General features: G+C 43.5%; 1 protein-coding gene across 2 annotated transcripts; it reads right to left on the reverse strand.

Moving 5' to 3' along the window:
• Positions 1-10,422: 10,422 nt before the first annotated feature.
• Positions 10,423-55,214, reverse strand: YBX3 (Y-box binding protein 3). 2 transcript variants are annotated; one of them, XM_077455395.1, is made up of 9 exons: positions 54,958-55,214; positions 52,200-52,263; positions 51,670-51,703; positions 34,788-34,877; positions 32,659-32,781; positions 22,872-22,966; positions 22,598-22,775; positions 19,468-19,552; positions 10,423-11,020 (listed from the first exon to the last, which is right to left on the reverse strand). In XM_077455395.1, the coding sequence occupies exons 1-8, from the start codon at positions 55,055-55,057 to the stop codon at positions 19,493-19,495; spliced, it is 744 nt and encodes a 247-aa protein (XP_077311521.1). In that variant the 5' UTR covers positions 55,058-55,214; the 3' UTR covers positions 10,423-11,020; positions 19,468-19,492. The 2 variants fall into 2 exon arrangements, with proteins under 2 accessions (XP_077311521.1, XP_077311520.1); XM_077455394.1 differs by having other exon boundaries at positions 19,456-19,552.
• Positions 55,215-72,089: the final 16,875 nt, after the last annotated feature.

Consider the following 72,089-nt stretch of genomic DNA (forward strand, 5'->3'; position numbering starts at 1 on the left):
CCTTAATTTGAATTGTCAAGCGTATGTTTACTTTAAAGTAAATCATCTTTATTTTTTTTCCCAGGTTAATGACAAGTTTTTTGTGAAGAAAAAAAACAATATTGGTAGAACAGGGCAGGCCCTGAATGCCTGTCAAGTATTGACTGATCTGTGGTATCTCAGAAGGGAGACTATCCTCCACCACTTGCATAGCCACCACAGGCTAGGAGATCAACTGAATGATCAATTGATGCTGTCACTTCCTATTTGAGAGTTATACATATCTGTGGGTAATAAAGTGTGAACAGTGCATAGACATTCAAAGGCTTATTGATTAAATGAGCTGAACATTTTTACCCCAAAAATTTTGGAAAATAGTCACTTTAATTTTGCACTTATGTGAATTATCTGTTTGTATAATTGAAGTGACTATTCACACAACTTATTGAGTGGAAATTTTCATCTCCTTTAGTAAAGCACAATCTCACAGTATCAAACACACTCTAGTGGAATTTGTGTTGTAATATATGGGGAACTAGGATGGAGTGAACCTTGGCTTGCTCGTGGGCCTAATTGTTATCAGTTTATGACCCATCAAGGTATAGAAGCCTGTATCCATTTTACCCAAAATGAGAAATGTGAGAAGTTGGCTTTTGACATCTGAATAGTTATTATGGACAATGAAGATACTGTTTCTTTACTTCTGTTTTAAAGCGGAACTAAACCCTCTTGGCCGCCTTGGCCTCTGTTTGATCTTCAACTGCCAAAATGCTGCACATGTGATCATTTATGACACTAACCATTTGATGGTTTGACAGTTTGGTTGAGAGCACAACCAATGTGACAGTTACATTCCTGGCACGTGTCAAGAATGTTACTGTTCTTTGAAATTGGGTTTAGTTCTGCTTTAATGTCAAAAGACCAAAGGAAGCACAATTTTGGGCAGGAAGGAAATGGCAGGCTACTGAGGACAACATTATTTGGTAATCAACAGTGTCAGCATTACTGTTGGGCATGGCAGGTACATGACTTTTAAACTGTATTAAGGGGCAATTATTGAGGTGAATTTAGCAGAGGGGCATTATGCAGGGCATCAAAAGTTGTGTGCCTACAGGCTGGCTTCAGCAAAGGAAATCTGGCCCTGGTCATAAATGTTTGTTTTATGACAAAGCAAACCTTGATGTGTGTTTCATTGCTTGCTATGAATAAACCAATTTTTGTCCATTCTTTGTAGCAATCACAATGTCTTTTTAATCCCCAAAAAACATCTTTTGCCTTCATAATGGCAGAACATGTGAAAGAGACTTCAGCAGCAAGATCTCTGAGCCACACCCAGAGTCCCCAATTCATGCTCCGTTATTGTATTGGCGAGGCATTTTCAATCCCTTGCTGATAATTTTCTTTTGTTTTAGATTATGGAAAAAGCATGAGGAATACAATAAGAGATTCAGCTGACCAGTTTCAATTTATAATCAATGTATCAATGTTAAGTGGAACAATCCTTTAAGAGTCAGTAATTACAGCATATCTAAAGCCAAACCATTATAGTATTTTTCATTTAGTAGAGAAGGTATAAAACCTCTTGTCAGTTTTATTAGATGGGTCTCCTTCCTTTCCCATAGACCCAACATGATTTAATAAAATATTTTTTACAGTGTGAGGAATGGTTATCTCTTCTAAGCAGTCATGGGAACAAGTGTACCCGTTGGAAGACCTCCCCTCTAAACTTGTTCTACTAGCAACTCAGAATTTTGGATTTACTCTTACTTATTCGTGGTGATATTGATGACCAGGACAATTATAACCGAGGACACATATAGTAATAAAAACCCAACATGAGTTATATATTACCACTCATTTCAAATCTAAAAAAAGTTTTGCCTTTAGCTGTACTTTAAAGCTAAACTCCAGAAAAATGGAAAGCTACCCTCACGGCGGGACTTTCTCCCACCCGATCTTCAGAGGTTAAATGTTAATTTTTCCAAATCAATGTTTATTGTATGCATAAGATAGGATACACAATAGTGATACAGTAATAAAATGTACAAAGTGTAATACAATGCTCTGATACAGACTATAAGAAATAGTATTAGGGGGAGAACATTATACATTAGTACGGTGTAATAAGAAGAGAGCATAAACAAACAAAAAACAAAAGATGAACAGCATGGGCGACTAGCCCTGAAATTAACCCTGTTTATATAGCGGGCTATAGTTTCCTTGACAATGCAGTCTTGCGTGCTCAGGTAGAGACTCTCCTCACGGGAGAGAAGAACAATAATGGACATAATGGACAGGGGTGATATGAAGCCTAGGGATAGGGTGGTGAGTGGTATTTCAGTTTCTGGAAATAGGTGGTAGTCATATTTGCTGTGTATTGAGTGTGTAAAGGGATAGAAGAGAGGCGATGGGGGAGAAAAGGATGACATGGGTATAGGGCTGATTTTTTTCTCCTCCTCCTCCGACTTGGCCTTGTGATCCTTCGCATATCCCTAAGACAGTAGTTGGGAATATTCATTAGTTGTTTGAAAGTGATGCCAGCAAGACTAGATTTTCCTGAATTTTGTTAGCGTGTCTATGGCTTGGACTACTAATTCCTCTATTTCTGTCACTTTAATTATGCGTCTAAACCAGTCCACAGTGGCTTGGAGGACTTCCAGAGAGTTGGGATGCATATTTTTGCAGCATTTAAAAGGTGCAAAGAAAGAAACTGATAGTAATCTTTTTTTGGGATGGAGGAGCGGTGTAGGAGCACTTGGGCTGGGGTAAATAATATCTGGTAGGTGGTAATTTGAGTAGTGAGACGGAGGACCTCTTTCCAGAAATTTTGTTAAATGTTCATTTTTTGCCTAGGTACCATTACAAAGCACTTTTACTTGCCTTATCACTTACTGCGGCAGGCTCCATCTTCCATGTTACCTGTCCCACGCAGCCTCTTCTCTATGGTAATCCATCAAAGTTGCAGCTCCAACATCATCACGTACAATGCAGGACCAGTGATCCTGCATTATAGATGAGAATGCAGAGGTCCCGCTCACAACCTGGGTGGTTGAAAAAAGAAGAACTTTGGCTGATGAGGGAGTGAGGAATAAGGTAAGTAAAAGTGTTTTTCAATGATACACTAGACAAAAACTAGTATTTAACCCTTGACGTACAAGGATAGCCCTATTGCAAAGGTAGTTTTTCTGCTAAAATTTACAGCCTCATATTTATACAGAGAATAAATTATATTTCAAAAAAATATTTCTGGTATGTTTTCTGTGTTTTGCATACCGCATTTCCCCTGTGTAATTGCTGTTATTTTTAAAATAGAGAACACTTCTACAAAGAAGATAGAACACACAGTCTACCTTAACAGCAGCACCTTCCTATTCAAATGTACACGTACACAGGTATATCATTACCGAGTCACAGGCTGCTCTGTCTCATGTTACCATTGTTTATCTCTCAAGTGTAAGGCCCAGGGGATAGAGATGTAGACTATGACCATCTAGATAGGAGGATGAGCGTTTTCATAGTTAAATATACAGATATTTCACTGTAGAATCTAGTAGCTTTTTTAATATTTATTTCTTGCTGATTATTAAAATAAATACATTTATATTACCTAGAAACATTGTGTGACATGATATCTGTAGTTGTTTTGCATGTGCTGGAAATATCATAATCCTTAGTCACAAAGGAGATATGTTGCTAGACTACAGACCTCAAATAACCCAGTATTGTTGTTTCTTAAAGGTAGACATTACATTGGTTATCTGTTAAAGGTTCTGGGTATGCCTATCGTTGTACACAGTTGGTAACAGTCTGGTAACAGTCTTACGTTATGTAGAATTATGGTATGATGCACAATCATTGTAATGTAGATCTACACTATATCATTCTTATTGTTCTCAGTACTGTGTTTCTCTTTTGAACTGAGACACCTTTTGTATTGTTAGTTATTTTCTAACTGTAATTTTTAAAAACTTTTAATAAAAATTACCTGGTTAGAAAAAAAAAAGTACACTCGAGTAAAAGCTGGAAATGTCATTTTCAGATACAAAATAGCATAGCTCCCAGGTAGTACCGTTTTTTATTCAGACACTACTGTAGTATCTAGATTCTATTTATCTGTAATCTGATGATACTGGAATGCATCTACTGGTGTTAATGGAACTAGCACCTACAGTATACACCAAAGCCTATATTTTAATGGCAGTATTAAGATTCTCACAGCTACCAATTAGATGCAAACTTGCCCTGTAAGTTTGAATGTGAGTGGTTATACTGAAAGCAGAAAGTTTATTGGACAGTATTAAAGTGATTGCAAACGGAATTGAGTACGTGTTCAACCACAATGACCCTCCACTACACTTCGCAGTTCTACAAAACCCTCATCGAGCTTCAAAGTCCTTCATACCCGACCTTTCTTGTTAAATGGGAAACCGATCTCGATTCAAAAAATGAATAAAATCTTCCAACTGGCACGTCTCCTCACTAGAATCAAAAATGGCGAAAGTCAACTACAAACTACTTACCAGGTGGCACTACACCCCATCCAAACTGAACCAAATGTTCCCCGCCAGTTCCCCCGTTAAGTTGGAGGAACTGTGGGAACAATGCTACCCAAGCTCACGTCTGGTGGACCTGCCCTGTAAACCGCCCTTTTTGGACCAACATTCTCAATCTGATACATCGGATTACAGGCATTAACCTTCCCAACAACCCATGGACCATCCTCTTCCATGCCACTATGGAGCCCATTGGCATTTACAAACGCTCGCTCATCCCTCACCTGTTAAACACAGCTAAGGCTCTCATACCTACTCTCTGGGGCAAGTCTTTAATCCCATCCATGAAGAAATGGCTGCAAATGGTTGCTAGGTACATCTTATGGAAGACCTCACCCACATTGCCAGAGGAAACACTAAACGCTATACATTAACTTGGGCCCCCTGGATAACATTTACATCCACCCTCTGCTACAAAGATATCATGTCTAAGGTCCCACATGACACCCAATCAACTGTGACAGGTAATCTTTAGCAAACTTTGTGTTTATAGCAATGTGTTCATCTTCTTTTTGATCCTAACATTCTATTTGCTTTATGTAAGTTGACATGCATGCTTGTGATCCATCCTACCCCATCCTCTACCCTTACCCTAATTCCCTCCCTTCTCTTTTCCCCCTTCATACTTGCCTCCTCTCCACCCCCCTTGATCTTTACCTCCCACTCTTCTCTATTGAAACCATTACCAAGTCAAGTACATTTTTTCACCTTGGTTAGCTCAAATGCTCGCATAGATTTATGCCTCTGCATAGGCCAGTTGCTGTAAATTTCTTATCCAACACCTGCATACCCCCAGAGGCCCTTCAGGTCTGGTATGGCGCAGGGGTCCCCCCAAAATCCATACCAGACCCTTATCTGAGCAAGCAACCAAGAAAAGAGGGGGGATGAAGGAGCGCCCCTCACCCTGAAGCCTGTAACATGTAAATCCATCTCACGTCGCCCAACGAGCCGAAAAAAGAAAAAAAAGCCGCAACAGCTCCGCCTCGATGGGAGGCTCCCACCGAGTGATGCTTCTTCTCGATGTCAGCTGTTATATAGCTGAAGGCAGGGCTACCCTAGGATGTAAACGGATGACCCCGTCCCCCTCTGATGCTATGTGACATCAGAGGAAGGCAGGGTCGCCTGTTTAAGTCACCAAATGTCCCGGCCCTCAGCTATATAATAGCTGTCATCGAGAAGAAGCCTCCCATGGAGGAAGAGCTATTGTGGCTTTTTCTTTTTTCGGCTCGTTGGGCGGCGTGAGGTGGATTTACATTGTGGGACATTTTTTTTTTTTATCTTTTAATAAAGTGTCTCCTGTCTTTTTTACTATTTTTGACACATTCTTTGTGAAATGGTAGAGGTACAATGTAACCGTTACCAATTCACATGGGGGGAGGCCAGGACCTGGGGGTCCCCTTCTTAAAGGGGGCTTCCAGATTTCAATAAGCCCCCTACCCACAGACCCCCACACCCACCAGGCAAGGTGTGCCAGGTGCGTGTTTGGATAAGGGTCTGGTATGGGTTTTGGGGGGGACCCCTTACGCCATTTTTTTTACATTTTGGTACAGGGTTCCAAATAATTTTCATACCAGACCTGAAGGGCCTGGTATGGATTTTTGTAAATTTTTGGTTCGGGGTTAATACTCATACCAGACCCGAGTGGACTGGGGGGAACCTATACGTTTTTTTCAATGAGTTTCATCTATATTGTTGAGACCCGACAATTCATTACAGCCGCAATCATTTTTAAATTACATCTTTCCTTTAGAAATGTCACTTTGCTGTGGTACTGTTCTAAACATGAGAAAACTCTGCCACTTTACAGGCATACTATAGACACCCCCCAGGCACAATATTTAACCACTTCAATACCAGGCACTTAAACACCTTCCTGCCCAGACCAATTTTGAGCTTTCAGCGCTGTCGCACTTCGAATGACAATTGCGCGGTCATGCTACACTGTACCCAAATGAAATTTTTATCATTTTTTTCCCACAAATAGAGCTTTCTTTTGGTGGTATTTGATCACCTCTGCGGTTTTTATTTTTTGCTAAACAAATAAAAAAATACCGAAAATTTTGAAAAAAATAAAACGTTTTTTTTGTTTCAGTTTTAAAACTTTGCAAATAAGTAAGTTTTCTCCTTCACTGATGGGCACTGATGGGGTTACACTGATGGGCAATGATAAGGCGGCACTAATGGGCACCCATGAGTTGGCACCAATGAAGTGGCACTGATGAGGTGGCATTGATGGACACTGATATGTGGCACTGATAGGTGGCACTGATGGGCACTGATGGGTGGCACTGATGGGTGAAAGGGTTGGGCACTGATAGGTGGCACAAATTGGCACTGATAGCTGGCACGGATTGGCATGGATGGGCATGGATAGGCGGCACAGGTGGGCATGGGTTAGTCGGCACAGGTGGGCATGGGTAGGCGGCACAGGTGGGCATGGATGGGCACTGATAGGTGGCATGGATGGGCACTGATAGGCGGCACAGATGGGAACTGATAGGTGGCATTGTATTATAATATATTGTACTAATGGATGCCAATCAGTGCCAAACAATAATGCATGCCAATCAGTGATGACCATTGTGGGCACTGATTGGCATCCATTATGGGCACTGATTGGCATCCATTGTGCCACTGACTGGAATCCCTGGTGGTCTAGGGTGGCATACCTTGTCCTGGGCATCCCTGGTGGTCTGGTGGCGTCCCTGGTGGTCCAGTGTGGGCATCCTCGGCGGGGCTGTGCTGATAATCGATCAGCACAGACCCCCCTGTCAGAGGAGCAGCCGATCGGCTCTCCTCTACTCGCGTCTGACAGACGCGAGTGAGGAAAAGCCAATCGCCGGCTTTCCCTATTTACACTGTGATCAGCCGTGATTGGACACGGGTGATCACGTGGTAAAGAGTCTCCGTCGGAGACTCTTTACCGAGATCGTAGTTGCCGGGTGTCAGACTGACACCCCGCAACAACGATCGCCGAAATGCACACCCCCGGGGGCGCGCAGCGGCTCATAATCCTGATCACGTCATATGACGTCCGATCAGGATTATGCAACCACTTTGCCACCGTCAATTTGTTATAGGGCGGGCGGCAAGTGGTTAAAGGAATATTTCATTTTTATTGTTTCACTTTAAGCATTATTAAAATCACTGCTCCCGTACAAAACGTAATTTTTTTAACTTTTTTTTTCATTGATACATGTCCCTTGGGGCAGGACCAAGGTCCCCAAACACTTTTTATGACAATAACTTGCATATGAGCCTTTAAAATTAGCACTTTTGATTTTTCATGTTCGTGTCCCATAGACTTTAACGGTGTTCATTTGTTCATCCAAATTTTTTGCCTGTTCCATTGTTCTGGTGCGAACCGAACCGGGTTATCCTTAGTCAGTGACCAAGTTGTATTTCTTAACTGCATTGGTTGAGTTGATTGTAGGCATATAAGTGCATTTGTTACAAAAAGAATTGAATACTGTGTGTGATACTTTTTTAATCGGCATTACCATCCACATTTTCAGGACAAACTTTCAGGGTGTGTCCCTTTCTTCAAGGTCCAAGCTGCACTAATAAGTTATCGAAGAATGTTAATAAGACAATTTCTACTTCTGTAGGTTAAAGGAGTATACTTCATTCTGCACTTCTGTGACCCATATTCATTGGGCTAAAGCTAGGCCAGACTCTGTAGGGATTCTGACTTTAATGTCAGAATCCACCTGGGTGCCTGACCCACAGCTGGCTCAGCTGCTCAGCATGCATGAGAGCCTGAGCCAGCCACTCCCACCCCTACACAGCCTCTGCTCAGTGAAGATGGAGAACTAAGCAATCAGTGGTCTTTGATCACTCGGTTCTTGGTGTAGAGCTGGCGGGGGACAGATGCAGCATTGGATCAATGTTGTATCCACCTAGGTGAGTATGTATGTTTGTTTTTTCAAAACCCACATTTCTCTTTTAACAGAACAAAACATATATGACATGTAAGGCACTTAAATGGTATTAAACCCAAAAGCAAACATTTATTAGGCACCTTTCACACCAGGGGACCAATCGGGTCCGCCTGTCTGTTTTTCTAGCTCTCTATGGGGTGGCAGATGTCAGTGACACTCCCCAGCATCCAATCCGATCCAGTCTGCTAAAAACAAACAGAAGGGGTTCCCCATCCAGCTGGTGGATCGGTTTGAATGACAATCTGATGGAACGGACATGCAGTCCGTTTCCATCCCACCTCCCCATAGAGAACAGTAAGCTGTTCTCTCTGCTGAGGCACCTCTCCGCTGAGTCCTGCTGAGCAGCCAGATGACGGACCTCTTGTTTTTCAAAAGAACATGTTCTCTAGCAGAATGTATTAATTACAGGGATGAAACAAACCATTTAACATTAGCAGGGGTGCTTACAATTAACTGCTTTTATTTATTCATGTAAAACCTTTATCCAAAAAGAGTTGCTTATAAAGTATTAGCTGGAGCTTGGCATCAATTGTAAATGTACCTAAATCCGCTTGTACTTTTAACACTCCCTACCCCTCAGACTGGTAATGCTGCTGTCCAAAGGTGCCCCCCTATGTGCATTCATCTATAGTGGGGGCACTCTATACAGGAGGCGCTTTAATGGGCAGATCACCAGGTGAAATCTGAGGGAAAAAGCTTAAGAAAAGAAAACAAATGCAGCCACCACAACCAATGATTGACAAGCTGCAATATATTACATTTTTGGCTTTGGGTTTAATACCTCTTTAACATATATATATATATATATATATATATATATATATATATATATATATATATATATATATATATGTATATATATATATATATATATATATATATTTATATATATATAGAGAGAGAGAGAGAGAGAGAGAGAGAGATATTTCAGCTAAGAATTTATCTGTTTGCTACTAGTTCATGCTTTAAACCATGTGGGTTATTTCAAAATGTTTGACTGTAGAGCACATTGCAACCAAGACCTCTTCATGCACATCTTAGGCTGGATTCACACTGTTTGTGGAGCGGCTTGCAGCAGGGGATCCGGGGCATCCCTGTTCTTAGTTTCAGAGGGAAATCAGATCTGAATTTTTGCCTGAATTCAGACCTGAAACAAAGCCAACGATTGATTTTTTTGTTTGGTGATAAATTGCTATCGATTTTATTAGTAACATTTAACTACAAAGAATCTCCTGTGTACCTCTAACTCAGCCTTTCTCAACCTTTTTATGCCGGAGGAACCCTTGAAAACATTTCTGGGGTCTTAGGGAACACCTGCTCAAACCGGTTCCTTGTGGGTGATTGGGAAAAATGCCCCTTTACAGTAGTGGTCAGAATGCCACCCTTACAGATACCGGTAACAAAAAAAATTATTGTTGTTATGTCACTGACTCTAACGATTGGCCTTGACCCTGGAAGTATACCATCAAATGGGAGGTCAATCAGCTAAAGCTCAGAACATCTAGCAACCAATGAAGGAGCACTAGAGAATGGAAACACCTTTGCACACTGGTACTGGCTAGTGTTCCAATGTTTCTCTTCTCCCTCAGTTTCTCTCCCTCACTCAGCTAATGTGACCCCAGTGCTGATGGAGAGGGGTGGGGGAGGGTCAAACAAGGGTACTGTGCAGGTGACAATGTCCTCCCTATGAACTGATGGTGTCATTGGTTGTTAGGACACAGGCAGCTAGAAGGTTGTAATGGTGCACAATGAAAACCTGTGGCTTTTACATAACTATTAGGCAGGCTTGAGCCACCTTGCTGGCCTGTATAGAATTTTTGAGCGGTTTCTAGGCATTTTGTCAAGACACCCCTGAAGACACCGGAAGGCACCCTGGTTAAAAAAAGACTGCTATATAATGTACATTATCATTAGGAAATAAAATTATTAGGCAATAAAACAGGAGCAGATTTTTTTTGTTGTTCCACATCTATTGATTTTATTGCAAAGGCATCGAGGGCTTGTGTTTGACTTGTGCATTAAACAAACATGCCAGTAATGTATCTGTGAACCAAGGTCAGTATATGGCCTATGATGTCATCAGACGTGCAATGGCTAGTTGAGGAGGTTTTTTTGTTTTTTTGTGTTACATTTAACCATTCTTTCCTTTAAGCAAGATTTAAATTTGCTGCAGAAACTGTACTATAGTCATCAATAAAAATTATTTTTTTATGTCTTTATATCATTTCCGAGCAGAAGATGTCTGTATTACGATTTGCTTAAATTACCTAAACAAATTTCAGTAGTAAATGTGTAATAACAGACTATCCTGATATTTCTGGTTATAGTCCACAAAAATGCAGTTGTTTTCAGGCTGTAATGGCAAGTTGAGTATTCCACTGGTAGTACCACTGGGTACAAAGTTTACAGTGTAGAAATCAGCAGCAGGCAAGCTGAGCAGTAAAGTTGAAGTCCATCTCCCTCCTAGGTATTAGGCAATTGCAGAATTTTCAGAATTAGTTTTGGTAAGTGGCCACTTTAAATATTCACATTCCCTCTGCTCACAACCTGCCAAAGAGGAACAAACTCAATGAGTTAAAAAAAAAAAAAAAAACACATCATTGACAACTCATTTACTACATTTTTCTTGTATAAATCGGGCAAATCTACCAGATCTAAAATTTTCAATGCTAGTGGCTAATATAACCTATCATAAAAATGACCACATGAACTAATAAAGGTAGTCATTGTACCTGGGGATGCCACTTGTTCTTTAAACACTTTAGCGCGCACAGCAAATTTTTTTTTATAGTATAAATTATACATATATTTTGCTATTAAATAACATTTCTAATCATATGAAGTTAATAACAAGAGTCCCCCTTTACATCAGAGTTCACAGAGTTCCCCTTTTACATCTGAACCCGCAGAGTCCCCTTTCACTGTAAGGGGGAACTCTGCAGACTCTGATGTAAGGGAGAACTCTGGGGCCTCTAACATAAGGGATGCTCTGGGAACCCTGATTTAAGAGGGAACACTGAGAATTCTGATGTATGGAGAAGACTCTGATGTAAGGTGAAACACGTGGCTTCTGGTGTAAAGGGGAAATCTGATGTAAGGGGTGCTCTGAGAACCCTGATTTGCCTTAGTGTACTTAGTCAGAGGCAGGAGAAAGAAGGGGGAGACTTCAAAAAGGGATGAATGGTGAGCTCACTCACCTCTTGGCAGTCAGGTCCACTCATCCAGATGTATCTGAGGCTGCTGGACTTCACATTTCTGGCCCCAACTTTCCTTTTCTGAGGCACAGCGCTGGGGATTGGAGTGTGGACGGACACAGAGGGGTAGGGGTGTTTGAGGGGGAGGGGGTTGTTAGTGCTGGCTTTGGGCAGTGTGAAAGTGTACAACAGACACTCTCAGCTCAGACAACTGCAGCCAGCAACCCTGCTGGGAAGTCATAGTACAGTCTAAATAATGTGTCCGGGTTTCAGGTAGTCTGAAACCCGGACGCACGTTTCCAAACCCCGAACTGTCCGGTGAATCCTGGACAGGTGGTAACCCTAATTGTACCCATGGCGTTTAATCCCATCCAGGAGGGAATCAATTTCAGCACAAACACAGAACAAGTAGAATACAACTGAACTGTTTGCAAGCAGGCGTCTTGCAGATTCAGCCTAAGCTCTATCTCTGACAATAACATTTCTTAAAAAACATTTGTCGCATTTAATTTTTTTTGTTAAATATAACCCAATACATAATCATTTAATATATTAGGCTTTCTTTTTTTCTAGCAGATGTCTCTCCCTGGGAATAACAGGTGAGGAGATGAATGTTAGTCTATCCTGCTTTTATTCTGGGCTGATACCCAGTGATGTTTCTTGTATCTCTTGACCAGTGCACAGAAGCAAGGCATATACCATAATCCCCTTTCATCCCTCTACTCATTGGGAAGAACTAAAAGTATCTCGCTCAATTACTGGGCCACAAGCAGCACAATACTCATCAACAAGGCCACATGTCTTTGTGGGTATATGATGTGGCTCAAGATGAGAGGGCTTTCAGATGTGGAACAGAAGTACTCAAAGTATCATGTTGTAAATTGTCAGTAATATTTGTGTGTATAATAAAAAATTCCAGACTGCTGCCCTTGCCTGTCAGTGCCACCAGACTGGGTCCTTATTACGCCTGTGCACTTTTGAATTTTTGTTGGCTTAATAGTGTCCTTACAGTAGGATGTCTCTTTGCCCTACTCTTTGTTATTAGCTCTAACGATACAGATGTAGTCAAACACAATTTCAGAAACACCAAAGTATCCCTGAACCCAGCGCTAAATGGATTTTGTAAATCTTATCCCTACAGCTGCTGTTATCTTAAAAAAATATATATAAAACTCAACAAAACACCCCTGTCTGATTAATAAACCAAACAGTAACAGCGCTAAATATTATTTGCAAAATCAATATCAATTATGTATCATCATACATCAAGTTGCATAATAAACGCATAAGATCGCACAAAAAAAATATATATAAAAAAAAAAAACACACTTCAGAAAATAATAAAAAAATCACAGTAAAAAATTAGCACTGTTACTGCTACATATATCACCAGTCCAAACAGATATATTTTCTAACGCATACAGCAATCTCAAATGCGCTGAAAAAGTTCAAATGATCTTATAACAGTAAATAGTATCCATATATATCATTGGGAGAGATAGAGAGAAGCAAAGTCACGCAGAGTGTCCCACAACTTCCCGAAAGTGAGAGTATCCTTTCCTTCTGTTATAAACCATCACCATTCACACCATGTGCAGTATCCCACAGGTGGCCGCTTACCAGAGAGTCTGAGGTGAGTTGTCTTTGGATTGTACCAAGTCAGGATAATCATTAGCCATCAGAAGAGCATTGCAGAGCCCAGAGGGTGACATGTCCCTCCTGTCCTGAATATAACCTGCTCTGTCACCTGCCATGGGCCACTATTAATCCTTCAAGGGACAGAAGATTCAGGAAGCAGCTCCAGCTTCTGACACTAATGAGACCATTGGGAGTATTACAAGAGTGGAGTGCTGATATAAAGCAATGAGACATCCTTATTATTTGCCTGATTGCATAGACTCTCTGGTAAGCGGCCACCTGTGGGATACTGCACATGGTGTGAATGGTGATGGTTTATAACACAAGGAAAGGATACTCTCACTTTCGAGAAGTTGTGGGACACTCTGCGTGACTTTGCTTCTCTCTATCTCTCCCATTGATATATATGGACACTGTTTACTGTTATAAGATCATTTGAACTTTTTCAGCGCATTTGAGATTGCTGTATGCGTTAGAAAATATATCTGTTTGGACTGGTGATATATGTAGCAGTAACAGTGCTAATTTTTTACTGTGATTTTTTATTATTTTCTGAAGTGTGTTTTATATATATATATATATATATATATATATATGCTTTTTTTTTGTGCAATCTTATGCGTTTATTATGCAACTTGATGTATGATGATACAAAATTGATCATTTATTTTGCAAATAATATTTAGCGCTGTTACTGTTTGATACAGATGTAGTGATGGTGATGCCCACTCTGCGCCTCATAGCCTCAGCATGCCATGTGAGATTATAAAGTTTGAATTTGTAGGCTAGCCAAATGACGGAGGTTTTATTACATTTGTTGCCACACATTAACACACGTTATTGTGCATGCTAATGTCTCTTGCGTTCAGGAAAACTAATTATTTTAAATGGGCTGCCAACAGACCCCAGAATGTCCAGATTCAAACATGACCCTTTTAAGAGAACACACGGCAATGCACTACTGCACTCTCATGAAATGACACTTAAGCCCCATACACACTATCAGATTTTCTGATGATTTTTTCCTTCAGATTTACCAAAACCACATAATATGAGGTCAAACCTTAGGAGTTTCAATTTGTATGCAATCAGGCAGGCCCTTCTACTACATGGTTTTGGTAAATCTGAAGGAAAAAATCAGCAGAAAATCTGATAGTGTGTATGGGGCTTTTAATTTTTTATGCAGAATTAAGTTACAAAAATAAAAAAGAACAACTTTATCAGTACAGACACACCTGTGCCCATCAATGCAGCCTGACCTGTGCCTATCAATGCAGCCTGACCTGTGCCCATCTATGCAGCGTGACCAGTGCCTATTAATGCAGTGTGACCAGTGCCCATCAATGCAGCGTGACTAGTGCCCACCAATGCAGCCTCATCTGTGCTCATCATTGCATCCTCACCTGTGCCCATCATTGCAGCGTGACCGGTGCCCACCAATGCAGCCTCACCTGTGTCCATCACTGCAGCCTCACCTGTGCCCATCATTGCAGTGTGACTTGTGCCCATCATTGCAGTTAGACCAGTAGCCAAATAATGCAACCTCATCTGTGCCCATCATTGCAGCATAACCTGTGCCCATCTTACAGCGTGATCTGTGCCCATCATTGCAACCTCACCTGTGTCCATCATTGCAGCATGACCTGTGCAGAGGAAGAGAGAGGGCGGGCGGATCACAGAGCAGTGATTCACTGCTGTAACAGCTTACATTTGAATTGCCGTCCGCTCGCTGTCACACACAGCCCCATCTCCTGACCCAGCGCCTGTGACAGACAGAACACCAGTCCAATGCTAGGATGTGTTTTTTTATGTCACAAGCACCAGGTCAGAAGGTGGGGCTGTGTGTGACTGCGAGCAGATGGCAATTCAAATGCAATCCCCTCTCTGTGATCCGGCCAGCTCACCTCTTCCTCCACTCTCTCTTCTCCCAGAGGCGATCGCTGGGAGAAAAGCTCCCATTCAACCCTGCCTGCCGGCGGTGGTCACCCCCCTCCCCCTTTCAGAGGCATCGCACGCTCACCAGAAACCATTTTCCACTTTCAAAATGAGAGTAGGCGAGTGGAAAATGTGAGGGCTGTATATATATATATATATATATATATATATATATATATATATATATATTGTATAAGGGGACTAATTATTTTATTAACATGAGGTGGGAGGTCTCCTCTGAGAATGCCTGTGTACTCAGCTGCGGTAATTCACTGCTGCTTAACCATTTTCCCACTGGGCACCTTAAGCCCCCTTCCTAACCAGACCAATTTTCAGCTTTAAAGCGGTGTTCTGCTTAAAATTTTTTTTAAAAGTCAGCAGCTAAAAATACTGCAGCTGCTGACTTTTAATAATCAGACACTTACCTGTCCCAGGGTCCAGCGATGTGGGGGATCGAAGCCCCGCGTGTCTCTCCCTCCACTCGGCGGCGCTGCCATTGTAACTGTGGATGCCTGGCTGTGGCTTCACAGACGTGTCCCAGATGATTGACAAGAGGGAGGGGGCAGAGCTGATCTCCCTTCCTGCGCTGAGGGAAGTGACATCAAGAACTCAGGCGCTGAAGGAAGAAGACTATGAGGGACCCCCTAGCAACAGGCATTTAGAGGTGAGTAATTTATGCACATAAATTACATTTTTTTTTAGGGTGGAACTCCACTTTAAGTGCTCTCACATTTTGAATGACAATTACTCAGTCATGCTACATTGTACCTATATTATTTTTTTTTTCACAAAATACAGCTTTCTTTTGGTGGTATTTGATCACCACTGGGTTTTTTATTTTGTGCACTATAAAGGAAAAAAGACCAAAAATTTTGTAAAAAAATAAAAAATGCATTTATCTTCTTTTCAGTTAGTAATTAGTAATTTTTCTTCACATCAAATGTTGCCTAAAATTTGTACTGATACATATCTTAAAAATAACACAAATGTGAAAGTTATAGAGTTTACAAGCTATGGTGCCAATCTCTGAAAATTGATCACACCTGATGCACTGATGGTCTCATTTCTTGAGACACTAACAAGTCAGGAAAGTACAAATACCCCCCAAATGACCCCTTTTTGGAAAGTAGACATTCCAAGGTATTTAGTATAAGGCATGGTTTGTTTTTTGAAGTTGTAATTTTTTCCCACAATTCTTTGCAAAATTAAGATTTGTTTTTTCTTTTCACAAAATGGTCATCACACCACAAATTACACCCAAAAATACATTCCACGACTCCTCCTGAGTATGGAGATACCACATGTGTGAGCCTTTTACACAGCCAGGCCACATACACAGGCCCAACATGCAGGTGTTCTAGGAGCATAAATGACACATCTAATTTGACTACCTATTACACTTTTGTGAGACACTGATGGGCACTGTAGTGGCACTGATGGGCACTGTAGCGGGATGGATGTGGCATGGATGAGAACTGAGGTGGCATGAATATGGCATGGATACCACATGTGTGAGACTTTTTCATGGCCTGGCCACACAGAGAGGCTCAGCATGCAGGGAGCACAATCAGGAGTTCCAGGGACATAAATTATACATTTAAAGTGGGATTCCGCTCTTTTTTTATTTTTTTCTTACCTGTCTCACTGGTGGGTGAGTGCTAGCTTCGATTGGCATCCACGTCCGGCGTTTATTTGACCCCCGGCACGACGAATCTTTTCTTCAGGATGACTTATAAAAACCTACTCTGGCATTTTCCATTTTAACTGTGGGCGTCTGAAGCCCACAGGCATTTACTTCCTGGTATATGATGACGTCTGGCTCCCAGCATGCTCCGCTCCATCTTGCACATGCTCAGTGAGAGCAGTGACAAGGAAAGAAAAACTCCAGGAAGTTCCCGCCCCGTTGTCAAGGCAACGAAAACCACACAGCACAGAGAACAAAGAATGAATGAAAACGAACCCACAGAAGCAATCACTTGTTTGCTTGCTACCTCGTGTGTAATGGCAGATACAGCTGCCTGCCCACTTTAAAAATGGCAAATTCGTACACGCCCTCGTCACGTGACCGGCGTCCGAACGAAATCTCGCGAGATTTCGCAATTTCAATGTCCCCCATGGATTCTTGGGAAATTTCCCAGGGACCATTGCGAGGACGATAGCCACCCCTACTCCCACGGGAGGAGAACCCGGAAGTCAGCTGAAACATCAGAAATAAAAGGTAAGTAAATAATATTTTTTTTTTTCAGGGTTCGTTTAGGTAAGTATGCTAACTGTTGATTTTAATAACATGAACTTTCATTTTTAGGTACCAAACCACTTTAATTTCTTGACTCCCTCTTAAACTTTTGAAGGCCCTTGAGCCTTTTTTTTACACAAAGTTGTCCATGTATAAGATATTTCTAACACATGTAAATAGTAAAAATTACACCCCAAAACACATTCTACTACTCCTCCTGAGTATGGCGATACCACATGTGTGAGCCTTTTACACAACCAGGCCACATACACAGCAGGCCCAACATGCAGGGAGGGAGCCCCATCAGGCGTTCTAGGAGCATAAATGACACATCTAATTTGATTACCTATTACACTTTTGTGAAACACTGAAGGGCACTGTAGTGGCACTGAAGGGCACTGTAGCGGGAGGGATGTGGCATGGATGAGAACTGAGGTGGCATGGATGAGTACTGATGTTTCATGAATGTGGCATGGATGAGTACTTATGTGGCATGATTGAGCCATGGATGAGTATGGATGGGCATGGATGAGCTATGGATGGGCACAGATAAGCCATATATGAGCATGAATGGGCACAGATGAGCCATGGATAGGCATGGATGAGCCAGGGATGAGCATGGATGGGGATGGATGAGCCTGGATGGGCATGAATGAGCATGGCTGGGCATGTCTGGGCATGGATGAGCATGGATGGGCAAGGATGAGCATGGGTGGGCATGGCCAGGCATGAATGAGCATGGTTGGGCATGGTTGAGCATGGATTGGCATTGATATGCTTAGCTGGACATGGATGAGCATGGCTGAGCATGGCTGAGCATGGCCGGGCATGGATGAGCATGGATAAGCATGGCTGGGCATGAATGAGCATGGATGAGCATGGCTGAGCAAGGATGAGCATGGCTGGGCATAGCTGAGCATGGATGAGCATGGTTGGGCAAGGCTGGACATGGGTGAGCATGGATGGGCAAGGATGGGCAAAGATCAGCGCTGTGGGCACTTTAGATCCAGCCCACAGCGCTGCTGCACCCGGCTCCTTCCTCTCCTTGCACACTGTACCGATCCATGTGAGGAGAGGGGAGGAGCTGAACTGGACATGCTCAGGTCCATTGACAACTGATCGCTCCATGATTGGATGGGGCGATCGTGTGGTAAAGGTCCGCTGTCATTGGCCCTTCACCCTGTTCTGTGATGCACCGGGTCCGGAAGACCCAACAGTCACGGACCGCATGGGCCGCATGGCAGAGTGATTCTGGGAAGACGCCATATGACAGCCTCCCAGAGTTATCCAACCGCACTGTAGCTGTCATTCGGCTATGGCCCGGTCGGCAACTGGTTAATAAACGGACACCAGAGTGTTTCACAGATTTTTTTGGTACTGCAATCTCGCTATGTCTTTTGAGATTACAGAACCTTGAGGTGTTCACCACAGTTCTAAGTGTTTGTAGATCGCTTCACTCCTGAAAAGGAGAAGCGGTCTACACCGATTCATAAACCGGCACTCAGAGGAGAGCGATCTCCTCTGAGAATGGTGGAGAACTCAGCATCGGTTATTTTCCGCTGCTTGAAAAACAAACACCTATCTCATAAATTTGAGTTTTAAAAGCCTCCTACTTGATGCACAAAATTATGACAGAGACCTAAGTTTTTTGGACTTTGGTGTCATTAATTACACTTCAGAAGGAGTAGTTAAAATTTGTGCCAGGAAAGAAAAGCAAAAGAAATCCAATGGGCCAACCAAGCCCACTAACATCTTCTGGCAGCGGACATATCAGTTTTTCTTTTAAGGATTTCACCATAGACAGCATAATTTACCTCTATAAATCTGGTATGAGTTTTAGCTTGTACTGAGTGCAGGTGATTAACAGTAAAATGACAGTCTGGTCTTCATGTTTAATGAAATCTGATATATTTCCTAATCCCTGGCATGACTTGGCTGGAGGCACAGAAGCAACTGCACATATTGTAACTGTAACTGACCTTCTCACTTACATGATGGCCGATGGAGCCACTCGGGTTACACAGCATTGCTTTTCTCAACAACTGGCACAGGTTTCTCGGCTGTGCTTTCAGCCGGCTACACAGCAAACAGAAAACAGTGTTATAGTAACGTCCTAAATGGACAGCTCAATAATGTCTATGGCAATAAAGTAACAACATTCACAAGATAACAGGTGCACATATTGAAGCTTTAATGCAGAAATCACTCACTCTATATGCCAATATTATAATTATTACAACCTCCCATCCTGTCATCATTATGAGTACAATTTCTAAAGTGCTCAGGATTTTGTTTTATAAAATATTTGCATCTACAGGTTTATGTAATGTTTTAAGGGCAAGGATAATACGCACTACATGGTAATTCATAGTAAATAATCCTATTTCACTTTTAGAGTAGTCAACAATGGGTTACTCCATGGTAAAATAAAACTGTTTTCATTATGATTAAATAGGCATTCTTGTAAGTATAAAATTATGCATCATATATTCAGAGTTGGGATTTAGCATAAGGCCAGATTGGAGAACCTAAATCTATCACCGCTAACGTTTTTACGCGTACTAGGCTCCAATCGCACGTGTGAATGGGGCAGTTTACGATTTGATGAGCTATCAGCCTCCCATTGCTTTCAGTGGTGTTTCTGCCTGCAGCTTACTGCCGGGCTGTCCACATCTGATTGCACACAGCCCCATTCGTAAGTTTGAATGGAATTGCTTCTAGCATACTTATTTGTTAGGCTGTTTTGACCAAGGAAAGCTGTAGCGCTTTTTGGTAGTGTGGGAGCTTGCCCATTTTCGCCAGCCCCCTTACATTTGTATTTGTCTGTCACAATGAAGGGCTGCGTTATTGACTAATGGGGAAGAACAAATGTGTCTGGGTTCAGTCTGCAGGGAATTCAACAAACTCAGAGAGAAGTGCAAAAATTCTTAGCCCTTGTACACACAGTCGGACATACCGACAACAAAATCCGTTGGATTTTGTCCGAAACTTGTGTTGCATGCACACAGTCGGACAAAGTTGTCGGAAAATCCGATTGTACGTAACGTGATGATGTAATTTCGTTAGGACGGGACTACGTTCAGGCTAGTAGCCAATAGCTTTGGTCTAGGAATTTGATCTGAGTATGCGTGGCACTTTGTCCGATCGGAATTCTCTACACACAATCGGACAAAGTCCGATCGGATCATGTTGTCAGAAAGTTTTATAGCCCAGCTTTAAAACTTTGTCCGTCGGATATTCCGACGGAAACAGTCGGATTATCCGATAACACGGTCCGATCGGACATTTTCCGTCGGAATGTCCGACCGTGTGTACAAGGGCTTATTGTAACTTTGAACCCCAGTGAAGTCTGTGAGTGGCAAATCATGATTATGAATTCTGCCCATTTTCAGGGCTAATATGTAAGGGATTGTCCAAAATGGGCATTGGCGGAGCTGGGCGTGTAGGAGACATGTACATATGTAAAATACATTTTTTTTTTTTTTATATTTTAGCAGCATTAGCCCCTGTACACACGGTCGGAGATTTCAACAACCAAATCCGTCGGATTTTGTCCGTCGGATCTTGTCCGAAACTGTTGCATACACACGGTCGGACTAAGTTGTCGAAAAATCCGATCATTCAGAACGTGATGACGTAATTTCGTTACAATGGGACTACGTTCAGGCTAGTAGCCAATAGCTTTGATGTAGGAATTTGATCTGAGCATGCGTGGCACTTGGTCCGATCAAAATTCTCTACACATGATCGGAGTATGTCCGATCGAACCAGTTGGTCGGGAAATATTTCCAACATGTTGGAAAATTGGGTCCGACGGATATTCCGACGGAATCAGTCCAATGCATACCACACACAGTCAGATTATCCGACAACACGGTCCGATAGGACACATTCCGATGGATTCTCCGACCATGTGTACAAGGGCTTTAGAGGGAGAAGATGAGGCAGATTTGAAAGAAACATTAGAGTATTTTTTTTTATAGATAATAGCCGCAAATATTGTACAGTGGATGGATGGTATTTAAGCAGCTTGGTTTGGGAGCAATGAAACAGGTAGATATGAGACAGGTTTTATGTTGAAATTAATATTATAGTGTATATTTTTACAGAAAATATTAACAAAAAATGTACAGTGCCTGGACAGTGCCACTCTAAATGGCAGCAGGTTTTAGTTGCCTTCTTGAGACAACCACCCACACGTCTGGCATTCTGAGTGCCACGTTTTCCAAGCTCTTTGCACTGCAACCCATCCCATAAAATGTAATAGGGATTTTTTGGCCTGGGTGGCCTCAGAGTGGGAGATTATTAGCCACAATTTTCTTTTTCTTTTTTGTTTTATATATGCCTTTTTTCTTTATTATCTGGCCAAGTTGTGTGCACTTCAAACCCTTCTACATAATTTAGTAGAAAGTAACTCTTTTCTTCCTGCTCAAGGGCACATAGCAAACAATATATATTACAGTGCTGCTAATATGTTCTCGAAGAACAGGCAGCAGGAAAAATTAAGCATACAATTCTACTACCATAAGCTGACCGACTTTTCCAAAATCAGGGTTTTTGTGGAAATAAATTAAATTTAGTTTCCTTTGCCAAGAGTTTTGTTTTCATGGCTTTGGTAAGGTACATTTGTTGCTGACACAGGCAAAGCTGCTCTTTGCTCGCAGCATGTCACCCCAAAATGGTGGTATAAAGTTAGGTGCACCATAGCACCACATGTACATGGAGGTAGTAGTTTATTCTAAAATTGTATGTAGAGATTTTTTTTTTTTAAATAATATTGTTATAATATTTGATAATATAATTTTTTATTTTTTTTTGGTGGTAGTACCAGCTTGCCGCCCTCAGACATATCACATTACCTCAGAGAGTTTCCCAAGAAAGTAAACTTTCAATGAACTCATACAATGTCACCCAGTAAACTAAAACTACCTGTAGGTATAAGTCGGCAGTATCCTAGTTTGCAGGTTTTTAGTTTCACTGAATGGCTGTTTTCTTTCTATGGGTACCACTGGTCTAATATACATTATTATTAAATATAATTAAAAATATAACTGAAGGTTTTCCACAGGGTTAACTTTATCAGACAATAAATAGAAGAAAATTTTAGAGTTCTTTACAGACCTTTGTTGTTTCCTTGCCCCCCTGTGTTGGAGCATTTGCCTGATTAGGGCGACGACGATAATTGTATGGTCTTCTGAAACCACGACGGTTCTGTTGTTCTAGAGCTCCTGTCTCAAGTTGATTTTCTTTATTTTCATTTTCTCCAGTAGGTAGAGAAGATCTGGGTTGAGACACGGGTCTGTGGCAAATATACAATAATGTTGGTTGTAGTATAGATCTTAATCAGGTCTTAATCAGAAGACCCAGAACATTATTTCATATGGGACAGACTTACCGGCGATACCTTCCTCGGTAGTTGGAAGGTTGGCGAACTGGTTGCTGGGGTTGAGCTGCTTCAGGAGCATCATCTTTTATTTCTCCATCTCCTCCCTGAATTAGGTAGAGATATCCTAGTGAGCAATTGTGGACTATGGTATACATTAAGTCTAGTTCAAGCTATAATATGTTGGTCAACAATAATCCGCTTCATTCATTATTTGTCTTAAAGAAAATCATAGCAAGAATCCTAATATTCAAACTAAAGTTATTACAATCGTGCAGGAATTTTATGCTCACCCCCACCATATTTTGCTTAATATAATCTGTTAAAGCTTGACTCTTGCTTTGAAGAATAAGAGGTGAAAGGTCGCCTGAGGTCTAAGCCCTTGTACACACGGTCGGACATTCCGACCCCAAAATCCGTCAGATAAATTCCAACGGATTTAGTCCAGGAAGTGGTGTTGCATACACACGGTCGGACAAAGTTGTCGGAATTTCCGGTCGACAAGAACGCGCTGGAGTAAACCGCGTACGACGGGACTAGAAAAAGGAAGTTCAGCACCATGTGCGGCACCCTTTGGGCTCCTTTTGCTGATCTCGTGTTTATCGCGTGTTAGTAGAAGTTTGGTTAGAGACGATTCGCGCTTTTCAGATTTGTGCTTCAGATCGTTACTGCTCTTCAGTTTGTACTTGTTGGTGCATATCTGATTATCAGTGCATGTAGTCAGGTCGCATTTGTTGGTCATTGCGGACTATATCTTGGTATAGTACGCTTTGATTTGCAGTGCTTATTGTCCGCTCGTTTCTGGTTTTCAGTTCGTTCTTTCAGGCCTTGCTGTTTATTGGTGCTTTCTGTTAGTCCGTTCTGACCAGCCGACCGCTTTGAAGCCATGTTTCATGTACGTACTTGTCATAGAGTTCGTGCTGTGCAGGGGCTTGGTGTTGGGCTTTTAGCTTTGACACAAGCCCAGTCCATGAACAGGGAGAGGAGGAGTTCATGGACCAAGAATTGGTTGCTCCAGCATGACCAATTCTCGCACATGCCTTTGCTTTGTGAGATTCGGGAGAATAATCCTGATGATTTCAGGAAATATCTCCATATGACGGACCCCGTTTTTCACCGTCTGCTGGCTTTGCTGTCCCCTTATATCAGCAGGCAGGATACCTGCATGCGGCAAGCCATCACTCCGAAGCAGATGCTCATCGCCACGTTGCGGTACTTGGCGACAGGGAGAAAGTCTTCAGGACCTGAAGTTCTCAGCAGGCATCTCCCCCAGGCTCCGGGAATCATTATCTCAGAGACCTGTTCTGCCATCATACAGGTCCTGCAGAAGGACTATATTAAGGTAAGTTTTCTCCTTTAACATCACATTCTATGTATTTAATGTTTGCTAATGTATTGTATTTCTTTCCTCATTCCCTAATTACCATGATTGCAATATGCTCACCAGAGGATCTTTAATTTGTGGCTGGCCAGAGCCAGAAGAGTAGTGGAGAACACTTTCGGGATAATGGCCAGCCAGTTCCGTCTATTTTTGACTCCAATCCACATGGCGGAATATAAACTCAATCATATTGTGCTTTCGTACTGCATTCTGCACAATTTTTTGAAGAAACACAACTATGTGGCCTCAGTTGGGCCTGATGCAGACTTACCTGAAAATGCCAACTTGATGGTCCTTGAAGCTGGTCATCCTGGCTTGCCCCCCCAAAGCGCCCACGAGGTCAGAACAAGATATGTGGAGTACTTTGTGGGTAGGGGGGCCATTGATATGCCAGACAATGTCTGAGAGGCATTTTTTTAATACATTTTTCTTTGAAACTCCAATAATCTTTGTTTTCATTTACTGCTTGGCCTTGTTTTAGGTGTCTCCTAGTTTTTTTTGTGTTTTTTGGGCCTTTTTCTACAACAGTGCAAACCCACTGTTGCGAGTGGCGAGATGAGGTGACAGTCTTTTCTTCAGATAATCTTATTATGTTGTGGGTCTGCTACACACGCACCTTGTTTTTGTTGTTACTGTATGTAGTGCATTACTGACAAAAATATTGCTAATTTTCAGCACCATGGCAGAAATATGTGGGGTCATGAAAATGGCACGATTGTGGAAATTTAAAAATCACTGTGGGTGTTATTTACTAAAATCCACTATGCACTACAAGTGCACTGCAAAAGTGCACCTGAAACTGCACTTGGAGTGCAAAGTGGATTTGCCTTTAGTAAATAACACCCATTGTCACAGAAAACAACAACTTTACTACATATACTGCTTTTGCGCATTGAAAAAGGAAGCCACACATTGTTGATAATTGAACTTTTTACTCAAAGCACATTTACATGTGCGTTTAGAAAAGGGTTTTACAACAAATCAACATATTTGGGGTATATAAAACATTATTTTTGGTAACATTTTTCTAACTTGGTGTTTTTGTGTAAACAGGCATGTATCAAAGCATAACATACAGAACACAGGAACTTACAAAGTTCAATTTTGAAAAGTGAAGACAATATCAGACATGAGTATGTACAAACTGTGCTGATATTGCCTTCATCAGATGGGGTGTCACCTCTGGAAAAGCCAAATTTGGAAGATGCACACAAATTGTGAATCAAAAAGTGGCCAGTTTCCTCCTGATCCCATGCCTAATGTCAACATGTGCTATCTCCCATCATGGGGTATCAATGTACGTGTTTTGGGGGTGCAACCCCTTCATCTCAGCCACTTTAGTAGCAAGGAAGGGGTTGCACCCACAAAACGCGTACATTGATCCCCCATGATGGGAGATAGTACATGTGGACACACTGTGTGCATCTTCCAAATTTGGCTTTTCTAAAAATATAAAAGTGTTTTTGAAAGATTAAAATGGATGCTAGCTAGTTTTGGGTGTTTCAGACTCTCCCTAAAACATCAATGATGTTCTTCATTTTTTGCTGAACATCATTGATGTTTTTCTGAATATTCTCTAAATCGCGATTGCACCCCATTATCTCCCCAATGAGGATCTGGGCACTTTTACTAGTAAAATGCGATTCTTCTTCCACAACTTCCACATCACCTAAAAATAAACCAAAAAAAACACTGTGTATTATAAATATGCAGGGATACATTGATTAGCTTACCAGAAGCTGTGGTCTCAGACACTCACCTGTTGTGGTACCAATTTCGCCAATCTCTACAATCTCTCTTTCCTCCTCCTCCTCTGCTTCTGGTGTTGGTATTTCCCCTTCTTTGGGAGGTGTGGGGTCCCTGGTGTCCTCAGACGTCCCGAGTCTTCTCTCCCCTATGAGAATGTAAAAAAGGAATACTTAGCACACAGATATTTGAGGGCAGAAATAGGAATATGAAACATTGCTTGGAAGTGTCGTACAATTGTGTTTTTTGGCAGAGTTCAAAGGTGAAAACATTCTTTTTGACACTTTCTAAAGCTGGAATACTTACCTGTTGTGTGAACAAATGTAGTCAAGTGCAACTTGGCCCAAACATCGTCTTTGGAGTGGGCTAACGAACGATGTTTATTACGAACGATTGAACCCATGAACAAGAAAGTGGCCATTTTAAACTGTACAACATTAAATCAAAGCACATGGAGCAGTATGCAAGCAATACTAATAATATGAACACACGACAACTACTTACTTTTTTGAAGAACTCGCTTGATCCTTCTGTACTGATCGTGCTCCCTCAGTTTCAGGTCTGACCAGCGTTTTCTCAGTTGATCCTTGGATCGTCGTACCCCAAAATTCTTCTGAAGACTCGTCACAACTTTAGTCATGATCTTGGCCTTTCTGACATATGGGATTGGGTAAGGTCCATACTTCCCATCATGTCCACCATCTCCAACATCTCTCCAAAATACATATTTGAGGCCTTAAACCTTCTCCTCTGGGATCGGGACGTTTCAGGCTCCGGGCTTTCCTTGTCCTCCTCCTCGTTAGAAGAATTATCATGCCCCTGCTGTGTCTCCGCCATGTGCTCTCTCCACTGCGCCGAAAGAGAAGGGGTGGGGAATAGACTAGAAAGAACGTCGGGGCAGGCGGAGTGTCACGCATGCGCACTGTATATAAAATGCAACACGCATGTGTCGTACGTACGATCTGTGAGCAGAGGGAGAAGCTGACGCGCCGATCGTTCAAACAAAGGTACAATTTTAACTTGGTACATCACTAGCCTATACTGCTTCTAGATTGAGGCCTATATTGGGACAAGATTAGGAGAGTTTAGCCTGACATTAGAGTTTGCCTTGTGTTGTGTCTTACAGATAAAATAATATGGATGGGTTTAACGACCACAGCTTTCTCCCCCTGTTCATCGACAAGTACAGGGAGCTGCCCTGTCTGTGGCAAGCTACACATCCCCACTACAGCAACAAATTAAAGAGGCAGGCAGCGATGGAGAAACTGCTGGAGTTTGTGAAGCCGGTGGTCCCCAGGGCAGACATCACCTGTTTAAAAAATAAAATAGGTGACCTGAGGAGTACATATCTGAGGGAGTGCAAGAAGGTGCTGAAGTCCATGCAAACTGGAGCAGCAACAGATGAAGTTTATGTCCCCAAGCTGTGGTACTATGAGAGGATGCATTTTCTGTCAGACCAGGCTGAGGTCAGGGAATCCCTCTCTACTCTTCCTTCCACGCTTCCTTCTATGCTTCATTCCACCCCTGCTCCGATGCCCAACCTGGGCCTTCCAGACAGGAAGAACTGGAGGAGTCCAGCTTGAGCCAGGTATAGTATTGTTCTACATATTTTTGGAGTAAAAATGAATGATGTTAACTTGATTTTTGCTCACTAATTGCTGATTTTAGAAAGTGTTTCACATATCAATAGACAGTGGTGGCCAAAACATTTGGGCCAAGAATGAAAAATGCTGGGCTCAGAATGATAGTCTTTTCTATTTGTTAACAATTTGCAACAGTCAAGAGCTGAAAATTGTGTGTGTTTGATGAACCAAAAACTAAAACTATGTCCCTTTTTCATAAGCAGGAAGACCTCAGCCAGGAGGAGGGTGTGGAATGCAGCAGCCAGGAGGTGGCTGTGGAACGTGGCAGCCAGGAGGAGGCAGGGGTAAGTGGCAGCCAAGAGGTGGGCAGGCCTAGGAGCCTGACTCAATCACAGGTCCCTTCCCTCCGCCTTCCACCCAAAAGGGCCAGAAAGGGAGGGAATGTGGAGGAGTCGGCTCTCAAGCTAATTGGGGAGGCTTCAGCGGCCCTCAAAGCCACCCCCACATATCAAGAGGCCTTTGCCGCCTTGGCTGCCTGCAAACTCCAGCAAATGGAGGAGGGGCAACACCTCATGTGTGAGGAGCTAATTATCCAAACACTCAATAAGGGGTTGAAGGGCCAAATCACACAAACAACACACTTTTGTGATTTGGACCATGCTCCTCCTCCTCCTCCTCCTCCTTCTTCTGCCACACCTCCAGTACCACAGCCACAGTCTGGAAGGAAGCTTGGAAGGAAGACCAGAGAGTGGGTTCAGTCTGGTCTGACAGAAGATGCAGGCTCTTGTATGACCACAGCCTGAGAACATAGATGTCATCTGCTGCTGTTCCGGGTTTCTTGGACTTCAGGACCAGACTGTTCTCCCTCAGATATGTACTCCTCAGGCCAACAATTTTTGCATTTAAATAGTTGATGTGTGCCCTGGGGGCCAAAGGCTTCGCTAATTTCTCCAGTTTCTCCAGCGCTGCCTCCCTCTTTATTTGTTTATGACACCTAAATAAAGGTTTTTTTTTGTTCAAGGAATACTTGCCTATGTGTTTTACTTCAAAAAGGACAGTTTATTTGTGAGTAGGCAGGTACATTTCAAAAATACAAAGTAAAATTAATAACAAGGGGCACCAACACCAAACAACCTCCTCTAAATTAAAACAAATAAAAAGATAATAATGGTGTTGTGGTAAGTTGACACACAAAACACACCAAAAAAATTACGAAGATGAGCAAAATGTCAAAAAAGGAGATCATGATTAAAAAAAAACAACCACAAAATTAAAACAAAACAAAAAAAATTATTGGGGAGATCTGACCAATTAAAATATTGTATTCATGTAATGAGGAAAAAGAATAAAGAAATAAGTTTGGGAGACGTGAGTGTAAATATGAGCAGCAAAACAACTTCATTCTTGTAGCATTATAAAGAAAAAGAGAATGCGCTGCATAAAACAATTTTTAACATTACAGCGTGATGTGCTATATCGATTACGAACGGTAGTTTTACCTGACCGAGCGCTTCCATCTCAGAATTTATTCTGAGCATGCGTGGCACTTTGTCTGTCGGACTAAACTACACATGATCGGAATTGGCGCGCATCGGATCATGTTGTCGGAAAATTTTATATCCAGCTCTCAAACTTTGTTGGTCGGACATTCCGACGGAAAAAGTCCGATGGAACCCACACACGGTCGGATTATCCGACAACACGGTCCGATCGGACATTTTCCATCGGATTTTCCAACCGTGTGTACAAGGGCTAACAGTTTCCACACTTTCAGCTGCCTAATATGTTGTTAACACAGTTATTAACATGAGGTCAGGCAGCTGACTGGGAATCAATAGTCAGACCTTATATAACCTCTCACCTATGAATCTTAAAGCCAAGGTTCTGGCTTTCTGTAAATAAAGATCATTAACAGGACAGATATAAATATGTCACAGGTAAGTCAATACAGTTATAATAAATTTACATAAAATATTATTTTGTAAGCTCAGTTGTTACAGTTTCTCTTTTAGAAAGAATTGTCTTATGTTGCCACACAACCACTAAATTTCAAAATTTTGTTACCAGCAAATATTTTTTTAGTGTATCTATTGTAGATAGGGATGATCTAACAAACCCAACTTGTTTGTAGTTCGGTGAATGGGAGAACAAAATGGCCATATTTTGCCAGTTCACCTGCCTAAACTTCCTGGTGATGTTTATAAACAAATGTATACTAGATTTCCTGTATACATCTTCTATATTAAAGCGGTCCTCCGGCCTGAAGTGGAAGTTCCGCTCATCTGATCCCTCCCCCCCTCCAGTGCCACAATCGGCACCTTTTAGCGGGGATGGGGGTTCAGTTGCCTGGATAATCCAGGTATCTGCACCCACTTCCAGGACAAGACCGCCGCAGACCGCCACAGATGCCCCGCCCCCCGTTGTGTTCTGGGAAACACACAGTTCCCAGGACACAGCGGGGACCAGCAGAGACGCGCAGCGTGAGTCGCGCATGTGCAGTAGGGAACCGGGCAGTGAAGCCGCAATGCTTCACTTCCCGATTCCCTGACAGAGGATGGCGGCGGGGGCAGCAGAGAGACGAGCGATTGCTCTTCATCTGCCGCCGACATCGCTGGACCCTGGGACAGGTAAGTGTCAATTTTATTAAAAGTCAGCAGCTGCAATATTTATAGCTGCTGGCTTTTAATATTTTTTTTAAAGGTGCAGAACCACTTTAATGTCTGCCATTTAGCAGTGGCAGTACTACCATGGCTAAATGACATGACATATTCCCCGCCAACTTCTGTTTGTAAGCCATCGTGCCGGAATCTGGGGTGATGTCAATGACCAAATATGATCTGTCATTTGTGATAGGAGCATTGTTGGTCAATGGGTTGATTGACATGATCGACGTATATCTATATCATTGGACAAGGTGATTCACATCATAGGACATTATTCATTTTTTTTCTACTTATTAACAGGGAGTAATACAGTATGTATCCCATATTTTTTTTCATGTGAGGTAGCAGATATATGAGTAGCCCCTTTGTTCTAAAGGGGGCTTTTAGATTCCAATAAATTCCTTCCTCACAGAACCCCATGTCCATTTTGGAGGACAGGGTGGGTGGATGAGGTCCTTGTCCTCTCTATATGAGGACAAAACACTTTGCAAGGGAAGGGTAATTTTTTTTCAGTTAAAGGACTTTCACACCATTTAATTTTTTTTTTAAATGGCATGGATTCCCCTTAAACATCCATAAAAGACCCCCATACCAGGCCATATGTCTTCAAAATTTGGGAGGGAAAGCCTCCCTTGCAAGGCTTCATGTCCCCATATTGAGAGGACAACATCCCCACATCCTGTCTTCCAAAAGTGGTGTAGGGGTCTTCAGGGGGGACTTATCAGAATCTGGAAGACCCTTTAGAACAAGTGTGGCCCCTAGATATCCATTAATCAAACTGGCAGGGAAATTCGATTTTTCGTCCGGCAAATAGATTTTTTTTTTATTATGAATGTTACTTATGCAGTAGCAAATCCTACAGATGAGTCACTTCACGTGCAGGTTTTAGGCATCCCCAAAGCACGTTATGTGTCAGTTACTGTTGTTTGCACATTCCTCTTTGCCTTGCTAAGAAATCCCATTTTATATTTGGCTACACACAGCTAGCCATTTTATGGACACCTATTCCTTAATATGGATATTATATTCAGTGGCCTCATCAGCAGCCTTTAGAATATGACAAGTCATTGTGGACATGACACTTACAGACACATGTGCTTGTAATCTGAGTGATTCACTTGACTGGGATCTCATACTCCTTTTTCTCTTATAATCCTAAGCATCTGTTTTTCTCCTTCACACAGTATGAAGCTCAGGAGACAAATTTAGACTTTCAACAACAGCAGCTGCTCCACTTTATTCTTCATCTACCCGTTCATTTCCAGGAAGCTCTGACGCTCACTTAACTTTTGGTAGACATAAAAGTGTGCTAGAAGAGTCAGCAGAATTATTTACAGAAATAATGTATGTGTTCCCGAATACTAATTTATTCATCATATATCTAACTGGCAGATTTTATTATAAGAAGGTATAACCACAAATAGAAGTACCATAAGTCTTTTTTTTCATTCCCATTATTTTTACTATCATTTTGCAAATTATATAATATGCTTTTTATAGAACTGACTGAATGTCAAGCCGAAACCTTTTTTCCTATGTTTCTAAAGAATTGGGAAGAATTCGAACTTCTTTTGGGTCTTTACTGCTTTATGGGACTCTGTTAAAGTGATCTCGTCTCACTTACTGTTCTGCTTACAAGGGTTTAACAAGACAGAAAATAAGGGTAAATCTGCAACAAGGGAACAAAAAGAAATAACCATCTTAGAGGGGATTTAGCATTTCCTAACCTGCTAATGAAAAGTATGTTTATTTCCTATCTAGTAAAATGCTTCCAACAGGACAGGAAGCAAGTGAGGGAAATGCTCTCTAAGCCCTTGTACACACGGTCGGAGATTCCGACGGAATGTGTCCATCGGACCGTTTTGTTGGATATTCCGACTGTGTGTGGTGTGCATCGGACTGTTTCCGTCGGAATATCCGACGGACCAAGTTTTCCAACTTGCCGGTAAAATTTTCCGACAAAATGCTCCTATCGGACATACTCCGATCATGTGTAGCCTACTCCGACGGACAAAGTGCCATGCATGCTCAGATCAAATTCCTAGACCAAAGCTATTGGCTACTAGCCTGAACGTAGTCCCGTCGTAACGAAATAAGGTCATCACGTTATGTACAATCGGATTTTCCGACAATTTAGTCCGACCGTGTGTATGCAACATCACTTCCGGACCTCTTCCGGAATTAATCCGTCGGAATTACTCTGACGGATTTGGTTGTCGGAATCTTTGACCGTGTGTACAAGGGCTTACAGAGTCCCAAAAAACAGTAAAAACCTGACAATCCTGGAACTGTACCGAATATTCATTAAAAGCCAAAAGCATGATTTTTTCTGAGCTTCATTACATTTTGGAAAAAGAACTTGTGAAAGCCAGTTTTTTGTGCTTTATATAATATACTAAAAATGACATACATAATTTATTACATACCTCTCTTGGAGGTCCCCTTCTGCGTCCATAGTACCCACGGCGGTATCTGCGCCTGTCAGCAGCATATCGACTTCCTTGGACGGGAGCTCCTTTCGGGCCTGTTACATTAGCTGCCTCGGCACCCTAAAATATTATAAGGTTTAGACTTAGAAGTAAAAGAATAAGTCAGTTGTCATCTAGTGTATACGTTTTAAAATGCTGTTTTATTTCAAGGAAATATAGTATCATTCTCTACTACATTTGTAATGTAACTGCAGTTGTTGGATTTGCATTCCCTAATCAATGATGCTTACTTTTTTCAGGATTGCCTATAAGGCTGGAATCACACCTATGCATTTTTTGTGCTTTTTGCATTTTGAAGATTTGCTCTACAGAACGTGTTCCATAGGAAACCATGTTAAATGGCAGTGCAAATCTGCAAAATACAAAAAGCACTAAAACTGCATAGATGTGAATCCAGCCTAAGAAAAGACTATGCAATCCTGATTGATCAAGACATACAAAGATGTGAGACAAATTTTAATGAAAAAAAAGCATCTAAAATGAAACCAAATCTACACGTTGATAATTTTAGGCAAATACCATGTTTGCTTTGATGGAGGTACTGGAAGGTTTTTATTACTTCCCTATTCTGCCTCTGGAGCCTGGAAATCCACCACATACTTCTTTGTGTGAAGGAACATGTGATATTCTTCCTGCTTCCCAAAATGCAAGTTGCCTGTCACCAGTCAAGGGCATGTGGGAACAGTGGAAGATTCAACTTAACTAAACTTTACACTTATTCAGAACTTTAAAGAACTCTAGCAGCAGATAAGAGCAGCAGGGTGGCACAAGAAAGGTAGGAGTTGACACTGTAAATGCCTAGTGAAAGCAAAGTACGGGTTTGACCAAAAAATAAACGTATACCACCACTTCTCCTTAGATAACCTAATATCTGAGTGGGACAAACTTCAATGCATTTATTGCTCAAACATGAAAGACATTCAATAGAGGTTTTTTGCACTGTGGAGGGTTTATGACTTTTTAAAATACAAAAACCAGATCCAAATAATATGAAAATGTACACACATAACAACCCAACACCATTAAAAAAAAGTCAGATCTGCCTGTTAAAATTACATTTTTTATTGGGGACTTGAATCAAAGGTCTACACATATGGATAAAATGTGGACCTTTATTTCAATCTCAAAATAAACTATTTAAAATTTGGCAGTATGCATGGTCTGAATGTAGGGGGTACCCTGATCCATGATATTTTGATCAAACATCTGTCTTATTTAATGGTAGTGGGTTGTTATGTGTGCATATTTTTGTATTGTTAGGATCTATTTCTTGCTAGGTGATAAAACACTAGGGAGTGCATTGTAACTTCTGCTTCATGTCTTTCATGTTTGAACAAAGTAGAGAAGTGACGAAGAGCATGTTTTGGTGCAGTTCTACTTTTGAGCAGCAAATAATGTATGAATCAAGTTTTGATCATTTAAAAAATAAGCCCCATAATTACATTGGCCCTGTTCTGAAATGCATTGTTAAAATTGATAAAATCTCCCTTAGTTACAGGGGAGCACTGAGAATTTTCAGGGCTCATTCATATCTGTCTGTATTCCTGCTGTAAAATGGAGGCGTATTGCTGCATGAAAATTCATTTCAAAGTTCTCTGGTTTCCTTCCGCAATCCAAAGACATGCTGGTAGGTTAACTGGCCCCTGTCTAAATTTGCCCTAATATGTATAAGTATGTATGAATATGATTTAGGAACCTTAGATTGTAAGCTCCTTGAGGGCAGGGACTGATGTAAATGTGCAATGTGTATGTAAACGCTGCATAAATTGTTGGCACTATATAAATAAATAAGTAAAAATACAATTTATTGCTAGTTCACACCTATAATCTACAGCTTAGTGAATTTTCAAATGACAAGATGTTTTTATATACCGGTATATTAAGTGCTAGTTCCCACCAGATGCAGTTCTTGGATGATGGTCAAACACATATGCACACTTTTCATTTTTGTGTGTTTGTAACACATCTACTGTGCATTATGAATAGTGTATAAAGCGAGTTTAGTCTTTACAAAAAGAAAAATGTAGGGGTTGTGAATTTGATGGTGAAATTGCAGAAATTCTTACCTTTTCCCCAGCAACGACATCAAACTCCACCACCTCTCCATCCCCTACGCTCCGCAGGTATTTGCGAGGATTATTTTTCTTGATTGCTGTCTGTCAAAAAAAATATGTCAGATCTTAGTATAAACTTATAAATGATCCATCCATAGTCACAATATAAAATAAAACTGCCTAAATGTGCAGGTTTGCAGATGAGGCAGGCCAAATGTAATTAACTCGGACCCAAAACATGAGATACCGGTTCAGCATGATTCCTAATATGTCAGATCCATAGCCAAACAGTATCATTACCTGTAGTAACTGCATTTTTAAACAGAATATTGTCATTGGTTAGAATCAAAATCGTACTGGTAATAATAATAAAACATACGGTAATATTTTCAGCTTTTACACAAAGTATTAAAGATCCCTGAATATTCAGAAATATGGAAACATAATGAAAGAGGAAACAAAAACCATGATATATAAATAAATCACGTGAACTTAAGGGGTTTAATGGTGAACTCAGCACAAGCGAAGGATCTCTACCTACATCCCAGATATCAACACCACAACATTGTCTTGGTCAGCACTTTGCTGCATTAGGCAGCAGGAGAAGGAACAGGTGTCTTCTACAGAGGCAAATGGCAATAGGTTCTGTACCAGCAGTGGAAATAAATACTGATTGAATTCTGTCGCTTTTTCAAGAATATACCCTATCACAAACAATTCTGTTACAACTAATTTTTTCACAAAAGTAAAAATATAGGCAATAACAATAGGCTTACTCAATATATTTAAGAGCAAGTTTCTAATATAACATTCTAATACTAAAAGTGGAGTTCAACTTAAAAAGTGAAGCTTTGCTTTTTTATAGGGAATATTTAAGTGGCAAAAATAAATAAGTGTTCATTGTGCCTAAGCAGTAACCTAAAAAGTCAACCCTTTGTCTTGAATTTCTCCTAATGCCTGTGCTTTGAGCTTTATTGCTGTACATCTGTAGTATGAGATCATCTATGTCCCATTTGGATAAGATTTCGCTTCACTTCCTGTCCCACAGTCAAAACAGAAAGTGAGAGAAAATCCCTCCAAAGTGAATAAATACCTGGTTGTCACCAGGGTCACCAGAACTAATGTCTTCATTGAAGGATGTCCCCTCTATTTCTCTCCTCCTCTCTCCCCTCCCCTGAATTCCCCATCAAGATCAATAATACAACCATCAGTCCCTCCCCTCATGCCAGGGTACTAGTAATCCTGGACTATGACCTGTCCTTTCAGCCCCAAATCCAATCGCTGTCCAAATCTTACAGACTTCACCACCATAACATCTCCAAAATATGCCCCTTTTTAACCGTTGAAACCACTAAGCAACTTATTTACTCCATTGTTATCTCTCACCTTGACTACTATAATTCCCTCCTCACTGGCCTACCTCTCCACAGGCTATCCCCTCTTTCAGTCTATCATGAATGCTGCTGCCTGACTCATCCAACTTACCAACCGTTCAGTTCCCGTCACCCCTCTCTGCCAATCCCTCCACTGGCTTCCCATTGCCTAACGCATAAAATTCAAAACACTAACAATAAAATACAAAGCCATTTACAAGTCTGGCCGGAACTACATCACCAATCTTAGTTTCAAATATCATCCAAACCGTCCTCTCCACTCTTCCCAAGACCTCATGTTCTCTAGCTCCCTTGTCTCCTCCTCCCATTGCTCATCTCCAGGACTTCTCCAGAGCCTCTATCCTCTGGAACTCACTACCCCAATCTGTCCAGCTATCCCCTACTCTGTCCACTTTTAGCCAATCCCTGAAGACTCATCTCTTCAGGGAAGCTTATCCTGCATTCAACTAATAACCAAATCTTCTATTTCTTCCATCAGGTCATCCCACACAGTTATTACCTTTTGTTCCACCAGCCCCTCCCTATTAGATTGTAAGCTCGCAGGAGAAGGGCCCTCCTAACCCTCTTGTATTGAATTGAATTGTCGCTGTATTGTCTCTCTTTATACTGTAAACTGTTGGAGCTATATAAATCTTGTATAATAATAATAATATTCTGGACAAACCAAAATGTGGGATTTTCTTTCACTTTCACCCTTGGCGCTAATGGTAAATAGGACAAATAGAGAGGATGCATCTCCATAATAAAAACTGGACAGTGTTCTAATCCCTCTTCACCATATCCAAAACTAAAAAAAGGCTTTAAGGCATGGCTACATCTGACTGCTAGTTCAATGAGATTTGGCGCAAGATTTGGTGATATTGCTACTGTGCTGCTCACTAGTGATGGACGAACTTCCGACAGGACGTTTCACGAACGCGGCCGATAGTTCGCGAACCGTAACGTTCGCGACGGGCCCCATTGACTTCAATGGGAGGCGAACTTTGCAAACCTACAGGTCAAATTTGCAGCCATAAAATAATTACTAGCTGTGCACACATAGTCCCACCACATGGCCAATGATATAACACATGTATGAGGTGAATCTGGGATCGACAACTACAAGCATTCTTTTTTTATATGTGAAAATGTGGTGACAATTCAGGACTGTGGAGCGCATGAAGGCAATGGAGGAGAGGGAAGGTCAGGGTAGGCAAAGAAGAGGGTGCGTGAGATGATCACCAGCAGTGTGACATACAGCAATGACACCTGCACCGTGATAGAGTGATCTGACACCAGCACCGTGATAGAGAGCAGTGACATCAGCAGCGTGACATAAAGCACTGACACCAGCACCGTGATATACAGCACTGACACCAGCAGCGTGACATACAGCAATGACACCTGCACCGTGATAGAGTGATCTGACACCAGCACCGTGATAGAGAGCACTGACATCAGCAGCATGACATAAAGCACTAACACCAGCACCGTGATATACAGCACTGACAGCAGCACCGTGATAGAGAGCACTGACATCAGCAGCGTGACATACAGCAATGACACCTGCACCGTGATAGTGATCTGACACCAGCACCGTGATAGAGAGCACTGACATCAGCAGCGTGACATAAAGCACTGACACCAGCACTGTGATATACAGCACTGACAGCAGCACCGTGATAGAGAGCACTGACATCAGCAGCGTGACATACAGCAATGACACCTGCACCGTGATAGAGTGATCTGACACCAGCACCGTGATAGAGAGCACTGACATCAGCAGCGTGACATAAAGCACTGACACCAGCACCGTGATATACAGCACTGACAGCAGCACCGTGATAGAGAGCACTGACATCAGCAGCGTGACATACAGCAATGACACCTGCACCATGATAGAGTGATCTGACACCAGCACCATGATAGAGAGCACTGACATCAGCAGCGTGACATAAAGCACTCACACCAGCACCGTGATATACAGCACTGACACCAGCACCGTGATATACAGCACTGACACCTGCACCGTAAGCAGCCCCAGGAGGAAGTCAGCATAGCACAGGGATGGTGGGAGCCCCTCATAATGAGCATAGCACAGGAATAGTTGGAGCCCCTCATAATGAGCATAGCACAGGGATTGTGGAAGCCCCTCATAATATGCACAGCAGAGGTACAGCCCCAGGAGGAAGTCAGCAAAGCACAGGGATGGTGGAAGCCCCTCATAATAAGCAGCCCCAGGAGGATGTCAGCATAGCACAGGGATGGTGGGAGCCCCTCATAATAAGCAGCCCCAGGAGGAAGTCAGCACAGCACAGGGATGGTGGGAGCCCCTCATAATAAGCAGCCCCAGGAGGATGTCAGCATAGCACAGGGATGGTGGGAGCCCCTCATAATAAGCAGCCCCAGGAGGAAGTCAGCACAGCACAGGGATGTTGGGAGCCCCTCATAATAAGCAGCCGCAGGAGGATGTCAGCATAGCACAGGGATGGTGGGAGCCCCTCATAATAAGCAGCCCCAGGAGGAAGTCAGCACAGCAAAGGGATGGTGGGAGCCCCTCATAATGAGCATAGCACAGGGATGGTGGGAGCCCCTCACAATATGCACAGCAGAGGTACAGCCCCAGGAGGAATTCAGCACAGCACAGGGATGTTGGGAGCCCCTCATAATAAGCAGCCCCAGGAGGAAGTCAGCACAGCACAGGGATGGTGGGAGCCCATCATAATAAGCAGCCCCAGTAGAAATATGACACCACTCAACCTCTTCAAACAGGAGGGTATGGGCATATAGTACGGTGTGCTTTTTTTGGACAAGGAAGTGAGCCAAATGAAGAAAGAAGGTCTATGTGCTCCATTAAAAAAATTGTTTATAGACATATATATGGTCTACTGGTCACATGTGTTGAATTCCTCCGAGATCCATGCCTCATTAATTTTTAGAAATGTGAGGTAGTTAATACTGTCGTGAGCTAGGCGAGTACGCTTATCGGTCACGATCCCCCCTGCTGCGCTGAACGTCCTTTCGGACAGGACACTGGACGTGGGGCAAGCCAACAGTTCGATTGCAAATTGGGCAAGCTCTGGCCAGAGGTCAAGCCTGCCCACCCAGTAGTCCAGGGGTTCATCACTCCTCAGAGCGTCCACATCGGCCGTTAACCCGATGTAGTCGGACACCTGACGGTCTAGGCGTTCCCTGATGCTGGATCCGGATGACACCTGTCGATGGGTCGGCTGAAAGAATGACCTCATATCCGAAGTCACCAACACATCTTCAAACCGGCCTCTTCTTGCAGGCGCTGTTGGATTGGTACCCAGCAACTCCTTCTCTGGGAGTGGGAATTGCTCCTCTGCCAGCGCACGCAAAAGCAGAATGCAGTATTTCTCGAAGCAAGGCCTGGAAGTGCTCCATTCTGACAGACCTCTGTGACGGCGGTAACATTTCTGCCATTTTGTGTTTGTACCCGGGGTCTAAGTACGTTGCTGCCCAGTACTGGTCCTTGACCCTTATGCTTTTTATACGGGGGTTACTATTAAAACACTGGAGCATGAAGGCCCCCATTTGCACTAAACTGGAAGCGGTGTGGTGGCCTGGCTCCTGCTCATCATCCAGGATAATGTCGTCCTCTTCATTCTCCTCTCCCCATCCACGCACAACAACAGGGATCCCAGAAAGGTTTAAAACATGCTCTTCTTGCTCCTCCTCATCCGCCCCGGCACCATCCTCCTCTGACTCCTTTTCAGACTCCTGTTGTTCACTTGTCTCAGATAGAGTAGCCCCCCTGGGAATTCATCCAGCGTTGCGACTTCCTCATCTTGCCGCTCCTGCTCCTCCACAGCTTGATCAATGACATGACGCAATGCACACTCCATAAAGAAGGCATAAGGTACCATGTCACTGATGGCGCCATGGCTGCGACTGACCAGTTTGGTGATTTCCTCAAATGGCCGCAGAAGCCTGCATGCGTCACGCATGAGCAGCCACTGGCGCGGTGAAAAAACCCCCAGCTCCCCAGAACCTGTTCTGCCACAGAGTTCATACAGGTAGACGTTAACTGCACATTTCTGCTGGAGCAGCCTATCAAGCATATAGAAGGTTAAGTTCCATCGCATCTGGCAATCGCAAATAAGATGTCTGACCGGCAGATTGTGTTGCCGCTGAATGTCAGCAAGGAGAGCCATGGCCGTGTAAGATCTTCTGAAATGGGCCGAGATTTTCCTTGCCTGCCGCAAGATGCCCTGGACCCCAGGGTATTTGACAGCGAATCGCTGCACGACCAAGTTTAAGACGTGTGCCATGCATGGCACGTGCGTAATTTTGCCCTGTTTCAATGCGCTAAGCAGATTGGCACCGTTGTCACACACCACTTTACCAACTGTCAAATTGAGCGGTGTTAGCCACTGATCTGCCTGTGAACGCAAAGCTGAAAGGAGTGCCGGGCCAGTGTGGCTCTTGGCTTCCAGGCACAACAGACGCAGCACGGCATGGCAACGTCTCACCTGGCATGTCGAATAGGTTCTGGGGAACTTGGGTGGCGCAGCGGAAGAGACGCTAGCAGCGGAAAAGGAGGAGTCAGCCGAGGAGGAGAGGGAGGAGGATGGAGTAGGAGGAGGAGGAGAAGAAGAGCCAGGACTGCATGCAATCCGTGGCGGTAAAACCAAATCTACACGGGTGCCACGGCCGTCAGAAGGTTCACCCAGTGGGCAGTAAAAGTGATATACCTTCCCTGCCCGTGTTTGCTAGACCACGTGTCTGTGGTCAGATGTATTTTGGCACCGACACTTTGTGCCAGAGATACATTCACTTGCCGCTGAACATGGCCATATAGCTCTGGGATGCCCTTCTGTGAGAAATACTTCCTTCCTGGGACCTTCCATTGTGGTGTTCCAATGGCCACAAATTTGCAAAAGGCCTCCGAGTCCACCAGTTTATATGGCAGTAGTTGGCGGGCTATGAGTTCTGACAAGCCAGCCGTCAACCGTTGGGCAAGAGGGTTATCTGGCGTCATCATTTTTTTACGCTCGAACATTAGGCCCACGGAAGCCTGCCTTTTTGCAGAAAAACGTGAGCTTGGCGTGATGGAAGGTGGAGTGGAGGACAATTGTGAGGAGAGAGGAGAAGGATAAGTAGAAGGTGAGGCTGGACGGTGAGAGCCTGGAGTGTGGCTTTGTGTGTTCCGTTGCTCCCACTGGGCTCGGTGATGGCTGCTCATGTGCCTTCTTAAGGCGGTCGTCCCTAGGTGAGTGTTGGGCTTACCGCGACTAATGCGTTGACTGCAAAGATTGCAGATGGCAACACTATTGTCAGCAGCGGACACGTTAAAAAAAGCCCACACTGCGGAGCCATGTGCCGGTGTCCTGGGAGCACCAGATGTGACCGTACATGGTCGATGACTCGCTCCTGATACATTTGCAGCCTGCTTTGTCTCTCCTGTGCAATGTAAGTTATTCCTGCTTCTCCTCCCTATCTGCTGGTCCATATCTCCCTCTGAACTCCCCTCCTCTTCCTCTCTTGTGGGCACCCACGTGACATCACTAGACACGTCATCATCGACGTCACCTTCCCCACTGCTATAAGTAGAAATCTCGGAGTAGGCAGCAACAGCGGGGACCAACCTCCTTCTTGGGCTGATCTGGGTACTGTCGTCAGACTGCTGAGTGGCGGTTGTTGCTACCTCCTCTTCCTGATCCAATACCATGAGTGGCTGCGCATCAGAAATGTCTTGATATGGATCGGAAAATAATTCCTGTGACTCAAGCGGAAGGTATGTGGTGGTGGTGGTGGTGGTGTTGTTGGTGGTAGTGTCTTTGGGGGTGCACATAGCAGAGAGTGAAGAAGAGGGTACAGATCGAGAGGATGAGGAGGGTGCAGAAGAGTAAGGCTGAGTGAGCCACTCAACCAAGTCTGGTGCGTCCTTTAAAGTAATTGAACGCAACTTCTGCAACTTCCCACTTTGGCTCAAGCCTGTTGCTCCTGCCCTACCCCTACCACCCCTGCGGAAGGGCCTGCCTCTTCCTCTGCCTGTCATTTTTTAAATGACCCTGTGACAAAACTCTCAGTCCCTATACTGATAAAGAACTACTGCAGCAGAAGGGCAGCAGTAGTGCACCTCAACCCTATGTATTGTGGACCTATACCAGTCCTTAAGGAATAGCAGACTGTACCTCACTCAACCCTATGTACTGTAGTACCCTAGACCTTACCAGTCCTTATTATGACCTTTGTGGAACAAGTAGGTTGTGAATGATTAGCAGACTGTACCTCAGTTCCTATACTGATAAAGGACTACTGCAGCAGTAGGGCAGCAGTCAGCAGTAGTGCACCTCAACCCTATGTATTGTGGACCTATACCAGTCCTTAAGGAATAGCAGACTGTACCTCACTCAACCCTATGTACTGTAGTACCCTAGACCTTACCAGTCCTTATAAGGACCTTTGTGGAACAAGTAGGTTGTGAATGATTAGCAGACTGTACCTCAGTCCCTATACTCATAAAGGACTACTGCAGCAGTAGGGCAGCAGTCAGCAGTAGTGCACCTCAACCCTATGTATTGTGGACCTATACCAGTCCTTAAGGAATAGCAGACTGTACCTCACTCAACCCTATGTACTGTAGCACCCTAGACCTTACCAGTCCTTCTAAGGACCTTTGATAAACAAGTAGGTTGTGAATGATTAGCAGACTGTACCTCAGTCCCTATACTCATAAAGGACTACTGCAGCAGTAGGGCAGCAGTCAGCAGTAGTGCACCTCAACTCTATGTATTGTGAACCTATACCAGTCCTTAAGGAATAGCAGACTGTACCTCACTCAACCCTATGTACTGTAGTACCCTAGACCTTACCAGTCCTTATAAGGACCTTTGTGGAACAAGTAGGTTGTGAATGATTAGCAGACTGTACCTCAGTCTCTATACTCATAAAGGACTACTGCAGCAGTAGGGCAGCAGTCTTTCTATATTTGGAAGAAAGAATATTATACATGTACAAGCCTATTACCATACCAGTCCTGAAAAGAACCTTTGTGGACCTAATAGTAACAGCTACTGATTAAACTGACGGTCCCTCACTGCCTCACACACAGCTTCCTGCCTGTCCCTATTTAAACTGACAAAACAGAGGCTGCTGGAACAATAACTTGAATAGCACTTTTGTGGACCTAATAGTAACAGCTAATGATTAAACTGACTGTCCCTGTAGCACGCAGCGTCCTGTCCCTTTCTCTACACTGACAAAAGACACTCAGGCTGCTGCAACAATCACTAGCACAGCACTGCCTCAAACCTATATCCTGAACTACACCTAACACCTATACCATGATACCAGTCCTTAAAAGAACTTTTGTGGACCTAATAGCTAGCGATTTGGGTCACTGAAGTCTCTCCCTGCTCCACACAGCAACCTCTCCCTATAGTGACAGAAGAAAGAATGTAAAATGGCCGACGGATCAGGTCTATTTATAAGTTAGGGGGAATGTCCAAGTGTCCATGTGCTGTAATGTCTCAATTGGCTGTCCCGTACCCCATGATGGATGTGTCATCATAGGTCAAAGTTCTTTTACACAGTAAACACGGAAGTCCGCCAGGCAAATGGCAGCAATAGTCCGCCGATCGGGCGGACGGCGAACAGCCAAAATTTGCCGTGAAACGACCGCCAGGCGAACCGTTTGGCCATCCCTGCACCCCTACTGCTCACTACTGTCCTTGGTGGAAAGGAAGCTGTACCTATGCACCTGCAGTTCAAGGATCTCCCTGTTTCTGCTTCATTCATTCTGTAGATCTGTGCTTCTCTCAACATTTTCTGCTGCTTATTAAAAATATTCCCTCATCAGATCTCCAATCATTAGGACCAGTCTGACATGAGGACACTAAGCTCTGCCTCTACCACGGTCACCATCTTCTCACAGGGACACAGTGCAGAACTAGGCATTGTAGGTCAGTAATGACGGAGCAGATTATCTGTCTTCAGGCAATACTAGGAATATTTATCTTCATTCTCTTCTTTCTGGGCACAGCTTTATAGCTCAGGGCCTCTTTATTTCTTATCAACTTTCTATACATGGCTACTATGCTTTTCTGGTAAAAAATGTTTTATGTAATGCAATATATTACTTGACATGCCAGTTTTGTGGCTGACTGTACACTTTCTACATAGGAAACATTAGTTTACTATGAAATTATCTACTGACTGCTCTCATTGACCCATCAAATTACCTCCCTCTGAGGCCTTGACAACTGGGTCAACACGAGTTCCTCTCTCAAATTACAGCCTGGCAGATCTGGCAGAATTCCTGTGTTCTATTTTAGCTGATCGTTACTAAAGCCTTTGGATGACTGACCAGAAAGGATGCAGTCAGGAGTGACTAGTCAATCATACTTTGAATTATGAGACACTATGAAGATTTGTGGATCACACTACAAATGGAGTGTCTAGTTCATTCAAATAGGAAAAAAATGTGAAAAGGGCAGTAAAACATGATAATCAATCAGAAATCATTTTTAGATATCTCAATTCTGATTGGTTGCTATGTTTTACTGCACTTTAGACATCACAGTATTATTTTACTAAATAATGAAGTTGTAGCCTAAATGTAATTCTATATTATTTGCAATTATGTGCTACTATGCTATATGTTAAATGATGCTCTCCTGTAATTGTATATACAGTGGGGACGGAAAGTATTCAGACCACCTTAAATTTTTCACTCTTTGTTATATTGCAGCCACTTGCTAAAATAATTTAAGTAAATTTTTTTCCTCATTAATATACACACAGCACCACATATTGACAGAATTGTTGACATTTTTGCAGATTTATTAAAAAAGAAAAACTGAAATATCACATGGTCCTAAGTATTCAGAACCTTTGCTGTGACACTCATATATTTAACTCAGGTGCTGTCCATTTCTTCTTATCATCCTTGAGATGGTTCTACACATTGATTTGAGTCCAGCTGTGTTTTGTTTTGTTGATTATACTGATTGGACTTGATTAGGAAAGCCACACACCTGTCTATATAAGACCTTACAGCTCACAGTGCATGTCAGAGCAAATGAGAATCATGAGGTCAAAGGAACTGCTTGAAGAGCTCAGAGGCAGAATTGTGGCAAGGCACAGATCTGGCCAAGGTTACAAAAAAAATTCTGCTGCACTTAAGGTTCCCAAGAGCACAGTGGCCTCCATAATCCTTAAATGGAAGACGTTTGGGGACAACCAGAATCCTTCCTAGAGCTGGCCGTCCAGCCAAACTGAGCTATCGGGGGAGAAGAGCCTTGGTGAGAGAGGTAAAGAAGAACCCAAAGATCACTGTGGCTGAGCTCCAGAGATGCAGTCGGGAGATGGGGGAAAGTTGTAGAAAGTCAACCATCACTGCAGCCCTCCACCAGTCAGTGCTTTATGGCAGAGTGGCCCGACGGAAGCCTCTCCTCAGTGCAAGACGCATGAACGCTAACATGGAGTTTTCTAAAAAAAAACACCTGAAGGACTCCAAGATGGTGAGAAATAAGATTCTCTGGTCTGGTGAGACCAAGCTAGAACTTTTTGGCCTTAAATCTAAACGGTATGTGTGGAGAAAACAAGGCACTGCTCATCACCTGCCCAATACAATCCCAACAGTGAAGCATGGTGGTGGCAGCATCATGCTCTAGGGCTGTTGTTCAGCTGCAGGGATAGGACGATTGGTTGCAATCGACGGAAAGATGAATGCGCCAAATACAGGGATATCCTGGATGAAAACCTTCTCCAGAGTGCTCAGAACCTCAGACTGGGCCCGAAGGTTTACCTTCCAACAAGACAATGACCCTAAGCACACAGCTAAAATAACGAAGGAGTGGCTTCACAACAACTCCGTGACTGTTCTTGAATGGCCCAGCCAGAGCCCTGACTTAAACCCAATTGAGCATCTCTGGAGAGACCTAAAAATGGCTGTCCACCAACATTTTCCATTCAACCTGACAGAACTGGAGAGGATCTGCAAGGAGGAATGGCAGAGGATCCCCAAATCCAGGGTTGAAAAACTTGTTGCATCCCAAAAAGTCTCATGGCTATATTAGATCAAAAGGTGCTTCTACTAAATACTGAGCAAAGGGTCTGAATACTTAGGACCATGTGATATTTCAGTTTTTCTTTTTTAATAAATCTTCAAAAATGTCAATCATTCTGTGTTTTTCTGTCAATATGGGGTGCCGTGTGTACATTAATGAGGGAAAAAAATGAACTTAAATGATTTTAGCAAATGGCTGCAATATAACAAAGAGTGTAAATACATACATTATATACACTATATAATCAGAAGTATTGCGACGTCTGCCTTTACACGCACATAAACTTTAATGGCACCCCAATCTTAGTTCATTGGGTTTAATATTGAGTTGGCCCATCCTTTGCAGCTATAACAGCTTCAACTCTTCTGGGAAGGCTGTCCACAAAGATTAGGAGTGTGTCTATGGGAATGTTTTCCAGAAGAGCATTTGTGAGGTCAGGCACTGATGTTGGACAAGAAGGCCTGGTTCGCAGTCTCCACTCCAATTCATCCCAAAGGTGTTCTATTGGGTTGAAGTCAGGACTCTGTGCAGGCCAGTTAAGTTACTCCACCCTAAACTTGCCTATCCTATAGAGATCCTAGAGACTGTATACTGCTGCTATCCCTCCTGTGTTAGAGTCCACAGATTTAAAGGGGACATTGTGCCTGGTGTCAGGAAGAGCTCAGTTGATTCTTAGCGAAAGAACTTTGCTCTGATTTCCAAGAGGATGAATAATCTCCTTCCATTGCTACAACAAAGCTCAGTCCATCATTTACTTGTGCAAGGACTTGGCTCACAGTTCTAAAGGAGAAAGTGTTCTCAAACTGTTACTAATGCCGCGTACACACGATCAAACAAGCGGGTGGAAAAGTCCGGCAAACTGAAGTCCGCCAAACAATCCCCCCGTGTGTAGCCTCCGGCATACTTTTTTGACCCGAAAGTACAGCGTACTTAGAAAGTAGTTTTACACTCCAATCTTCCCGCTGGACTCGCATTTCGGCGGACAATCCGGCCGTGTGTATGCCAGTCCGCCGTACTTTTGAAATGAGCGGACTTTTCCCGCCCGGAGAAAAGTCCGCTCATTTCGAGCAGGTCTCCAGGTAGGCGGGGCCCGCAAAGAAGACGTCGCTGGCCCCGCTGCCTGGTATGGACTTAAAGGGGAACCCCAACGCTGAAAAAAATTGGCGTGGGGGTCCCCCCAGGTCCACATCAGACCCTTGTCCGAGCACGCTACCCGGCCGGCCAGGAAAGGGGAGGACGAGCGAGCGGCCCCCCCTCCTGAGCCGTACCAGGCCGCATGCCCTCAACATGGGAGGTGCCTTGGGGAAGGGGGGGCCGCGCGCCCCCCCACCCCAAAGCACCTTGTCCCCATGTTGATGAGGGGTCTGCGGGCGGGGGGCTTATCGGAATCTGGGAGCCCCCTTTAATAAGGGGGCCCCGGATACCAGCCCCCCACCCTATGTGAATGAGTATGGGGTACAATGTACCCCTACCCATTCACCTGTAAAATAAAGTACAAAAAAAAAACACAACACACAAGATAAAATAGTTTATTGCACAGCTCCGGGGGTCTTCCGTCTTCGGGGGTCTTCTCGCCGGACTCCTCCGCTATCTTCTTGTAGCTCTTTTGCTAGCCCGGCTTTCTTCTTCGCCGCTGGCCTCTTCTTCCGACTTCGGGGGTCTTGTCCCCCTCTTCGGTTCTTCTGCCGGGCCACCGCGCCTTCTTCTAGCTCTTTTACAGGCGGTGGCCCGGTCTTCTGTCGCCGCCGCCGCCACCGCCGCCGCCTTCCGTTCTTCTGTTCTTCTCTTCTTCTTCTTCTTCAGATGTTGCCTCGCCGAGTCCTCCGCTCACAATGACGGGGACCGGGCACGCGGCAACTTATATAGGGACAAGGGGCAGGGTCTTCGGTTGATGTCACATGGGTTGATGTCACATGGTGACCCCGCCCCCTTACGATGTCACAGTCCCGGAGGATGCTGGGACTGTCGCCATGTGACATCAACCCATGTGACATCAACCCATGTGACAACCGAAGACCCCGCCCCTTGTCCCTATATAAGTCGCTGCGTGCCCGGTCCCCGTCATTGTGAGTGGAGGACTCGGCGAGACAACATCTGAAGAAGAAGAAGAAGAAGAGAAGAACAGAAGAATGGAAGGCGGCGGCGGTGGCGGCGGCGACAGAAGACCGGGCCACCGCCTGTAAAAGAGCTAGAAGAAGGCGCGGTGGCCCGGCAGAAGAACCGAAGAGGGGGACAAGACCCCCGAAGTCGGAAGAAGAGGGCGGCGGCGAGGAAGAAAGCCGGGCTCCTCCGCTAGCAAAAGAGCTACAAGAAGATAGCAGAGGAGACGGAAGACCTACGGAGCTGTGCAATAAACTATTTTATCTTGTGTGTTGTGTTTTTTTTGTACTTTATTTTACAGGTGAATGGGTAGGGGTACATTGTACCCCATACTCATTCACATAGGGTGGGGGGCCGGTATCCGGGGCCCCCTTATTAAAGGGGGCTCCCGGATTCCGATAAGCCCCCCGCCCGCAGACCCCGACAACCAACGGCCAGGGTTGTTGGGAAGAGGCCCTTGTCCTCATCAACATGGGGACAAGGTGCTTTGGGGTGGGGGGACCGCGGGCCCCCCCTTCCCCAAGGCACCCCCCATGTTGAGGGTACGCGGCCTGGTATGGCTCAGGAGGGGGGGCCACTCGTTCGTCCCCCCCTTTCCTGGCCGGCCGGGTAGCATGCTCGGACAAGGGTCTGATGTGGACCTGGGGGGACCCCCACGCCGATTTTTTTCAGCGTTGGGGTTCCCCTTTAAGTCCATACCAGGCGGCGGGCCAGCGACATATCCTTTGCGGGCCCCGCCTACCTGGAGACGCGCTCGAAATGAGCGGACTTTCCTCTGCGTGTGTGGGCGAGTCCGTTCATTTCAAAAGTAGGGCGGATAGTACGACGGACTTAGTACGCCGTATTAGTCCGCTGAAAAAGTGCCGTGTGTGGGCAAGTAGCCCGTTCGGAAAGTCCGACGGACAGTCTGGAGGGAAGCCCGCCAGACTAAGTACGTCGGACAGACGGCTACGTGTGTACGCGGCTTAAGGGTTACTGGAGTACCCTACAATTACCCACTACCTATCCAAGTTTATGTTTTCATTAAAACATCCAGAAAAAGCATACCCCTGGGCTGGTTAATGAGTCTGAAGAGTGACTGGAATTCACTTCTATAGTATTTTTTTTTTAAACTTGCCAGGCCAACATGGTAGACTTAGGTTGGTGACAGTCTCATTATTCAAAAGTGATGCACAAGTCCTTACTGAATATCAAAAGTGCTTACAGAACAGGCTAAATTTGAGCAAACATTTTGGCTGTTAAATCAGTTGTCCGTCATGTTTGTAAAGTTAGCATATGGCACTACTGCATGGCAAAACGTGCACAGAGTTTAGCATTTAAGTATAACAATTTACTTAACAGTCTCACTAATGCCCCATATTCACACATGATCGGAAATTCGGCCAGCAAAAGACCGATGAGAGCTTTTGGTCAGACTTTTGCTGGCAGAATTCCCGCCAGCAAAAGATTGAGAGCAGGTTCTCTGTTTTTCCATCGGAAAAAGTTCCGATCAGAAATTCCAATCGTCTGTAGCAATTCCGACATGCAAAATTCCTACGCATGCTCGGAAACAATTTGACGCATGCTCGAAAGCATTGAATTTCATTTTCACGGCTCGTCGTAGTGTTCTATGTCACCGTGCTCTTGACGGTTGAAAGTTCAGAGAACATTTGCGTGACCGTATGAATGCAAGACAATCTTGAGCGGAATTCCGTCGGAAAAACAATCCAAGGTTTTTCGGACGGAAATTCCGCTCGTGTCTATGGGTCATTAGGGAAGCAATAAATCCAAATATTGTAAGATACACTATATTGCCAAATGTATTGGGGTGCCTGCCCCTACACACACATGAACTTTAATGGCATCTCAGTCCTAGTCCGTAGGATTCAATATTGAGTTGGCCCACCCTTTGCAGTTATAACAGCTTTAACTCTTCTGGGAAGGCCGTCCACAAGGTTTAGGAGTCTGTTTGACCATTCTGGGTCACAGTCTCTGTCTCAGTCTCTAATTCATCCCAAAGGTGTTCTATCGGGTTGAGGATAAGAACTCTGTGCAGGCCAGTCAAGTTCCTTCACACCAAACTCACTTATCCATGTCTTTATGGATCTTGCTTTGTGCACCGGACCAAATCATTTGGTGGAGAGAGGATTATGGTGTGGGGTTGTTTTTCAGGGGTTGGGCTTGGCCCCTTAGTTCCAGTGAAAGGAACTCTTAAGGCATTAGCATACCAAGACATTTTGGACAATTTCATGCTCCCAACTTTGTGGGAACAGTTTGGAGATGGCCCCTTCCTGTTTGAACATGACTGCGCACCAGTGCACAAAAGCATGGTCCATAAAGACATGGATGAGCGAGTTTGGGGTGTAGAAACTTGACTGGCATGCACAGAATTCTGACCTCAACCAGATAGAACATCTTTGGGATGAATTCGAGTGGAGACCGCGAGCCAGGCCTTCTTATCCAACATCAGTGCCTGACCTCACAAATGTGCTCCTGGAAGAATGGTCAAACATTCCCATAGACACACTCCTAAAACTTGTAGACAGCCTTTCAAAGAAGAGTTGAAGCTGTTATAGCTGCAAGGGTGGGCCAACTCAATATTGAATCCCATGGACTAAGACTGGGATGCCATTAAAGTTCATGCGCGTGTAAAGGCAGGCATCCCAATATGTTTGACAATATAGTGTATACTGTATGTGTGTGTGTGTTACTACAGCCTGCTTTATTGTTGTTGATTTTTTGTTATATTTGGTTATTATGTAGTAATTAAACCAGCCTTTAGTCGCTAGTCCCTGCTTCATTATGTTAATTTCAATGTCTCCCTCATTATGTTAAGAGTGCTTCTATGGATTAAAAAAGGCTTTCAAAAAGAAATATCATCAAACGTCTGAGAAAAACAGCAAATCACAACTGTTGTATCTGCAAGTTTAAAAACTACAATAGAGTCTTTGAGCTGAGTCAGGCACTGCCTTTGGATGATCTTTTTGAATCAGCAAATTGCCATACTGCTTGTACAAACTGGGTCTCAGGAGGTATGTACTTTGTACAAAGCAACAAACTAAACAGAATAATATTGTTACATAAGCATAAAAATTTTGATATACTGTATAAAAGTGAAATGGAATAAGTGCCTACATTTCTTGTCAACCAACAAGATTCCAGGTGTCATTCCTCCACTGTAGGTTTAAAAACAAGAGCAGAAAACTAACCATCTCCTTTGGGCATCAAAGACACACTTTTATCTTCCACTAGATATAAATTTGTTGTACAGTTTAACAAAAATAATTATTAGTGCATCTACACAGAATTATAGATTGGCATGCATCTTCGGGCTTAAGCATTGGATCTGGTATAAATAATAAGAACCCAAAATTAAACAACCACAAGTAGAAACTCTCTCACCTGGTGGACAAAGACATCTTCTTTAGTGTCATTCCTATAAAAAATATATGGAATATTATTAGTCAAAAATGTTATGAATCTATATACTGTACTGTTCTGAACAGTTCTTCTGGTTTCAAGTACATGTCCATTTTAAATTCTTTACAAAATTATACTTAAATTAATTCAGTACTGTCTACTGCAATGAACTCAAAACTATGGGATGATGATGGTCCTTAAAGATTGAATTAAATAGTATTGATGTAAAATGTATTAGTAAAATAAAACTACATTGGTGAACCCTTAAACATGGTTGAGTAACCCTCCAGTTTCACATCTACTGGCCATAAGACCTTTGTATTTAAGGTTCCAGAAATGGTAACTCTCTGAGAGGAAGATGTAGCCCACCCTGAGGGGATTAGTCAACCAGCCAACATTCAATGTTAACTAAAGCACCAGTTAATATACGTATGGTCTGACATATTGACAGATTATTTTACAGATATGGCATTGTACAAGATTGACTACATTTTTGCTTTTTCAAAACATACCAGTTTATGAATCCATAGCCGTTTCTCACGTTGAACCATTTCACTGTTCCTTGTACTTTAGTTGCTACAAAAAAAATATCACTTTTGAGTTGGTAATATAATTATACTTTGACTGTAAAAAAAAAACTAAATCATAAACATGTCTGTTTACTGCAACCAATTATGGACAATAGATGATTGAGCAATAAATACAGCTAAATCCCCCAGTATTTTTGGAACATGTCCTGAAATGTTAATTAATGCTGTGAATCATATTTTACCTAAGGTTTAAGGCCAGACAAACTATTTAAGAATGCATTTTTATTTTCTATTAATTCATTTATATTTTTCTTCTTTAATTATAAAAGCCAGAGGTCACCACCGCCGGAGTGAAAAAATAAAGGTTCATCTATTTATGTGACCTTTCCTGGGCCAGACAGAGAATTGGGTTACTCTTGGCATATAGAAATAAATCATCTTCATTACAGGATTGTGAAACTTTAATAACAACTTCACTCTAATGCCACGTACACACGACCAGACTTTTTGACAGCAAAGGTCCGACGGAACGAGTCCTTCGGACAATTCGATCATGTGTGGGCTCCATCGGATGATTGCTTGCCAAAAAACCGTCAGACTTTAGAAATAGAACATGTTTTAAATTTTCCCACCGGAACTCTGCCGGACCGAGAAATCCGTTCGTCTGTATGCTAGTCCGACGGACAAAAACCAACGCTAGGGCAGCTATTGGCTACTGGCTATGAACTTCCTTATTCTAGTCCAGTCGTACGTCATCACATTCGAATCCGTCAGACTTTGGTGTGATTATGTGTGGCCAAGTCCGTTCATTCGGAAAGTCTGTCGGAACTCTGCCGAAAGACCGTCGGACCTAGTCTCTCGAAAAGTCCGGTCGTGTGTACACGGCATTAGCAGTTTCCTTCATGGAAGCCTTCTTCCTGAGATCCCCATTGTGTAGCCCTGCAAAGCATCACCCAACCTTTTTCTATAGAACAGCCCTTCCCAGGTATTCTTGAGTGCTGCAGTCCTTGTTCATTTTTATGAAAGGCTCTGTACTCTACCTGGAGTGCATATACAGACCAATCCATTTGAATGAATAGGGCACAACAGGCAAGGTTGTTTAATTAAGATCTCCTGAGCAGGTTTGCAGTTAAGTTTTTACCCACTAAGAATCCCTTATGTGTAAGAAGGATTTCCATAAAGATCAATTTCACTAAAAGTGAAGTTGACCTTTAAGCTAGCCATTCACGTTAGACAGTAGTCAGTGCTAAAAAAATATTTTCAATTACTGATCCACTGAATCAATAGTTAGAAAATTTTGAGATTCACACAAGACTAATCTTACACCAATATCTTCAGTGGTCTAATGGTGCCCAAAAACATTACAATTGGCTAGTGATCATGAATAAAACACCAGTACCCAGTGACTATCAAATGATATCTAAAGGTATCTTCACTGAAACTTAGTAAGCCTTCCTAAAATTAGCTTTGATCCCTCAAACAGGTATGTCCGTTCTTTTTTTTGTACATTGTAAAAAAGTTGCTATTTTTATACATCATCACTAGTTACTGTTCTTACTTGTGTGCCTTTTTCTTAACATACTAATTCTGGCCAAAATATAAGTTAAACATACTGGGCTGAATCACCAACATGCATCACAGATTGCACAGGGATGTAAGAGGAGAGAAATCCCTATTACCGAGTTAAAGTCCACTCAAACCACTATAGTATTCCTGCCATTAAAATCCCACACTTCCTATTGAGTGATCTGTAGTGTTCACTAAATGAAAATTCAGAAAGAAGAAGTGTAACCCGCTTGTAATGGCCAAGACAGAGCACCTTGAAAAACATGCATAGACATCTTTCCACGAGAGATCTTACTTGATTCTAATCTACACCTTTTCTCTAAACTGAAATAATTCGTTTGGATTTCTCACACAGACATCTATCTTAGAATTGAGCTAACTGGCATTTAGTTGGCTATAAGACTCTATGTTATAAACAATCGCCTTGTCTTCTATTTTCGAAAATGTTTTTTTTTGTCAGTTTTGTATCTTGGTGCTTCTGATCCCCTCTGGCCTATTTTCAGCCTCTTTATGTCCACATACTCTCCCTCCAATGTCAACAAAAAAACATTATTCTGAACCCAATTATTAACGGTGATAAGATTGGCCATACTTGTGCAATGTGGGTCAGCATGGGCATGTGAAGCCTCCACTAGAAGCAGAATGACATCGCAGAAGAGCAATTGGGAGACAGGGATAGAGTGAACAAGTACTTGAACAAGAACCTTCTTCCCAGAATAACCAGATTTTTTTTAATAAAAGCTGTAAATGAGTGAAAATTCCATGGAAATTACATTAACATGCTAAAATATTATAAAAGATTGGATCTACATATAGTATATGTTAAGGGTGAACAGTCTGTATTGCCAGCAGAGCATGAGAAAATGCAATATTTAAAGCTCATTGTATCTTCACAAATATTTAATACCAAGTTTAACCTATGCAAAAAGTTTTGAAGGTCTGCAAAAACAAAAAGTGCAAACAGTTTTCAGATAACTGGGATTTTTTTTTACAAAGCGCAAGTTTGTCACAGAATATGGCACAGACGAACAGACATAGAATCAGCAAGGACAAAAATAGACCTTGTCAGGAACATTGAGCAGTGTACAGCCATGAGAACCAGGAAGGAATATAAGGCACAGATGGATTTTAGCTTCATCATAAGTCACAATCACAGAACTTTATTGTTACTCACCCAGTACTTTCCTCTCTACTTCTCCCGTAGTAGACGGAGCTGTGTTTGGTTCACTCCCAGCAGCCTTGGGTTTTGGTTCTTCAGCTGTTACTTCACTCATGGCTGCAATTCCTTAATGTTCTTATATTCCCTGCTATATGGTGTTAGGAGATAAGGGGGGAGAGGCAGGGAGGATTGCAGATGGTATTTCGAGGATCTCAATCCTCGAGTTCACTTGTTCTCTTCTTCTTACTGATCTTACTGCCCTAAAAATGGCCTTGCGGAACCTTTTATATGGAGGGACATTTTACTCCACCTCCTATCTTAAAGAGGCATGCTGCCTGGTTACTCACACCACATGCTGCCTTCAACAACCTCTTACTCATTCTGCACATTTTACAATGAGCTAAATAATTTATTAAGATAATATCAAAATAGTGAAAATAATAAATGATTTGCTGGAACCAACAGCACCCACTAACCTTAGTCTAACTACACTAAAGTGTAAAAATAAGGTATTTAGCTTCTTTCCAGACAACTAATTTTTTACCACTTTAAAACCCCTAACAAGTGTGGCCTTCAAGAGGGCCAGAATTGTTGAAGCTGCACCCAAGCAGAGAGCAAAGAACTAGTCACTATAATTGTCTGTAGGGTCCATGTAGTTGATCTTTTCCACATTATGGAACCTCCGTGCCTTGTTCTGCAGTGTGTCCCTGTGTGGGGGCAGCTATAGTCTAGGTCCTTTGGCATTTATTGTGTGGCCTTCAGTGTCCCTGGATATAGTAGTCTTTTTTTTCTTACTTAGGTGCTGCCACTGAATGGTGAAGAAAAAAAATGTCATCTGGTTTTTAGTAGTTAAATGGTTTGGTTTATTTCTTTCACACTATCTTATGTTTTCAGTGCAGTCCATCCCTTTTCTCTTTGTCCTTTTTTATAATAGTTTTTGCTGCAAGAAATAGCAAATGTGGCACAAGTATATTTTAAGGGAACTGTAGGGGGCACAAATATGGAAGCACTGATTTGTAAACAGACTGTAAAATAAATTATCTCTAGCAGTCTTATGTAATGTGTCTTCAATCTATGACTGAACAAAAATATTACAGCGCACACATGCAAAACTAACATTTACCTCCAGCAAGGCTTTTTAAAAACACCTAGACATTTTCAAAAAGCATTATCAAAAAATATGGGGATCTGGTCACACCATATTTCTATACGGTGCTTAAGCCCACTTACTGCGACAAAGTTCCCCATGATTAGTGGGTCCTACACTATCCATAGACTAGGAGATCCTGCTTCTCTGAACCATGGGATCTATACTCCTCTATATAGGAGAACATGAGGTCTCCACCATGACACAGGTGGTCACTAATGAGAGGTACTTACTGAGGGAGTGGGGTGCTCCACCCAACAGGATGTGGTCAGAATCCATACAATAGACAAACAAGATATTTTGGGGGGCACACCCTAAAAAATTCAAATCCAAATATCTTGTTTGTTCAATCTAATCTTATAGCATACTCATAAGTCTTTGTCCACCTCCTGTTTCAGGTCTACAGTCTTGGTGTAAGAGGTTGCTTAGCAATAAATGCATCCTGTATTATGAAAGTAGAGCACAACTGATCTAGAGGCAGGACTTTACATCATGCCAGAAATGTTACCCTGTGACTGGAGGTGTAATATTAAAGAAGCAGCAGGAATGGTGCAGAAAGCACAGATCCACAGAATAAAAATACAAAATCATAGAAATCCTTGCACTTCAGTAGAGCTTCTCATCCAGCAAGACCAATGACCAGCACAATAGTGATATCACCAAATCTCACCCAACTAGCAGTCAGAGGTACATTGCCTTAGTTGATCTTACACTGCAGATACAGCTTTAAAGGTTCATGCCACAGGAGTGTCTAGGTACAGGAAATATATACAAGTATTATGGCGCTCATAAAAACACTCACCCGCCTATCACTATTTTTCAAGAAGTGAAAAACACTTAATAAACACAATATTTAAAAAAACATATTTAAAAGGCATAATGATAATGCTGCAAGTAATAATGCTATAGGTGCAATCAGCACAAGAAGGGGAATGTAAAGGGATGGGGGGGATGGGAGTGAAAGGGGCGGAAGTAAGGAGAGGATCCCTTCCTTAACTAGGACTAAAATCTGACAGGGAAGGGGTTAATCACTCTCGGGGGGGGGGGGGGGGGGGTTCACTTGTGTTTTTTTCACTTGTGTTTTTTTCATTTGTTTCATTATTATCATTTTTCACTTTAGTTTCATTACTAACTCCTCTTACTTCACCACACATATATAAATAAATATATATACATGTCCATACATATATCTTGCACCACTCTTTCTCCCATTTACTCCTCTTCTTCCTGTTTCCATTGTATTTAGTTTTGTGTCCTCACATTATTATGGTCCCCCCGCATTGGTCCGTGCCTTATTAGTTCCTATGCCTGTATATTGGTTCCGGCATCCCCGCCCCCTTCCCCTCCCCTGTGTGCTATTTATACCCCTGCCCTGATTCCAAGAGCCCAGCTTGATAAAGGAGCGCAGCCGTCCTGTCATACACGGTCTTGCCAGCTCAGGAAACGCGTTGCATGCCCTGTGACGTCATCTCCCATCGTCCGTAGTTCCTCGTGCGTTCCACGCCTCGGACTAACGCTCACGGCTCTACATCGGCTGGCTCTGCACATCTAATACAGCCCCCAGGAGCGGACACACGCCAACAGGACTCTCCCAGTGCAAGGGATACAGATGACACATCGAGGGTCTCCCTCCGGTTTGGAATCTTTACATTGCCTGTTAATGTACTACTTAATGTGAGTGTTTTTAACCATCTGTGCATTAAATAAGAATTTTACAGTCTACACTCAGAGGTGCCTCTCTCTCTTATCTAGGTACAGGAAGAATACTGTTTTGTTCAGGAGAAATCTTTGACAAAGACTAAATATTTCAGTGTACTGCTTAGACATGCTGAAATAGGGATGAGCAGATGTCTTATCTCTCGTCAGCCTTTTTTAGTATAGTTTCTAAGATGAATGCATTTTATTGAAATGTATATGAACTGGGCAGAGCTCTTGAGCGTGCTACACACACTCTATATACCTCAGGATTATCTGTATCTGGAGCCTTTGGACCTAAATTCTGTCATGAATGTTAATTTGTTGTCAACAGTAACAGACCACATACTAAATATGCTCCAATCTACACTTGGAATGTAAGGCCATTTTACTATCTGACATTTTGACATCAACATTTTTTGTTGTAAGAAAGTTATGACATTTTTTCATTTTTATAATCAGTAGTAGGGTTAAATCAATGTTTGTTTTTGACCACAGTAATGAAACAGTTCGAAGTAGCAGGATCAAAATTCTTTCTTGAATGTACGAATTTCTAATAGTGAATGTGGTTTTCGTTTGGTAAAGTCAAAACAAACAAAATCTTTTGAACATTTGAAGGTTCTGAGAACTTTCATATGAATTTTCTTAAGATTTTTCATTCAAAATTCTACTAATGTATACCCAGATTTACCTCCCTCCACTTTTAATGCCTAAGCCCCGATATGACAGAAATAGGGTTATTCATAAAGATATAAACAAGACCAAGGATCAATCCAAGGGGAAAAAAAAAACAAGCTTAACTTACTGACCAGCCTGCAGGCAACCAATTAAACCTGTCGAACAGTATGTGTTAAAAGCAGGGGTTTACTCTGCACATATTTTCAAATGCATGCTTAAGCCACAGAGCCTCGTCACGGCACCCTGGTATCTGTGGTACCTAACACTACTGCTATACTTACCTGCTCTGTGCAATGGTTTTGCACAGAGCAGCCCCCATCCTCCTCTTCCTCGTCCCCCATCGGTGGTCCTGGTTCCTCCTCTTTGGCGAGTGCATGCTTAGGAAACCACTTCCTATGGGGGCACTTGTGGGTGCTCGATCCCAAACCGAGCTCCTTGTGTCTGTAGATACAGACAGTGGGGCTTGGATTCACCCCTGCTCCCTTGTCACAGAATTTTCATTGGCAGCAGCAGCCAATGGCTCCTGCTTTTATCAATCTATCTTGTGAGGAGGAAGAGAGACGCTGCTCTTGGGGGCAGTGCTGGATCAAGATCTGGCTCATGTAAGTATGGGGGGGAGGGGGGATCTTGAACACAGAAGGTTTTTTTACCTTAATGCACAGAACGGGTAAAAATAAGGCTTTACAACCACTTTAAGTAATAACAGCCTTGTCATGCTTCATTCCCCAAATAAAGTACCTGAAGAGAAAAAGTGGAAAAAAACAAAGTATTACTTTAATGAAGTATTCTTGCTGTTCACAGCAGCTAGGTTTAATTTTAACATACAGTTTAAGAACATCAAAATGATGAAATTGGCTGCTACTGACAAAAAGATGATTGGCCAAGTGCTGTCACATGTGCCTCTATACCTGGAACTACTGGATAATTCCTTTGGCTCCTGGCACAAAATGTGGTGGATGAACAAAGGAAACCACATACTGTTGGACATACAGTAGGAGGATTTAAAATGTTTACACCTTTTGTAACACCTGAATATTGGTGTGACGTGTAACATGCTGAAAATGCACCCCCCCGGATGTGTCCGGTAGTGCAAGCCTTTTGTTCGGATCTGTTTAGCATGCTCTCTACTCTCTTCAATATGCCCCTTTTCCCAGATCCAGCTGTTGCACTTCTAAATTTAAAACCTTTAGAATTGACACAGCATCAATTTAAACTCCAGCAGATCACGACAGCGACCAAACAAATTTTTGTTAAAGCATGGAAGAACCCTACCCTTTGCATCCTTGAGGTTAATAATAAGGTCACGCAAGCCATGATACATGCAAAAATAAAAGCAGTTATTACAAATAGAGTGGCTAAATACAAAGCCCCCTGCCTCCTTGGACCAAACACAATTACATACGAAAATTATCTTCTAATCAAAAATTTCCTTGACTCGCGATCTCCAAACATAGAATGGTCCAGGGCTCTCACCCCTTTTGAAGATATGTGTCAAAAATCTGAACCACATAAACACTTAATTTCTTTTACCTATGCATTATTGTTCCCATCTCAAATGCAATGGAATGATTGGACCTCCATGAAATGGTCCAATGAGTTATCTATTAACTTCACTCGTAGAGAATGGGAAACAATATACACAATTGTACACAAAGGGTCTCTGAATGTTTACGCACAAGAAAATGCTTATAAACTCATTACCAGATGGTATAGAACCCCTCTCAAACTCCATCATATTTTTCCTTCTGTATCCTCACAATGCTGGCGATGTGAAAATGAACAAGGCTCTTTATTACACATATGGTGGTCTTGCAGCAAGATCCAACCTTTCTGGAAGAAAGTTCATGCTTTAATACAAACCATCACCACATACAAACTAGACTACACACCAGCACAATTTCTTTTACACTATCCTGCAAAACCAAAACGTACCTACCTGCACTCATTGACTATGCACATGATCATGGCAGCTAACATGTGTATCCCTAGAAAGTGGCGCTCATCTACCCCACCATTAATAAGAGATTGGTTAGAGCGCATCCAAAAAACTGCTGAAATGGAAGAATTGATCCATCAAGCAAGAGACACCCCTTCCAAATTTATACATACATGGTCTTGTTGGCAACACTTTACCACCACACAAGAATATCACGCTTTGCTTAATGGATGAAGATAATTTAATTCATCATTTAAATGGATTTTACCAAGTCATGAATATGCTTGAATCCTTTTCACACCTCTATTAACCTTTTTTATGTTTGAATATATATAATTGTATTTCCTTACTTTAGAAAACAACGGTTGTATTTACACTTAGCTCCTTAGGGAGTCTCATACCATATTTACACCTGTTGATATCTGCCAACACTCCTGGATTTTACTCTCCTTCCAAGAAACCTTCTCTCCTACGATACTATCCTTCCCTCTCTCAGATAGATCCTTATGATAGACACATTGTTTTGTTATAGTTTCTGTTTACTTTATGTAGTTACTTTCCAATCCTAACTTCATACCTACACACTATTCCTTTGACCAACTTTTCATACACTTTGATCCTATGCTATATTATAGTATCCGGTCACAGTGAGTTCCCATTTGGGGTGACTGGATACTTATTTTTTTTCACAATAAGCTCTTTCATATATATTTATGTGTATATATATATGTATTTATATATATATATATGCTATTTATTTTTTATTTTTTATTTTTTTTCTCTTCTCTTCTCTCAATTTATTTTGTTTTGTAACTCTTGATATTGAATGTTACATTTTAGCATAACGTTTACTTCAAAGTTAGACTTAATTATTTTGTTTTACAACTTCGTAGATTGCTATTTGTAAAGATCTACATTTTCCAATCTGCTTTCAATCATTTGTTTATATTAATATACTGTTATCTATATTGTATATCTGACAAAATCGAATAAAACATTATTGAAAAAAAAAAAATACAAAGCCCCCTGGACACCATGGGTGACACATTACTTCCCACCCAACTTCAACGAGTCCCTTCTGCCCCCATGATCAGCAACTTCATCGATTCTTATCGGTGACATCATTTACGTCTCCTCTAGAGTCACCTGGGGTTTTCCTCTCCTCATTCTTCTTCGGACATTTTCTTTCCTCGCCATACTGTCCTCTCTTTTGGTAGCCAACTGCCAATGGGAATTACCACCGTTCATTTGAGAAATAACTTATAGGCTCTTCTGCATTATAACCTACCAAAACTTTGACCTATTTCATGAATATGTTTAAGCCTAGCTTATGCATTTTCAGTTGGTGTGAGCTTTGTTGGTATTGCACACCAATGTACGTCCCATACTTTATCTACGTATTTTTGGACTCTCTCACTGTGATTATATACAGCTACCACTGTGTTACTTATTTGTTCCTAGTCATTTTATGGTCCATTGTCTGTATCATATATATATTGCTTAATAAAATATCTGAACAAGAAAAATGCAGTTCCCCCTGATCCCGTTTTGGCAGCAAGCGGGGGATCTTCTCCCCCTGCTCACTATCACAATCTAAAAAAAAAAACTGGCCATGTGGGGCTTTGCCCACATCATTCATTCAGTGTGTCCTGTGAATGGGAAAACTAAAAGGGAAAAGTACTGACAACCTTTGTGGCTGTCGGCTTGCAGTTCTCAATGAACTACCTGGGCGCTGTTGATTGCTCTAGGTCAGGGGTCTCAAACTGGCGGCCCTCCAGCTGTTGTGAAACTTCAAGTCCCATCATGCCTCTGCCTATGGGAGTCATGCTTGTAACTGTCAGGCTTGCAATGTCTCATGGGAATTGTAGTTCTGCAACAGCTGGAGGGCCACCAGTTTGAGACCCCTGTTCTAGGTAGTTCATTGAGCTTCCTGTCAGAGTGCAACTGTCTGCCCATATTGGAGGTATGGGCAGACAGCTACACAGACAGTCTGCAGGACTGTGGGATTACACATACGATCTGCTGATCATGGGTGCAACATTTTGCAAGTTCCTAACAAAAAAAATATAAAATGCATTTTTTTTACCTGCAAACATCTTTTTTTTCTGTAAAAGGTGAACTTATCCTTTAAAGCAAACCTGTTGCTTTGTTCTTAAAGGACAAAGCACAAAGTCACTTTTTAAGCACATACCCGCTCAATGAAGAGGGAAAAGATTTACCTGTCTGACGATCCCCAGCCGCTGCAAGTATTTGACAGAATGGATGGGTCAAACACTCGTTGCCAACCAGACATCAGGGAAAACCATCTTATAAAGTTGGGGGGGGGGGGGGGGGTGAAAGAGAAGTATAGCGCCTGCTCTTTAAACATTTCTACTTTTGAATAGAAGTGACCCTGTGCTGATGGGGTCATTTTAGCTATCCATATTCACAAGGCCCAGTTATGTACTATTTGTGTAAAGCCTACTGACTTTTTGTCAAGATAGAACCAGAAGAGCTACCATTGCTGACTTACTATATTTTAGTGTTACAATCTCCATGACCTTCATCTTTATACTCTTTGCATGACAAAATGCAGGGCCTCGGTTTGACATTGAGCAAAGTGTTTTGCAAATGAGCCATATGTAGGATCATATACCCTCTGCCATAAGGCCCGTTTGTTTGTTTTTTGTAAACTGTCAATAAAAGAGAAAAAAAAAGTGTGACTATTTGAGAAATGTAACGGGGTATGCCTATCCCCATTGGGTAGCCTTACCTTGTTTGAATAAATTTACAATAACTACATGATCCGCGGGGGAGACATTTACATGGCTCTTTGATGCCATGTAATGACTTAGGACCAGTCTATTATTATGTAAGGAGTACTCTTTGCGATAAATATTTGGGACCTTATCAATGAATCTAGAGGTCACCGTATGATTCCTAAGAACATGCCAGTGTTTATTTAAAATCTGTATACGTTACAGAGCCTTATTACAAATTGTGTAATCATATGGGTCTTATCAAGGTAGAATTCACCAAGCCAAAGAGGGGTGACTTTGAGACGAGAGTATTGCAGAGTATGGTTGAATAGATTTTAAGGTTAGAAGCCACTATATCATCGCACCTAAATGATAAAATGATCTTTGTCCTTTTCTTGTTGGTATAATACGTTTTTTTGGAGAGGTAGTGACCCCCAGTAAATTACATTGAATGCAATCAATGTTGTAAGAGGTTTTCCATGTTATTGCAGATAGTGGAGAGATTGGTCGTGTTATCAAGTTAAGTAATCATACAAACAAATTCTGTAACCAACATGTGGGTCCTAAAGAAGTGGCTAGTTTGCTGTTAAATGCATAGATCCATTTGTTTTAATGGCTCTGAGAAAACACTATGATTTGTAGGATAGGTCTGTGATTTTAAGTACATCTATATATGAATAAAAGTATCTTTTCACTTTGCATTTGCAAAATGTACTTTGTGAATACAGAAACTAAGTCCTGTGTGTATTGATACATTTAGTTTTAAATAATTTCTTTAGGATTCCGGCACTCACAGAAGAACTATTGATGGGGGTGTTGACCTTACAATTAGTGATGGACGAACTTCCGACGGGACGTTTCGCGAACGCGAAACGCGAACGGACACAAACGTTCGCGAAAACGACCGTTCGCCGCGGGCTCCATTGACTTCAATGGGAGGCGAATTTCGCAAACCTTTAGGTCGAATTTGCGGCCACGGGGTAATTATTAGGGGGTAGCACGTAGTCCCACCACCTGGACAATAGCATAATACATGTATGAGGTGAATTTGGGATCGATAACTACAAGCATTTTTTTTTTATTTGGGAAATTGTTCTGACAATTCAGGACTATGGAGCTAATGAAGGCAATGGAGGAGAGGGAAGGTCAGGGACCAGGGTAGGCAAACAAGAGGGTGCAGGAGATACAGAGCACTGACAGCAGCACCGTAATACAGAGCACTGACATCAGCACCGTGACATACAGCGCTGACAGCAGCTCCGTGACATACAGCGCTGACAGCAGCTCCGTGACATACAGCGCTGACAGCAGCTCCGTGACATACAGCGCTGACAGCAGCTCCGTGACATACAGCGCTGACAGCAGCTCCGTGACATACAGCGCTGACAGCAGCACCGTGACATACAGCGCTGACAGCAGCTCCGTGACATACAGCGCTGACAGCAGCTCCGTGACATACAGCGCTGACAGCAGCTCCGTGACATACAGCACTGACAGCAGCTCCGTGACATACAGCGCTGACAGCAGCTCCGTGACATACAGCGCTGACAGCAGCACCGTGACATACAGCGCTGACAGCAGCTCCGTGACATACAGCGCTGACAGCAGCTCCGTGACATACAGCGCTGACAGCAGCTCCGTGACATACAGCGCTGACAGCAGCTCCGTGACATACAGCGCTGACAGCAGCTCCGTGACATACAGCGCTGACAGCAGCACCGTGACATACAGCGCTGACAGCAGCTCCGTGACATACAGCGCTGACAGCAGCTCCGTGACATACAGCGCTGACAGCAGCTCCGTGACATACAGCACTGACAGCAGCTCCGTGACATACAGCGCTGACAGCAGCTCCGTGACATACAGCGCTGACAGCAGCACCGTGACATACAGCGCTGACAGCAGCTCCGTGACATACAGCGCTGACAGCAGCTCCGTGACATACAGCGCTGACAGCAGCTCCGTGACATACAGCGCTGACAGCAGCTCCGTGACATACAGCGCTGACAGCAGCTCCGTGACATACAGCGCTGACAGCAGCTCCGTGACATACAGCGCTGACAGCAGCTCCGTGACATACAGCGCTGACAGCAGCTCCGTGACATACAGCGCTGACAGCAGCTCCGTGACATACAGCGCTGACAGCAGCTCCGTGACATACAGCGCTGACAGCAGCTCCGTGACATACAGCGCTGACAGCAGCACCGTAAGCAGCCCCAGGAGGAAGTCAGCACAGCACAGGGATGGTGTGATCCCCTCATAATAAGAACCCCCAGGAGGAAGTCAGCACAGCACAGGGATGGTGGGAGCCCCTCATAATAAGAACACCCAGGAGGAAGTCAGCACAGCACAGGGATGGTGGGAACCCCTCATAATAAGCAGCCCCAGTAGAAATATGACACCGCTCAACCTCTTCAAAGAGGAGGGTAGGGGCATATAGTACGGTGTGCTTTTTTGGGTCAGGGAAGTGAGCCAAATGAATTAAGAAGGTCTGTGTGCTTGATTCCAAAAATTGTTTATAGACATATACATGGTCTACTGATCACATGTGTTGAATTCCTCCGAGATCCATGCCTCATTCATTTTTAGAAATGTGAGGTAGTTAACACTGTGGTGAGCTAGGCGAGTACGCTTATCGGTCACAATCCCCCCTGCTGCGCTGAACGTCCTTTCGGACAGGACACTGGATGAGGGGCAAGCCAACAGTTCGATTGCAAATTGGGCAAGCTCTGGCCAGAGGTCAAGCCTGCCCACCCAGTAGTCTAGGGGTTCATCACTCCTCAGAGCGTCCACATCGGCCGTTAACCCAATGTAGTCGGACACCTGACGGTCTAGGCGTTCCCTGATGCTGGATCCGGATGACACCTGTCGATGGGTCGGCTGAAAGAATGACCTCATATCCGAAGTCACCAACACATCTTCAAACCGGCCTCTTCTTGCAGGCGCTGTTGGATTGGTACCCGCAAATCCTTCTCTGGGAGTGGGAATTGCTCCTCTGCCAGCGCACGCAAAAGCAGAATGCAGCATTTCTCGAAGCAAGGCCTGGAAGTGCTGCATTCTGACAGCCCTCTGCGACGGCGGTAACATTTCCGCCATTTTGTGTTTGTACCGGGGGTCTAAGTACGTTGCCACCCAGTACTGGTCCTTGACCCTCATGCTTTTTATACGGGGGTCCCTATTAAAACACTGGAGCATGAAGGCCCCCATTTGCACTAAAGTGGAAGCGGTGTGGTGGCCTGGCTCCTGCTCATCATCCAGGATAATGTCGTCCTCTTCATTCTCCTCTCCCCATCCTCGCACAACAGGGATCCCAGAAAGGTTTAAAGCATGCTCTTCTTGCTCCTGCTCATCCGCCCCGGCACCATCCTCCTCTGACTCCTCATCAGACTCCTGTTGTTGACTTGTCTCAGATAGAGTAGCCCCCCCTGGGAATTCATCCAGCATTGCGACTTCCTCATCTTCCCGCTCCTGCTCCTCCACAGCCTGATCAATGACACGACGCAATGCACGCTCCAGAAAGAAGGCATAAGGTACCATGTCACTGATGGCGCCATGGCTGCGACTGACCAGTTTGGTGATCTCCTCAAATGGCCGCAGAAGTCTGCATGTGTCGCGCATGAGCAGCCACTGGCGCGGTGAAAAAAAACCCAGCTCCCCAGAACCGTTTCTTTCGCAGAGTTCATACAGGTAGACGTTAACTGCACGTTTCTGCTGGAGCAGCCTATCAAGCATATAGAAGGTTGAGTTCCATCGCGTCGGGCAATCGCAAATAAGACGTCTGACCGGCAGATGGTGTCGCCGCTGAATGTCAGCAAGGCGAGCCATGGCCGTGTAAGATCTTCTGAAATGGGCCGAGATTTTCCTTGCCTGCCGCAAGATGTCCTGGACCCCAGGGTATTTGACAAGGAATCGCTGCACGACCAAGTTTAAGACGTGTGCCATGCACGGCACGTGCGTGATTTTGCCCTGTTTCAATGCGCTAAGCAGATTGGCACCGTTGTCACACACCACTTTACCAACTGTCAAATTGAGCGGTGTTAGCCACTCATCTGCCTGTGAACGCAAAGCTGAAAGGAGTGCCGGGCCAGTGTGGCTCTTTGCTTCCAGGCACAACAGACGCAGCACGGCATGGCAACGTCTCACCTGGCATGTGGAATAGGTTCTGGGGAGCTTGGGCGGTGCAGTGGAAGAGACGCTAGCAGCGGAAAAGGAGGAGGCAGCTGAGGAGGAGAGGGAGGAGGATGGAGTAGGAGGAGGAGAAGAAGAGTCAGGCCTGCATGCAATCCGTGGCGGTAAAACCAAATCTACACGGGTGCCACGGGTTACATGCTTGACGGCCGTCAGAAGGTTCACCCAGTGGGCAGTAAAACTGATATACCTTCCCTGCCCGTGTTTGCTAGACCACGTGTCTGTGGTCAGATGTATCTTGGCACCGACACTGTGTGCCAGAGATACATTCACTTGCCGCTGAACATGGCCATATAGCTCTGGGATGCCCTTCTCTGAGAAATACTTCCTTCCTGGGACCTTCCATTGTGGTGTTCCAATGGCCACAAATTTGCGAAAGGCCTCCGAGTCCACCAGTTTATATGGCAGTAGTTGGCGGGCTATGAGTTCTGACAAGCCAGCCGCCAACCGTTGGGCAAGAGGGTTATCCGGCGTCATCATTTTTTTACGCTCAAACATTAGGCCCACGGAAGCCTGCCTTTTTGCAGAAAAATGTGAGCTTGGCGTGATGGAAGGTGGAGTGGAGGACAATTGTGAGGAGAGAGGAGAAGGAGAAGTAGAAGACGAGGCTGGACGGTGAGAGCCTGCAGTGTGGCTTTGTGTGTTCCGTTGCTCCCACTGGGCTCGGTGATGGCTGCTCATGTGCCTTCTTAAGGCGGTCGTCCCTAGGTGAGTATTGGGCTTACCGCGACTAACGCGTTGACTGCAAAGATTGCAGATGGCAACGCTATTGTCAGCAGCGGACACGTTAAAAAAAGCCCACACTGCGGAGCCATGTGCCGGTGTCCTGGGAGCGCCAGATGTGACCGTACATGGTCGATGACTCGCTCCTGATACATTTGCAGTCTGCTTTGTCCCTGCTGTGCAATGTAAGTCATTGCTGCTTCTCCTCCCTATCTGCTGGTCCATATCTCCCTCTGAACTCCCCTCCTCTTCCTCTCTTGTGGGCACCCACGTGACATCACTAGACACGTCATCATCAACGTCACCTTCCCCACCGCTATAAGTAGAGTAGGCAGCAACACCGGGGACCAACCTCCTCCTTGGGCTGATCTGGGTACTGGCGTCAGACTGCTGAGTAGCGCTTGTTGCTACCTCCTCTTCCTGATCCAATACCAAGAGTGGCTGCGCATCAGAAATGTCCTCTTGATATGGATCGGAAAATAATTCCAGTGACTCAAGCGGAAGGTATGTGGTGGTGGTGGTGGTGGTCGTGTTGTTGGTGGTAGTGTCTTTGGGGGTGCACATAGCAGAGAGTGAAGAAGAGGGTGCAGATCGAGAGGATGAGGAGGGTGCAGAAGAGTAAGGCTGAGCGAGCCACTCAACCAAGTCTGGTGCATCCTTTAAAGTAATTGAACGCACCTTCTGCAACTTCCCACTTTGGCTCAAGCCTGTTGCTCCTGCCCTACCCCTACCACCCCTGCGGAAGGGCCTGCCTCTTCCTCTGCATGTCATTTTTTAAATGACCCTGTGACAAAACTCTTAGTCCCTATACCGCTGAAGGACTGCTGCAGTATAGGTGAGCGGTCAGCAGTGGTGCACGTCAACCCTATCTATTGTGGACCTATAGCGGTCCTTACAGAACAGCAGACTGTACCGCACTCAAGCCTATGTACCGTAGCACCCTATACCAAGTTACCAGTCCTTATAAGAACTTTTGTGGACCAAGCAGGTTGTGTATTAGTGTTTAGCAGACTGTACGTCAGTCCCTATACCGCTGAAGGACTGCTGCAGTATAGGGCAGCGGTCAGCAGTGGTGCACGTCAACCCTATCTATTGTGGACCGATAGCGGTCCTTACAGAACAGCAGACTGTACCGCACTCAAGCCTATGTACCGTAGCACCCTATACCAAGTTACCAGTCCTTATAAGAACTTTTGTGGACCAAGCAGGTTGTGTATTAGTGTTTAGCAGACTGTACGTCAGTCCCTATACCGCTGAAGGACTGCTGCAGTATAGGGCAGCGGTCAGCAGTGGTGCACGTCAACCCTATCTATTGTGGACCGATAGCGGTCCTTACAGAACAGCAGACTGTACCGCACTCAAGCCTATGTACCGTAGCACCCTATACCAAGTTACCAGTCCTTATAAGAACTTTTGTGGAACAAGCAGGTTGTGTGTTAGTGATTAGCAGACTGTACGTCAGTCCCTATACCAATGAAGGACTGCTGCAGTATAGGGCAGCGGTCAGCAGTAGTGCACGGCAACCCTATGTATTGTGGACCGATAGCGGTCCTTACAGAACAGCAGACTGTACCGCACTCAAGCCTATGTACCGTAGCACCCTATACCAAGTTACCAGTCCTTATAAGAACTTTTGTGGACCAAGCAGGTTGTGTATTAGTGTTTAGCAGACTGTACGTCAGTCCCTATACCGCTGAAGGACTGCTGCAGTATAGGGCAGCGGTCAGCAGTGGTGCACGTCAACCCTATCTATTGTGGACCGATAGCGGTCCTTACAGAACAGCAGACTGTACCGCACTCAAGCCTATGTACCGTAGCACCCTATACCAAGTTACCAGTCCTTATAAGAACTTTTGTGGACCAAGCAGGTTGTGTATTAGTGTTTAGCAGACTGTACGTCAGTCCCTATACCGCTGAAGGACTGCTGCAGTATAGGGCAGCGGTCAGCAGTGGTGCACGTCAACCCTATCTATTGTGGACCGATAGCGGTCCTTACAGAACAGCAGACTGTACCGCACTCAAGCCTATGTACCGTAGCACCCTATACCAAGTTACCAGTCCTTATAAGAACTTTTGTGGAACAAGCAGGTTGTGTGTTAGTGATTAGCAGACTGTACGTCAGTCCCTATACCAATGAAGGACTGCTGCAGTATAGGGCAGCGGTCAGCAGTAGTGCACGGCAACCCTATGTATTGTGGACCGATAGCGGTCCTTACAGAACAGCAGACTGTACCGCACTCAAGCCTATGTACCGTAGCACCCTATACCAAGTTACCAGTCCTTATAAGAACTTTTGTGGACCAAGCAGGTTGTGTATTAGTGTTTAGCAGACTGTACGTCAGTCCCTATACCGCTGAAGGACTGCTGCAGTATAGGGCAGCGGTCAGCAGTGGTGCACGTCAACCCTATGTATTGTGGACCGATAGCGGTCCTTACAGAACAGCAGACTGTAACGCACTCAGGCCTATGTACCGTAGCACCCTATACCAAGTTACCAGTCCTTATAAGAACTTTTGTGGACCAAGCAGGTTGTGTGTTAGTGATTAGCAGACTGTACGTCAGTCCCTATACCAATGAAGGACTGCTGCAGTATAGGGCAGCGGTCAGCAGTAGTGCACGGCAACCCTATGTATTGTGGACCGATAGCGGTCCTTACAGAACAGCAGACTGTAACGCACTCAGGCCTATGTACCGTAGCACCCTATACCAAGTTACCAGTCCTTATAAAAACTTTTGTGGACCAAGCAGGTTGTGTGTTAGTGTTTAGCAGACTGTGCGTCAGTCCCTATACCGCTGAAGGACTGCTGCAGTATAGGGCAGCGGTCAGCAGTGGTGCACGTCAACCCTATCTATTGTGGACCGATAGCGGTCCTTACAGAACAGCAGACTGTACCGCACTCAAGCCTATGTACCGTAGCACCCTATACCAAGTTACCAGTCCTTATAAGAACTTTTGTGGACCAAGCAGGTTGTGTATTAGTGTTTAGCAGACTGTACGTCAGTCCCTATACCGCTGAAGGACTGCTGCAGTATAGGGCAGCGGTCAGCAGTGGTGCACGTCAACCCTATGTATTGTGGACCGATAGCGGTCCTTACAGAACAGCAGACTGTAACGCACTCAGGCCTATGTACCGTAGCACCCTATACCAAGTTACCAGTCCTTATAAGAACTTTTGTGGACCAAGCAGGTTGTGTGTTAGTGATTAGCAGACTGTACGTCAGTCCCTATACCAATGAAGGACTGCTGCAGTATAGGGCAGCGGTCAGCAGTAGTGCACGGCAACCCTATGTATTGTGGACCGATAGCGGTCCTTACAGAACAGCAGACTGTACTGCACTCAGGCCTATGTACCGTAGCACCCTATACCAAGTTACCAGTCCTTATAAAAACTTTTGTGGACCAAGCAGGTTGTGTGTTAGTGTTTAGCAGACTGTGCGTCAGTCCCTATACCGCTGAAGGACTGCTGCAGTATAGGGCAGCGGTCAGCAGTAGTGCACGGCAACCCTATGTATTGTGGACCGATAGCGGTCCTTACAGAACAGCAGACTGTAACGCACTCAGGCCTATGTACCGTAGCACCCTATACCAAGTTACCAGTCCTTATAAGAACTTTTGTGGACCAAGCAGGTTGTGTGTTAGTGATTAGCAGACTGTACGTCAGTCCCTATACCAATGAAGGACTGCTGCAGTATAGGGCAGCGGTCAGCAGTAGTGCACGGCAACCCTATGTATTGTGGACCGATAGCGGTCCTTACAGAACAGCAGACTGTACCGCACCCAAGCCTATGTACCGTAGCACCCTAGACAGACCAAGTTACCAGTCCTGATAAAGAGCTTTGTGGAACAAGTGAGTTGTGAATGATTAGCAGACTGCAGCAGAAGGGCAGCAGTCAAGTATAATATTCTTTCTATATTTGGAAGAAAGAATATTATACGTGTACAAGCCTATTACCGTACCACTGATACCAGTCCTGAAAAGAACCTTTGTGGAACTAATAGTAACAGCAAGTCTTTAAAATTATCCTCACTGCCTGACACACT

Source organism: Lithobates pipiens, unplaced genomic scaffold (genome assembly GCF_037356315.1).
Source record: "Lithobates pipiens isolate NorthernLeopardFrog02 unplaced genomic scaffold, aLitPip1_a1.2 Scaffold_25, whole genome shotgun sequence".
NCBI classification, from domain to species: domain Eukaryota; kingdom Metazoa; phylum Chordata; class Amphibia; order Anura; family Ranidae; genus Lithobates; species Lithobates pipiens.

Excerpts from the sequence above, each read along its gene's own strand:
- YBX3 (XM_077455395.1), bottom strand. The coding sequence starts at position 55,057 with ATGAGTGAAGTAACAGCTGAAGAACCAAAACCCAAGGCTGCTGGGAGT. Across the intron at positions 51,704-52,199 it reads GGCTATGGATTCATAAACTG|GAATGACACTAAAGAAGATG; the intron begins GTATGTTTTGAA and ends TATTTTTTATAG. Across the intron at positions 32,782-34,787 it reads ATGTCGTTGCTGGGGAAAAG|GGTGCCGAGGCAGCTAATGT; the intron begins GTAAGAATTTCT and ends ATAATATTTTAG.